The sequence below is a fragment of the Beta vulgaris genome, chromosome 4, assembly GCF_026745355.1.
Source record: "Beta vulgaris subsp. vulgaris cultivar EL10 chromosome 4, EL10.2, whole genome shotgun sequence".
Lineage (NCBI taxonomy): Eukaryota > Viridiplantae > Streptophyta > Magnoliopsida > Caryophyllales > Amaranthaceae > Beta > Beta vulgaris.
Genome location: NC_079205.1, coordinates 22,617,480 through 22,689,568, shown reverse-complemented (window position 1 = coordinate 22,689,568; position 72,089 = coordinate 22,617,480). Strand labels below are relative to the sequence as shown.

General features: G+C 36.9%; 3 protein-coding genes, 2 long non-coding RNA genes and 1 other non-coding gene across 16 annotated transcripts; 3 read left to right on the top strand and 3 right to left on the bottom strand.

The window, feature by feature from the left end:
• Nucleotides 1–1,534: 1,534 nt before the first annotated feature.
• LOC104907365 (uncharacterized) lies at nucleotides 1,535–11,556 on the bottom strand. Of its 10 annotated transcripts, XR_007273308.2 has the most exons (5): nucleotides 10,494–11,551; nucleotides 4,607–4,852; nucleotides 3,027–3,199; nucleotides 2,804–2,882; nucleotides 2,095–2,647 (listed from the first exon to the last, which is right to left on the bottom strand). XR_007273308.2 is itself a non-coding variant. In XM_010696290.4 (4 exons), exons 1-3 carry the CDS (start codon nucleotides 11,295–11,297, stop codon nucleotides 3,068–3,070), a joined length of 1,182 nt encoding a protein of 393 aa, XP_010694592.2. In that variant the 5' UTR covers nucleotides 11,298–11,551; the 3' UTR covers nucleotides 1,897–2,002; nucleotides 3,027–3,067. The 10 variants fall into 10 exon arrangements, 8 of the variants coding, with proteins under 8 accessions (XP_048498897.1, XP_010694592.2, XP_010694589.2 ...); XM_010696290.4 differs by lacking the exons at nucleotides 2,095–2,647; nucleotides 2,804–2,882 and adding an exon at nucleotides 1,897–2,002; XR_007273306.2 differs by having other exon boundaries at nucleotides 2,804–3,199.
• Nucleotides 11,557–38,106: 26,550 nt separating this feature from the next.
• On the bottom strand, nucleotides 38,107–38,472 carry LOC104908191 (uncharacterized). Its single transcript, XM_010697280.3, has one exon. The coding sequence runs from the start codon at nucleotides 38,470–38,472 to the stop codon at nucleotides 38,107–38,109; it is 366 nt and encodes a 121-aa protein (XP_010695582.3).
• Nucleotides 38,473–41,468: 2,996 nt separating this feature from the next.
• On the bottom strand, nucleotides 41,469–46,345 carry LOC104907364 (eukaryotic peptide chain release factor subunit 1-3). Of its 2 annotated transcripts, none has more exons than XM_010696283.4 (4): nucleotides 46,190–46,345; nucleotides 42,153–43,638; nucleotides 41,940–42,050; nucleotides 41,469–41,826 (listed from the first exon to the last, which is right to left on the bottom strand). In XM_010696283.4, exon 2 carries the CDS (start codon nucleotides 43,611–43,613, stop codon nucleotides 42,288–42,290), a length of 1,326 nt encoding a protein of 441 aa, XP_010694585.1. In that variant the 5' UTR covers nucleotides 43,614–43,638; nucleotides 46,190–46,345; the 3' UTR covers nucleotides 41,469–41,826; nucleotides 41,940–42,050; nucleotides 42,153–42,287. The 2 variants fall into 2 exon arrangements, with proteins under 2 accessions (XP_010694585.1, XP_010694586.1); XM_010696284.4 differs by having other exon boundaries at nucleotides 41,940–42,037.
• A 4,257-nt stretch (nucleotides 46,346–50,602) lies between these two features.
• Nucleotides 50,603–59,063, top strand: LOC125496905 (uncharacterized). The gene is made up of 5 exons (XR_007273305.2): nucleotides 50,603–51,934; nucleotides 52,020–52,937; nucleotides 53,560–53,668; nucleotides 53,752–53,850; nucleotides 53,953–59,063. It is a non-coding gene; the product is annotated as an uncharacterized LOC125496905 (long non-coding RNA).
• Nucleotides 59,064–63,310: 4,247 nt separating this feature from the next.
• Nucleotides 63,311–67,305, top strand: LOC130591240 (uncharacterized). Its single transcript, XR_008968985.1, has 4 exons — nucleotides 63,311–65,249; nucleotides 65,397–66,069; nucleotides 66,160–66,389; nucleotides 66,934–67,305. It is a non-coding gene; the product is annotated as an uncharacterized LOC130591240 (long non-coding RNA).
• Nucleotides 63,632–63,738, top strand: LOC125497170 (small nucleolar RNA R71). Its single transcript, XR_007273807.1, has one exon. It is a non-coding gene; the product is annotated as a small nucleolar RNA R71 (small nucleolar RNA).
• Nucleotides 67,306–72,089: the final 4,784 nt, after the last annotated feature.

The window sequence follows — 72,089 nt, the reverse complement described above, 5'->3', positions numbered from 1 at the left end:
GAGCAACCGACCGTTTGGAAATGCCCGGATTTCAGGGATGAATCATTCTCTCCTATGAGAATCTCGCAGCTGGTTGAGAGCACTGTGGAGAGATGGAATTATGCTCTTGGTATGCAGGAAAAGAACGATTAGGTAAAGTATGCGGGGCTTCATCAAAGTAGAGACATGCAAGCGAAGTGTTGGAGGTTAGCTGGGATGCTAGTGTTTGTGGTTGATGGTACTTGGAAGAAGAAGAAATATCTGGGTTGGTCCTAAGCTGGTATTGGCTAGGTCAAGCATTGTGAATGTGTCCGCACCTTCTCTGCCTATCATGCTGAACTATTAGCATTTTGGAGCGCTACATAAGAGGCAGCTCGATATAATCGTGCAACTTTGATTCGGACGAACTCCATGCAAGTTATTGACTTCCTCATTTCTCTAGAATTCTGATTATTTTTTATTTGAGCTAGTTTTATCAATCTGTAGTATTGTTGTTTGTTTGCCTTTCTTTAAGTGTCTAACAGAGTCTAGGTTTAATGTTCCGAAGGCCCATTATCTTGTTGCGTTAAGCAGGAATGAGCCTTAGTTTATACTTGTCACCCCATCACCCAAAAACATAATACAATTAACAATCATTTCACCATTTACCTTTGACAAAAAAAAAATTTTGCACCATATAACCTTCCAAGTTTCCAAATTCAACATACACCCCCAACGATTTAAAAAATACATCAAACTATCCTTTTAACTAACATAAGTCTATCACTGTTAGTCATTACCCCTAATCCCCCTCTAACCCTAATTATATCATCTAAACCTAACCCCCTCTACCCTTAATCCTAAAATTAACGCATAATTAACCCTAACAACCCAATCACCACCCTCCTCGACCCCTTCCCCCCACTGTCCCACCACCCCCCCCGTAGCTCCCTTCCCCACCACCCCTGCACCCCCTTCCCCCACACCCACAACCCCCTCCCCCCGCTGCCTCGCAACCCCTCCCGCAGCACAATAGCCCCCGCTTCTCCCACCCCCGAAGCTCTCTCTCCTTCCCCCGCATCCCCACCCCCGAAGCCCCCTTTCTACGCATCCCCCGTCCCTTGCATCCCCGAAGCTCCTCCTTCCCTCCCTCATATCCTTTTCTTCTTCCTCACAGATTTTCGAACCCACGAAAATCCTCTGTTTTCGTTCTCCAAATCAAAACCCACATTTTCGAAAATGTGGGAGGAAGAGCAAGAGAATGTGAGGGAGGGAAAGGGGTTGTATGGATGCCGGAGGGGGGTTCGGGGGTGAGCCTGCAGGCTTCGAGGGTGGGGGGAATGGGGGTTGCGGGGGTAAGGGGAAAGGGTACAGAAGGGGGAGGGGTGGTGGTTGGGTGGTTAGTGTTAATTGGGGGTTAGGGTTAAGGAAGTTGGTTTAGATGACTTAATTAGGGTTAGAGAGGGGGATTATAGGTTAATGACTAACATTGTTAGACTTTCGTAAGTCATAAGTGTTAGACTTTCGTTAGTCATAAGTGTATTTGACGTATTTCTTAAAACATCAGGGGTATATGGTGAATTTGAAAACTTGCAAAGTTATATGGTAAAAAAAAAAATGATTTGTCCAAGATATATGGTAAACAGTATTGTTTCTGCTAAGAAATTGAGGATGCTAATGTGTGCTGAGAGACTTGATGTAGGCCCCCAAGAAGGTACGCATGAGCTCCATTATCCGAACGTCGGAATCTTGCAAAACAAAGTTAGCCTACCCCTAGGGTGGTCCCGGGATCGCCCCTCGGATGCTCAAGTCAGTAGATGATTGAGATAGAGAGAGAAAGTGATCAATGTAAAGAGAGATGCTCTGGATTTTGTAGCTTAGAATTGCTTACTTTTGTCTGATGAGACAACCCCTATTTATAGAGGATAGGAGCCCCAATAAATGATGGTATTTTAGTCAACTTCAGCTGGTGGAGGATTGGCTTCCCTACATGTAGGGCTATTTTAGTAACTTTGCCATAGGTGGGCTGGTCCAAGAAATGGGCCTAAACAAGTACAATTAAAATTATAATTAAGAAAGATCCCATAACATGCAACATAAGCTTATTGTTTTTATATATAATAAAACATATGATAAAAAAAAAGTATATGAATAGTGGAAAAGTAATTAATTTGGTACAACTAATAACTGATGGAGTAATTATTAAAGAATAGGGTCAAAGTTTGTGAGCCATAGAGAAATACTAGCAAAAAAAACTAGCAAAAACGATAGCCTAGTGACTACTAGTTAAAAAGGAACAAGCTAAGTTCCAACTAAGGTGTTCAAGTCACCTAAGAGAACAACTATTCGCAACAGTACACGAAATCGGTATCAACTTCGTTTTCTTTCTACTCAGAATTGAGTATAGTTCAAACAGCAAGCTAATGCTAGCAACTGAAATACTGAGGTCTGGTGTTGTTAAACGGCAATTAATTGCTACCAAACAAGTCGTGAGTAGCAACACAGTAGGCATATTGGCATAGCGCACCGATTTCCTGGTTTCGCTACCTCTAATGAAAACCACATGAGCCTAAGAGCCAGATGCCAGCATAAGGATTATGAACACAGCTCCACCTGATGGTGCTCACGAGCATTTGGTGCATCAGATAACAGGCAAAGAACAGGCGAGGTGACAAGTAAAATCTACAGCCTAACCAGCAAAGATTATCAGCACCAAGTCAGAAGGAATATGTCATATGTGGGAATAAAGAAAACAATGCTTTCAAGCTCATGCAGGATTTTGGTCTTTGTAGGATATAGATCATAAATGTCCCTCAGAACAAATTGAGCAAGTTGTCCACCTTACATTCAAGTTCAACAGGGGATACGACACACGAGCAGATACAGCCAATGATCAACTAATCTTCTACCTGCTTTCTGTGCATCTGGCAATGATCCGAGATCAACTAACATGGTTATGTCTAGAAACCACTGGAGTAGGCAACAACAATAATCATGCACTGGACACAGCTAATTCAGACAGGAGGAAAAAAATTATTGAATTGAAGCGTCTTAGGCCATAAGGATACCTTTCCTCCAGCAGCCTTCAGTTAACTGCTAATGCATCTAGTTATATACGGTGCCCAGCCACAAACCGTAGGATACCAGCAAAATCCGATACGATAGTTACATCACGGAAGCTATCTCCGGTCGCATCTTTCAGGTAGTCTGCCAGTAACTTGCATTGCTTTTCACCATTAGTCTGTTTGAATAGCATTTTAAAGATTATTACAACATCGGCACAGCAACTTAGTCTATAATAAAACGTTGCAAATTTCAATCCCACTTATCGGATTGCTTGAGCCGAAATTGCTTCTCATTTCATAGCTTGATTATCAGGAAGCTGTACAAAAACTACTAGCAATGTTCTTGATAATGGCATTACACAATTACAAGTGTGTCTAAGGTGATAAAGGTTTTCTATACAGTTTGTAAGGATATATCTTACTTTTTAAGTCAACAAATTTCTGAAACTAGCTATAAATGGCACTCCCGGCAATAAAATATATACCTTGTAAATTTTCACTTTCAAAGGAAGGCCTAGAAAAAGTCTGTGTTTGTTACCACTACCAGATCATTCTTCCAGTGAAAAACATACGATGGACCACAATGCCCTTTGTTTGGTAATTGGAAGCTAATTACGTCTTTCAAATCTCATTCATCATCCCCTATTCCTATACATCATTCTCACTCTCTCCGACATTGTCAAATCTCCTGATTCCCCTTTTCTTTCTTTCTTGTATTCATTATTGACCTGACTCCCTATTTCTCTCCTTCACACACTCATTCACAATGCTGACAAGGGGTTCTAACACATACTGACAAAGAAACAGGTTGAAGTTGAAGTGAGGATCACAAGTTTGCAAGGAGACAGAAAAAGAAACTTCGAGTTCTGGTGAGGAAAGAGGGAACTTAGACTTCTAGTTACTACTGAAGGAAAGAAGGGAAAATGAACTGGTGGGCCCTACTCGACCCTTGTATTGGACTAAAAACGCTATTAGGAGGTGAATAGAGCAAAGGGTTCTAAAATGGTAGTTCTTTGCAAAAGAAATAAAAAAAGGTAGTGTCATTTATTGGTAAGTTTTCGACATCTCTTCCTTACTTTGTTGAGGGACAGTCTTAACATAATTGAACGCTCCAAATCAGCAAGCATTTCACAAGCTCACTACGTTTCATATTAAAGTCTAATTTGGGTACAAGGTAACAGTCATGGATTTGTGTAATTTTGCAAGAAATGTCTCATTTCAATATATTCAAGATACTGTATCTCTACAACAAGCATGCAGTATTTTATGAGCTCTCATCACTCGTCATTACCACTTCTTGGAGTTGCAAACGTGATGAGAGTAATGATGAGAGATTAGGAGGAAAAACACATACTTCAGGTTGGGGGAGTATTAAGAAGGGCACCGGCACATCACAGAGCAATCAAGCAATCATGCAAGCAAGCAATCGTACCATGCCGCCCGCGCGCGCACACGCAAGGGACAAAATTGTTGAGCATGAGTGCAAATATTTAGAAATATAGCAATCACCAAAAAGGGATAAGATAGCAAGCATATCAATTTGCTTGAACTGAATTTGTGCAAAAGCAAAAACACTTTAGTACCTCAAAAACAAAGAAACCTCCAGGCTTCAGCATCATCGACATTCTCGTGCAGAGATGAAAAAGACTATCCATGCCCTCCACACCACCATCCAATGCAAGTATAGGTTCATGTTTGCTAACTTCAGCCTGCAGCCCAGTGATATCTTCACTTGGTATGTAAGGTGGATTACTCACAAGACCAGCAAGTCGTCCTTCAAATTCCAGAAGTGGATCAAACCAACGTCCTTGCTTCACCTTTATGAAATTCTGATAAGTTCTTTAATCAGAATTTGATAAAACTTATAAACTGACAACACTTTATAACAACATAATGGACCTTATGATGTATTGGTACAACATTTTAATGTGTAAATTTCCTAGATATATAGGTAGCACCTTTGGAACACTATTAATTTGTAACACTTGATGTAGAACTTATCTAAGAGTAACATTTTAAAGTCGCACTTTTAAAACAGTTAAACAAGGAAATTCGACAATATGTAACACTCTGGGTATCTTCTTTTTGCTTCAAATTCTTTTTACCAGTTTCCAAGAGATAAAAACACTAACAATACACTGATCACCAAATATCTTTAAAATCTTTCAAAAAGCCAGGAGGTAATCCCAAAATCTCAGTGAATTTTCTGCAGCCAGGGAAAGCTAGAAGAAAAAAAGTGAACATTCCAATCTGATTATCTAATACTGCACACCAAATAATCCACAATACAGTGTCCCTAATTTTCTTAAAATCTACCCGCCCACGATTCCCCATTGTAAACATTGAACGCTACTACTGGCAAGCATTGCAACCAACATTTCTTTCTTGAGTCGGCATACATATTTCATCTGAGTTTGTGATTTAGGTAACTTAATAAGATTCATTGACTTAAGTTGATTTTCAGTCAATTGTTTGAAAGCCTTGAATTCATTATATTGTTTCACCAGATTTTGTTCCCAGTTTCTGCTTTTGTTTTGATAATCAACGTTCTTCATCTGATAATCTAGCTTAAAGGTTTCAACTTTTCATTAGTTCAATGAGATTCTTCAATTTGTTCACCACAATATGCAATTATTGCTTCTTGATTCTGAACCCTGAATTCTTTTTTTCTTCGGTAAATGAGCAGGAATTTCATATCAACCAAAATAAAAAGTGTACGGGGGTATACAACCCCCTCTGACTTGTCAACCGAAAAGTACATGCCAGCGCCTGACTTACCGGCATGATATCTACCCTTAAAGCCATGACTAGATAGGCACGGCAAGAATAGCCGAAAAAGTCGTACTTGACAGCCTGACAGGTCACAGCTTGTCTGGGCAATGACACATACATGTACGCGTCTGATTGCAAAGTACACGTGTATACCAGAGATTCCTTATAAAGGAACCGATCCACTGTTCATTTACTATAAATAGCCCACCAGTACTATTCTCAAAGGTAGATTCAATTTTGACCCTACCTATTTTATCTGACATTACCTTGTCAAACACTATCTTACTTTGGCCTCAAAATGTGTTTCCTCGGCAACCACCGAGATCAGTCATCCTTGTTCATTGTGCAGGTATACCGACAACCCTACACCGACGACGCCAAGCTCTACCATCTCTCTAACGGCCGTCAACAATTGACGTCCACTATTTCATACCCGAAACAAAAAGAGTAGTACAAAAATATATGATACAAGAAGCTCCTCTGACCAACCACGAGACGAACCTAGAGGAACATGTACTTTCTAGAAAGGGTTCAAAACCTAGGTGTCAGTAGGTAGATTACAACCGGAAAAAAAAAAAAAAAAATTGTATACTTCCCTCATTCCATTATAATTGCAACATCTCTCCTTTGGACATTATTTAAGAAAGTCATGTGAGGAGGAGACACATAGAGATAGATAAAAACTGGGACCTATGTAATTGGAGAGAAATATGAAATATATTATCAAATAAAAAAAAGTTGCAATTAATGTGAAACTTCCAACTAAGGAAAACATTACAATTAAAAAAGAATGGAGAAAATATCTATTTCATAGCAAGAAAACCATGATTTATATTTATCTTTTATCTTCTTTGACATTAAAGAAAAGGCAGTTTTGAGTTCAAATTCCTCCGTCCCTCAATATACTTTCCATTTCTAAATTTGGCACTATTCACAAGTAAAAGAAATTTCCAAATATTTTTCCAATGCATAAGAAAAAACATAGTCATGTGGGTCTTGTTTCATTTATCTTATTGAGTTTTATGAAAAATTAAACTTATATTTTTTAATATTATGTAATTACATAAATTAAATGATACAAAATGCGCATTGACAAACATGAAAAGGAGAAATGGGAAGTCGATTGGGGAACGGAGGGAGTATAACATAGTTAATAACTTCTTGTGCCCCTGCCCTCCAAATGTGGTAAATAAGCCCAACCATTGTAGCTTGTTTTACCCCTAACAGAAAGTGGTTGGTCCTGTTCTTCCTACATCTTGTCTTAATCTGCAGCCATTGAAAAAGCGAAGCAACGTATCTGGAAGCAGTATTCATATTGAGAATAAAAGTGGCTATGAACTCTGAATTCCTATTCTTGATTCTCTATTTGAAAATTCATTACAGATTTCTGTACTAATCTAATTCTTTGATTGTGGCTAAATTTTGCCTAAGCATACACATATAAACCGATATTTACAACAAAGAAAACCATCCTGGATCAGTCTTACCCAATTTGGCCTAAATATAGAGGTATAAACTGAAATTCATCATCTATTAAGATCAGAAATCTATTTTGGATTGGAGAGGTGGGTAGGATTGAATAGATAGGATCAGATCTTAGCATCATATGATTAGAGACAATTGGGTAAAATAGTTATAATCATGCTAGAAATTAGTAAAAACAATCATGTTAAAAGTTTGAACACACTTATAATGACTTCTTTCAGTCGCAAATAGTGATATGAGTTCAATACTCCAAGATTTAAGTAACATGTAATCAAAATCTAATGAGAAAAAATAATGTGAAACCACTATATAACTTTTTATAATAGGATTGGGTCGCAAACTCGTAGGAACGTAGAATCATATTAAGATTCTACCATGTGAAGTTTTTCATTAGTTGAGTAGGATCTTTTCGATCCTACTAAATTAACATTCGATATAGGATTGGAATCAGTCTAATCTGTCTGGATCGTAGAATCGTAGGATCATGATATCCTAATCAGGATTTTAATAGAATATGGATAAAGCAAGTGCTGAAAATTTTAACTACAATAGAGTGGCTCGGCCTAAATTTTGGTGAAGTCATAAATGGGAATTAGATACTTCCTGTTGCAATTAGAATTGGTTTCTGGTCACATACTAAGTTTTGCAATTAGAATTGGTTTCTGGTCATACACCAAGTTTTTCTAACCACATTCACAATATATAGTGAACACTAACCACTGCGTAACTGACCGTTAACTACTCTATGAGGCCAAACTGACAAATTCTTGGGGCCGCAATCATCGGCAACACAGCTAAAAGCTACATCTTCAATCTTTTATGGGCAATTTAAATGCTGGTCCCGTTTCTAAGCAAATGCTAAAAACTCAAGTCACAATAATCTCAAGTCACATGGGTGTAATATTGTCCTACAAAATTCAGCCAAAAGTATCTTGTTTTATGGCATGATGATAGTTCACTATGTAAGAAGACTTACAAGTTAGTACAACATGAAGCAGCTAAACTAGTCTATCTTCAGAGTTTCTCAATAGTATATAAGCATGGTTAACTACCGTACTAAGTCCTTTTTCACCCATGCTAAATCGATGTATGTCACAAGACCACATATAATATACTTTGTTGAGTCATGTAATGTTTTGATGATTGTAAACAAATGACTATTATCTAACTAACATCTCTAATTGAAATGTGCATATTACATTAACATGGAACAAGTCATGGAAGGTTATATATATCACATCATGAGGAGTTCCTAGACGAAATGCAATAAAAGAAGTTTCTGAGGAAGAAATCCAAAGAGAGTCAAAGTTCCTAAAAGAGTTCTTAGAAAGAACACAAAGAGAGCAGTTCCTAGGTATATCCTAATAGGAACATTGAATATGCAGTTTCTAAGTGGGAGCAATTCTTGAGTAGGAGCAGTTCATGAGTGGGAGCAGTTCTCAAGTGGAAACAGTTCCTGAGTAGGAGTAGTTCATGAGTAGGAGCAGTTCCTAAGCGGAAGAGTTCCTAAGTGGGAGCAATTTCAGAGTGGGAGCGGTACTTAAGTGGAAGAGTTCCTGAATGGGAGCAGTTTCAAAGTTGAAACAAGCAGTTCCTAATCAGGAACTATTAGTGCGAAGTTCCTTAAAGGAACTAGCACGTCAAAGTTCCACAGGTGGAGCTATCAACATGCAGTTCTTGAGTTGGAGCAGCATAAAGCATGAAGGCAGAAATATGAGTTTATTTTCTAGGATTCATGTAAGTATATGGAAACGTGAAAGGTAATAGAACAAAGTGTCAGAAGGAACTTGTGGAACTTAGAGTCAAACGTATGTAAGAGTCAGTGAGTATGTTGTATATTATTATCTAAATCTGTAGGATTTATTTAGAGTATGTTTCTTAATAAATCTCTACGTGATTAATTGTTTTTAAATAATATACATTAGTTGTTTTAGGATAAGTTGTAGTTATCGATTTTAATTTAGGATACTGATTTTATATATTTAGTTTATTTAATCTTATCTTATTAGTTTTTGAAAAATAAAAAGCCTAGATTTATATTGCGTATAATGAGTTTTTGTGAGTGCAATCTTGTACGCACAGGAACTCATGTACTTATGTCAGGTTTATGAGAAAAGTTTTCAATAAAGTATTTTTGCATAAAAAAATAAATAAAAAGAGAGTTTGAAAAAATATCTCTTGGATTATATTTTGATAAAACATTGCTTTTTCTCCGAAGTATTTATTTTCTTCTTGTTTCCTATTTTTACTCTAACTGCTTTATTATAAACGTGACATAAGTTGTGCCCAAGAAGTTGACTGCTTCCCCAAGTTTCTCCCAATTGATCAGGGGTTAGTGGAGATATAAGTGGAAGTAGTGCTCAAGTCTTGAGCGTACTATAAATAGATACTTATGTATTCATTTTAAGTTGTCTAGCTAGTGTCTTTCCATAGTGTCTAACTTATGTCATTCTATAAGGTTTGACTTAAGGAATAACATTACAAAAGAATTATATTTTCTATTCCTTGTTTGAGTCAGTTCCTGTGAGTTCCAAGCTCCTACGAGTGTCATGTTCATTTATAGTATTCAGTTTCTATATACTAGATTAAAGCAAATTATCAAGCGTTTGTATTTGAGTTTGGGGTTAAAGGGTTTGAGTGAACTCTTATAATGGGAACTTGGTAAAGAGTTTGAGTGAATTCTTGTATCAAGTTCGAGTTAGGAACTTGAGTAAGTTCTTGTTGTTTATGTGTAGACTCGGGGTGAAGTCTATGTAGGAGTAAAGGGTTTGAGTTTACCTGTTGTAAAGAGTTGTGAGAACTCTTGAGAGACTTAGAGCTAAGTCTAGACAGTCAAAGTTCCGAGTGAAACTTGTGAGAGAGTTGGAGTTCTGAGTGGAACTTGCGCATGTAATAGGTTGTAATAGAGGAGGTTCCATATTATAGTGAAGGTTTAAATCCTAAGGAGGTAGTGGTTTTTTCTTTTTGTATTAAGAAAAGAAGTTTCCACGTAAAACTCTCTCTTGCAGTTATCCGCATTATTTAGGAATAAATTCCACACTACAATTCACCCCCTCCTGTACTTCCAACTTAACATTCTCCATTGGCAAGACCAGATTTTAAGATAAACTAAACTTTACAAACATGTAAACACTAACTAAACTATTGATTAATGATAATGAATGATTCATCCATTGCAGTAACTAGAAGAGAAAATTAAGCTGCAAAACTGACCTGTAAGCCATACCTCTCCACATTATAAGTTGCAACAGCAAATGCAATAGGGCTCAAGTCAGTGGCAATAACCATAGCATCCTTACCCAAAATCTTAGAAATCGCGATAGCAAGAGCACCAGAGCCAGTTCCCAAATCAGCCCAAATCCCATCCTTCAAACCCTTAAATTTGCCCACCACCTCCGAAACCAAATCAACAATCTTCTCCGTCTCCGGCCTTGGAATCAAAACCCCTTGTTCAACACTTAAAACTAAGTCCCTCCAATGCTCACACCCAACAATGTACTGAAAAGGCCACCTCTCTTCAATCCTCTGTCGCCAAAAGTCGTACATTTGATCCAAACTTACCTTCAAACTCACCCTTTTTGAGCTTAATCCATCATTTTGAATCACACCCAGTCGAGAAATAAGTAAAGGGTCATCAACAATGTCTTCGAGGAACCATTTAAGCTCTCTGAGTAAGAGGATTGAATCCGGGCCATTGTCCAATTCAACAAAGGCGGCGCCAACAGACGAAGTGAGGGTTTTAGCCCAGCTATAGAACTTCTGGAGGTCTAATAGGGAAGCAGAGTAGATGGGTGGCCTTAAAAACAGAGGAATTTGGGGTTTGTGGGAAATAAATGACGAACAAGAGGATGAATTCAAAGATACAGGTAAAGATGAAGAAGAAGAAGAAGAAGCAGCAATGCAGTGATGGTGACGAAGTGTTGTGTTGTTGGGTCTACAAATTAATTTATGCAGTATGGAAGAAATGAGAGGAGGAATTGTGGTAGATAATGGTGTGAGGAAGCAACTCCCTCTCATCGCTGACTCAAAATTTATCTACTGTTACAATATACTTACATATAGAATCCCCGAAGATCAAATCAAAGTTATACTTCACCAATTATTGTCCCGAAAACAACTCTTCACGTCACCAATTGGTAATTAGTACCTCTTGATTTGTTGGACAATCAAACATCAAAATCCCAAGCTGACGACAGGGGGGGCTGGGGAAGAAGGATATGGGAAGGACTATTTAATTACTTTCTCCGTAAAGAAATTATTGCAACAATTTGGCTCCGCATGAACTCAGTGATCAAAATTTGATAATGGTAGTTAGATAGGTGCATTATAGCATACCAAATGGTTGCCTTATGGTTTGTGGTCATCAACTATTTTATTATTTTCTCACTCTTCCACCTCATTCATACCCAACTCATTTTAATCCCATAGTAGTTATTAGGCCCGGGCTATGCCCCGGGTAAGAAAAATTTAATTTATCAATATTGTACTTTGATATGATAGCACTAAATACAACTTGGTCTAATGCTTAAAACTTTAGTACATGAACTTGAGGTCACGGGATCAAAACCTATACTATGCAATTTTTAATTTTTTTATTGTACATGGATTACATGAACTAACACTCCCTAGAAAGAGAGCCACGTGACACCGTTCCTGGTTTACGCACGCCTTTTAATATATTAGTACTAGAATTTTTTGCACGCGATGCGTGCTTGAATTTTTTTCGAAACAGAAATTCGATTTTCTTCGACATAAGAGTCAAAATTTGAACATTAGACATACAAAGTATAATTGTTTTTAGTAGCGAAATTTGATTGGTTTAGTTTCTGTCACTTAAGTCTCTCACCATTCTTTTTTTTTTTTTTTTACTTTTCAAAGTTAAATTCTATGAACAAAATAGAAATTTTATTGAATTTATTTATGATTTCTAATATTATAATTTTTTAGTTTTTTTTTGAATTAAGTACATTACTTCATAAATTGTAAAGAAAGTGGACACTTTGATTTCAAGTCAATTTTTTCATAGGTTGTAATTTGTAAGTGAATTTTTAAGTTTTTATAAAGTTTCCTCATTTTAGTGATTTGCATAACGTAAATTATGCAATTTTATGATTTTAGTTGACTTGTTAGTGATTGTTATAATTATATTTTTGGTATTATTGTTTGAAGTCCCCCTTTGATTTGTAAGTGAAATTGTAATTTAGAATGGGAAGGGGGCAAAATAGGCATTTCAAAAGAGGACACCATTGCTCCCCCCTTCCCTTATATAATAGAGATAGATATTTCTTACTCCCAAGTCCCAATGGCTACCTTTTAATTTGTGGTCATCACATTTCTCTCTCCTACTTTTTGATATATCACATCATATTTTCTCTCTCCTCTAATTCCACCATATTATTACTATAATTTTTTGCACGCGATGCGTGCTTGAATTTTTTTCGAAACATAAACTCGATTTTCTTCGGCATAATAGTTAAAATTTGAACATAAGAAGTATAATTGTTTTTAGTTGCAAAATTTAATTGGTTTAGTTTTTGTCACTTAAGTCTCTCACCATTATTTTTATTTTATTTTATTTATTTACTTTTCAAAGTTAAATTCTATGAACAAAATAGAAATTTTATTGAATTTATTTTTGATTTCTAATATTATAATTTTTTAGTTGATTTTTGAATTAAGTACAATACTTCATAAATTGTAAAAAGAAAGTGGACACTTTGATTTCAAGTCAATTTTTTCATAGGTTGTAGTTTGCAAGTGAATTTTTAAGTTTTTATAAAGTTTCCTCTTTTGAGTGATTTGCATAATGTGAATTATGCAATTTTATTATTTTAGTTGACTTGTGAGTGATTGTTATAATTATATTTTTGTTTGAAGCCCCCCTTTGATTTGTAAGTGAATTTGTAATTTAGAATGGGAAGGGGGTAACATAGTCTTTTCATTCTTGGGACTCTATAGCTCCCCCCTTCCCTTATACTACCTCCGTTTCTTTTTAATTGTTACACTTTGACATTTTACACTATTCACAAATTGCACTTTGACCCTCGTTTGTGATTTATACGTGAATAAAAACATAGTCATGTGGGATCTTGTTAGATTCGTATTAGTATGTATTTTATTAATATGTAGTTTTTATATTTTTTACAAATACAAAATTAGAGATATAAAGGCTCAAAGTAGTGCATCGGCATGCGTGAAAAGTGTAAGTGTAACAATTAAAAAGAAACGGAAGTAGTATAATAGAGATATTTCGTACTTTAATTCTTGAATGATGATATTTTACATAAACCTTTTTACCTTGATAATTAATCGCTATTATATAATAGAAAAAGATAGGTCCAAATATACGTAAAAGTTTCATTATATATAGGAAACACTATTAAAAAAGTAAATAATTTTTTTCCTTGTCTAACTTCTAAATTCTGATTTCACTACAAATACACCTCTATTTTTTTTATCATGACCCACCATTAATTGTGAATGGTTCTTGAGAATAGTGATTTTTAAGTAAATTTTTGTAAATGTTTTTGTATGTATTGATGTTCTAGGTTATTAGTTTTAGTTTGTATATTAATTTTAAGTTTTAATAAAGTTTTCTGATTATTTGAGTGACTTGCGTGAATTTTATAACGTGATTTTTGTCAATTGTATGAGTGATTTGTAAAGTTTCTTCTTTTAAGTGATTTGTGAGTGAGTGTTGTAAATTAATTTTCGGTAGTTTTCTTTGAGTGTCGATTTTAATTTTGACATTCCTTTTGTAATTTAGAAAGAGAAGGGGGGCAAAATAGGCATTTCAAAACTTCCCTTATATAATAGAGATTTATGAATAAACTAATGTTAAAACACTGAATTTTGATGGTAATTAAATAATATTTTTTATTAATTATTTTTAGACAATTTTTATTAATTTAATTTAATTAACTAAGTCGAATGATTAACACTTGAATCGTATTGCATTGTGGAAAATAGTTTTTTTTTTCCTTCCACTTTTTGGATCCATTTTTTATGAGATTATTATCTTTGGAGAGTGGATAGATTTTTATAAAGCAAATAATTGTATTTGAAACAAATAACAAGTAGATTATTAGAATAGAAGGAGTGTATGAAAGTAAGAATAGAAGAAGAGAGAGTGTATGAAAGTATATCAAAGGTGTGTAACGGTAAAAAAAAAATCATCACAAACCTCAACCATTAGATTAAGAAAGTAAAGGCCCTTGGATGCTTAGAGATGTTGGCAAATTATTACTCCACTTCCAAAAGTAAAGCAAAGATGAGAGAAAAATTATTTTTGCTCCTCTTTCCTTGTGGCTCATGGAGAAGAGTTGGGCATAGTATTTTCAGCCCATAATCTCTCTCTCCTATTATTATAATATTAATTTTCCTACTTCTCTCCTCAAAAACCCATGGAATGGCAACTGCTGGGTGTGGTCTTAGTGGAAAGGAAGATAGAGGAAAAAGGGGAATCATTGGGTTTGTTGCCCATGTGGAGTTAGGGGGTGATAATGATAATTTTGGGTATTTTAGTAATGACATTGTTGTAAATATGTTGAAATTTTCTTACTAAATTAAGTAAGTTTTAAATTGTTGCATTTTTTGTGTTACATCCAAATATGGCAAATTTTGTTTTTTTTTTTTTGTTATGAAGTATGAAAATTATAAGATGGTCTTTTTTGAAACAAGTTCATGGAAAATATGGAATCACAATGAATATGAGTCACTCACCTCAGCTTTCTTTTACCTTTTCTTTTGTACTTTAAAATGATTTTAGAAAATACTAAAATTATTTATTCTAATTTTTGAAAATATTTTTAATAATTTTGAAAAATAAATAAAATGAAAATTTAAATTTTTTTGAAAAATACCGAAAATTAATTTCGGCTAAAAAAAATTTTGAGGAAAATTTTCTTTTACCCAGATTTTATCTCTCCTCTCCTCTACTCTACTCCTTCCCCCTCAAATCTTCCATGGATCTTCGATTCCTCTCGAATTTTCAGTAGATCTCTTACTTGGACCCTTCTCTTTCCATGATATGTTAAGAATTCATGAATTTGTGATGAAGAAGTTGTGAAATCGAAAAATTTAATCCAATTTTCGTGAAAAATTTTGGGGTATTTGTTTGTCACTGTCCTCCCTTTCATATTTGTAAATCCATGAAATAAATGAACAAACATAAATTTGATGATTGTATGAACACCGTGAACGCCTGAATTTCCATGGAAATAAGGTTTGCGTTTCAAAATAAAGAAACCCCAAATCAAAATTCTAGGTCATTATGAATTTAACAAAAATATGGTTTGAATTGTTGTAAGATGTTCGAAAACCGCCGATTTGGGACCAATTCGTGCGATTTTTGAGTATTGATTATCATTATCAAACTATATGAAAAATTTCATTGGAGAGAGAGATAGAATCGAAAGGTTGCAGATGAAGTTGGGAGAAGATGACTGAATAGACACTTTAGGTAATTACTAAAAAAGTTCTAGTGATTACCAAAACGTCACGGAAACTAAGAGAAGTCTCAAAACCTCCAATTTTAAAGTGTATTGAAAAATAAACAATTGAACTAAATAACACTATGTACAATAAATCAATATGATATAAATGTGTTAATCCAAAAAGGCCAAGTAGAATTATAAAGTCACAACATATAGAGAGATAACAATGTCTTAAAGCATATGATTTGGGTTAATTTAGACTTTTTAGTACAAGGAGGGAGAATGGGGGACCAAAACTCAACTTCATGTGGTTTGGTGAGGTATTGGGTCTAATGGACCCAGTGAAATAGTTGTCCAAACCCCATAGGATGGCTTTCATGAGTAATGGGTATGGATGTGGTTGGGTAGGTTTGGTAATACCCAAACATTGTTTGGTAATTACCTAAAAGCATATGATTTGGGGTTAATTTAGATTTTTTAGTACAAAGAGGGACAATGGGGGCCCAAAACTCAAGTCCATAGAGTGTGGTGAGGTTTTGGGCCTAATGGACCCAGTGACATGATTGTTCAACTCCCATAGAAAAGCTTTGATGAATAATGATAAAGGATTGTGATTGGGAAAACATCCTCCACTTAGTGAGTTTGGTGATCTCCAGAACATGTTTGGTAGTTACCTTAAAACATATGATTGGGGTTAAATTGGGCTTTTTAGTACAAGAATGGACAATGGGGGCCAAAAACTCAACTTCATGGATTTGGTGAGCTATTGAGCCTAATGGACCAGTGACATGATTGTCTAAACCCATAGGATGACTTTGATGAGTAATGGGTATGGATTGTGATTGATAGGTTTGGTAATGTCCAAACCTTGTTTGGTAATTACCTAAAATCATATGATGTGGGCTTAATTGGGCTTTTTAGTACAAGGAGGGACAATGGGGCCCAAAACTCAGGTCCATGGGGTTTGGTGAGGTATTGGGCCTAATGGACCCAGTGACATGATTGTTCAATCCCCATAGAATGGCTTTGATGAGTAATGAGTATAGATTCTGATTGCATAAGTTTGGTTATAACTATACAATGTTTGGTAATTACACTAGTACAGAATAGTCTATTTGCGTCGGATGCGAGGCGCCTATTTGCGTCGGACATGGGTCGACGCAAATCAGGATACAGGATATGTGTCGGACAACAACACAACGCACTTAATCGGCTATCTGCGTCGGACCTTGCCTACCATACGACGCAGATGACTCCTCGCCCCTGTCATAGAGGTAAAACACTCATCAGCGTCGCATGAAGAGTAAAGTGCGACTCAGATGACCAAGCCAGTAGCCCAGCCTCGCTCATCTGCATCGCATGAAGATAAACTGCGACGCCAGCAGCCCAGCCTCACTCATGTGCGTCGCATGTACTGTTATGTGCAACGTACATGAGGATTATCAACCCATGAATTTCATTCTTTTGTTTTATCAAATCTAAAAAAAAAAAAAAACAAATCCAGTAACTACAACAAAAATGAGCAAGAAAAGATGAAAGCAATGATTTCACTAAAAGAATGTAATTTACACATATGGCTTACAATTTTACCAGATCCAAAAAAAAAGAATTGAAAGTAACCTACAACACTAGAAACTTAATGAAAACTAAACCTAAATTCTAGAACCTTGCTTGAAAATCTCATTCTTTAAATTTGCACTGCTGTAAACTTCTTGAAAATCTGATACAACTAGCGAGTAAACCCATAAGTTAACAAACAGAACTAGAATTAAAATTGTACCAAAATCAAAATCAACAAAAAGAGGAAAGAGAAATAGAATTAAAGTCGAATATTTTACCGAAATTAATCAAGCAGATTGGAAACAATCGAAAGAATTAGAGATTATGGGGAAGAAAGATGAATTTATTTGCACGAAGTCAGCCTGAGATTCGGTTGTTCGCGATTGTTCGAAGATCCTACCGAAATTAATCAAGGATATTCGTTGAAGAAGGAAGAAGCCAGCCTGAGACGCACGAAGTCGCCGGAGACACACGAAGAAGCTGATAAGTGTTGTTCGTTGTTCGTGATTATACTCAAGATCTTCAATTTTGTTCGGATAAGCCGATAAGCCAGCTTGAGACGCACGAAGATGGAAAGTAGAAGAAGGTGAGGGACTAAGGGAGATTGGAAAAGTAGAAGAGGTAGAGCAGCGGGGCGGTTAAGAGTGGGAGAAGGAGAGAGAAAGGGTTTAATGTTAGGGTTTGAGGGTTTGAAAAGCAAAGAGAGACATAAGGTTAGGGTTTGAGGAATTAAAAGGAGAAGGGACAATGTGTGTCGGGTGGGCTTTACATTCGGCGCACATAGTTAGTGCCTCTTATAACTGGGTCTGGCTATCTGCGTCGAGTGGGTTATGTATATCCGACGCAAATTGTAGGATCCGCAAATCGCAGCCATTTGCTTTCATGTTTTGCGTCGAATGCACCATAGGTACAACGTACATGACTTATAATTTGCGTCGGTCCTCCTTATTATCCGACGCAAATGATGTTTTTGCGTTGGTGTTCCAATTGTGCGACGCAATTCAAGAGACGCAAATCGTCTATTCTGTACTAGTGTTACCAAAAAAACATATGATCTGAGGTTAGGCTTTTTAGTACAAGGAGGGACAATTGAGGCCCAAAACTCTACTTCATGGGATTTGGTGAGATATTAGGCCTGATGGATCTAGTGACATGATTGTCCAATCCCTGTAGGATGGCTTTGATGAGTAATGAGAACACCCTCCACTTGGTAGTTTTAGTAATGTCCAATATGTTTTTGGTGATTACCAAACGTATTATGATCTGGCGGTAAAAACAAAAATTTCAAAAAGGTTGGTTTGGTAAAATTTGAAGTTCAAACTTTTGGCTTTCCTCTATATTATGTCTGTCTTAAATCTTAATATCTTATCATTTCCTTTCTAACTATCCATGTCACATTATTTTCTCTCTCTATCTATCCATGTCACTTTATTTTTTCTCTCTAAATGTTCTAGCTATTAGCTTCTAGTTAATTTTCAACGTTTTGAGAAAATCTACACCGCACCACCGTGGAATTGGAGCTGAGAAGAATTTGAAAATTGACTAAGATGAATATTTAGCATATGTAATTTTTCATCAATTGGATTTTATTTTCTTTTAAAAATTAGGAAAATTTGCACAAAACCAACTTAAGTTTTCACTTATTTAAAAACTCCCACCTTTATGTTTTTTTTCCCTAAATTTCCACCTAAACCGTACAAAACCTTTATAAACTTCCACCACTTAACAGATTTTGCCAAACTCCGTTAGTGGTGGGACCCACATCAGTTATTTCTTTTGTTTTCCCCTCCAAGCTACTCACTTCCCCCTTTTTATATGAGAGAATTTCCCTTTTCACCTACATCTTATCAGAAGGAGGTCTGCCCCCCTTTGTTGCTTGTGTTGGAGGGAAATTCTCTTATATAAGAAAGGGGAAATGAGTTGTTTGGAGGGAAAAACAAAATAAATAACTGATGTGGGTCCCACCAAAAACGGAATTTGGCGAAATCCGTTAAGTGGTGGGAGTTTATAAAGGTCGTAAAGTTTAGGTGGAAATTTAGGGAAAAAAAAACATAAAGGTGGGAGTTTCTAAATAAGTGAAAACTTAAGGTGGTTTTGTGCAAATTTTCCTTAAAATTATATATTATTATGTGAAGGTTGTTAATTTTTTTTGTTCTTTTTCCGTGTACAAGTATGTCAAGGAAAATCTCCTCATCTGTGAACTGTGAAGAAATATTTTGCGACTGCGGTTTTCCGGTTGCAAAATTGAAGTCTTGGACTCATGATAATTCTGGAAGGAGATTTATGGCTTTTAAATATTGGGACCGTGACACCAATGCAAGAGGGTATGAATTTTTTAGATGGATTGGTAAATAAATTCTTGATTGGCAAAGGGATGTGGACGGAAAACCAACTTCTATTTTTTAAAAAAAACAAGCAATCGAGGTTAATTTGATGAAGAATGAGAATTGAGGCTTGTTGGTGAATTAGAAAAGATGAAGCTGGGGATGAGAAAGAAGAAAGTTCATCCCGAGGAAGGGTTATGTGGTATTATGTGTCTCTGTTTAGCTTTTTCTGTAATAGCGAGTATTTTGATAGTGAAGATTTCTGGCTAGAAGTTGTTAAATTTTAAATACTATGTAAATGGAACTTGAATGCAGCTTATGAACGTATTATGAAGCTTTCTTTACTGTTATCATTGGTTAAGTAATGAGTGTTTCTTATCTATATTGGAGTTTTAAACTTAAAATTTTCATTGTTATTAAAAGTACTATTGAAATCATTGAATAATGAATTTTCAATGTTTTAAGTTGGTCTGATATAGTTTGGTAATCACCAAAACTCTTTTAGTGATTACCTAAACCTTTTCATGACATAAACAAGTTCAGCTGACATAGTTTGGTAATTACCAAAAATATTTTAATAATTGCCTAATTTTCCATACATATGGTAATATCTAAAACTTTCCATTTGGGGGGTAAAATACGAAAATTTAATTGTTTTAAATAATTTGTAAAACCAAAATAGTAAGGGCATTATTGTACTTTGTCGACCTATATTTCAAAGAACCGCCAACTTCTCCCTCCCTCAATTTTTTTTTTTTTTTTGGCAATTCAATTTTTTTTTATTGACTACCAAAAAAACATATGGTAAGGGTAACAACCAAGCTACAATCACGCCCACTGTAGAACATACTCTATAAGATGGGAAGCAGACCAACTGTAGAACAGACTCTACATGGAGGCAAAACAAAACGGGTCACATGCCGAAAACTAAAGGAATCAGTAAATTAACAACTTGCTATCATCCTCTTTACATGAACGCTAACCTGGAAAAGGATATCCTTCACAACCTGATTGCTAGCTACTGCTCTCCCATTGAAAATCTTGTTATTTCTTTGTTTCTAGACAACATATATTGTTTCTGTAAAGCACATGGTATATAATCGAGCAATTCTAGTTAGAGGTGGGCATGGGCCGGGCTAGCATGTGGTCCGGCCCGTTGTCCGCTACGTGGGTCGCAGGCCTGTCACGGTCAAGAAATTTTATTTCAGGCCCACACCGGCACGAGCCCGCCTAGAAGGCCCATGGGCCAAATGCTCTTTTCCTTTGTTTCTTAGCCTAAAACTGTCAAATATCCAAAATAAAACAACATAAAACATGGGCAAGCCCGCAGGAGGCACGAGCCCGGCCGTGGAAAAATTCTGGAAATTTCAGGCCCAGTCCGGCACGACCTGCCACTCACGGGCTCGGGCCTGGCTCAGCCCGTCATTTCCCCAAGCCCGCGGGACGATCCCGTGAACAGGCCCACCCCATACCCAGGTCTAATTCTAGTGCTACCCCTGGCTTTAGCAATGGCAGTGCTACACTCCTGCTCAAAAGCACTCCCCTGGCATGTGGAGTGGATGATATGACATTTCTTTTCCATATATCTGCTGCATAAGTACAAGCAAAAAAACAAGTGCTGGATGGTCTAATCTGCACTATCACATAGGCTACAAATTGTCCTACAAGGAACATTCCAGGTGCACAATCTATCAGCAGTAGCAAGTCTATCATGTAAGGCCAGCCATAAAACAAATTTACTTTTTGGAGTTGCCTGATTGTTACATATCAACCTCTTCCAGGTAATCCTTTGAGCCTCTCCTTGAAGCAGCTTATAAGCTTGTTTGATACTAAACTTACCATCCTTAGTGATGGCAGTCCAACCACCCAGAGCATTTAACAACCCTCTAAATAATCTTCCTTAACAACCAAGAAGAATTGTTACTGATGGTCATATTAGAGTAGTTTAGCCTTTTGATTTAGTAAGCATTCATCCATTTAACCCACAACCTATCAGATTTGAAGGCAATAGCCCACACTAACTTGAGCATAACTGCTTTGTTCTAAAGAGTCATGTTAATTAAGTTCCAGCCTCCACAAGATTTTGGCTCATAGAGCTTATTCCAAGCTACATGAGCTTTTTTTGACTCTATAGTGTTGCCTGTCCATAGAAATCTTCTACAAATGCCTTCAACAGCCTTAATGACTTTTAGCACTTAAAGGTATCCCTAGATACCTAAATGGTAGCATGTCAATGTTCATATTGCAAGCTTCTGCTAGAATTGTTGCTTCTTCATGAGTAACACCAGATAGATATATGTTACTCTTCTCATGACTAGAATGAAGCCCAGATGCAGAAGAGAACTTCTCGAAAGCTTGAAATATTTTAGTGACTGAGCTGTGATCTGCTCTAGATAAAAGAAGCAGATCATTAGCAAACATCAAGTGAGTGAGTTGCAGTCTTTCACACTTAGGATGGTAATTAAAATCAGAATTGGTTTGGAGTTCTCCCAAACATCTGCTTAAATACTCCATGCATAAGGCAAAGAGGAAGGGGGATAAAGGGTCCCCTTGTCTCAGTCCCTTCTTGGCATTGAAGGGTGTAGGGGGTTTACCATTGACTAGGATAGAATAGTTCACACTTTGAACACAGGCCATGATCCAGTCAATGAATATAGGAGGAAACCCAAGCTCCCCTAGCATACTATATAATAATGGCCACTCAACTGAATCATAGGCCTTCTTGATATCAACTTTAAGGTAGCACCTAGGAGACATTCCTTTCCTAGTATAGCCCCTTATCAACTCAGTGGGTAGAAGAATGTTATCTGAAATATGTCTGTCAGGCATAAAACCAGTTTGTGAATCAGCGCAACTTCATTGATGACCCCCTGCAGTCTCTTTGTAATAATCTTAGAGATTATTTTATGAATGACAGTACAACAGGCTATAAGTCTGAAATCCTTATCCTGCACAACATTTTCCACTTTGGGGATGAGAGTGATGGAGGTGGCATTGAGAGGCTTGTGTAGAATAGCTCTATCAAAGAATTCCTTTACTGCTCCATATACATCTTCTTTAGTTACATTCCAACTTTTCTTAAAGAAGAAAGAGCTGAAGCCATCAATTCTAGGAGCCTTAGAGTCATCAATATTTTTTCAGAGCACTATTAATTTCATTCATAGTGATAGATTGGATAAACAGAGAGCCTGCTTCATGACTAAGCATGGACCCTATCCTCATAGTTTGCAAATAAATGGCATGAAGGACTGGGGCTGCGGTACCAAGAAGATTTTTATAAAACCCCACCAGCTCACCTTGCAGATCATCAAGCTTTGTTAACATCGCACCCTGAGACTTAAATTGATGTGTAATGTTTGGTGCTTGAATTAGATATTTATAATATGGTTTTATAATTAAGATCTACGAGTGCTATTTTGTTTTCAATGATAATGTTTGTTTAGGTAGTTGGTACTATAGTTTTTGTGGACAAACTTTTAAGTTTGTAATGTTGGCTTTCCATTAGGATATAAGAATTGTATATGGTTTTGAAGCACAATGTTTCTTTTACTTTTAAGTTTATAATTATATTTTGTGATTTCATGTTTGCAGGTATGGTTATTACCTAAACTTGTTTGGTAATCACCAAACAAGAACAAACTGTACATATTCATTTATCAGAAATTGCGGTTAATGTATAAATTTTCATTTATCTGGTGATTTACTTAGTCAACTTGACCAAATTATGAATAATAGGCTTATCAGTTTGATGATGTTTTGATTACCAACTATGTCAGACTAACTTATGTAATTGTTTTCTGAAGAGGTTTAGGTAATGACTAAAGTAATTTTGGTGATAACCAAACGCATCTAATACATTTGTGGAGAGGTTTAGGTAATGACTAAAACGCTTTTGGTTATTACCAAACATGTTTAGACCAACAAATACATTTGTGCAGAGGTTCATGTAACTATTAAAATTCTTTTGGTGATTTCCAAACAGGTTTTGTCCAATAAATACATTTGTGGAGAGATTTAGGTAACTACTAAAACTGTTTTGGTGATTACTAAATAATGTTTAACTCTAGGTGAAAATGTATATTGAGATTGTTTTGTATAACTTTCCAAAAGATACAAAAAAAATCATGATCCAAAAAGAGATACAAAAAAGTCATTATTCCTATAATGATTGCGGGAACCAACCAATAACTAGCAATTATAACTACGAAAATGGTTGGGGATCCCAATAAAAAAACTAGTGGATCCTTCTGAAAATGAGAAACTTCATAGCACGAAATGCACTCTACTGCTTCCCCATGTATAAATGTTCTAGGCATATGATTCTTTAGGATGTCGCTAAGTTTGGGGGAGTTGCTTGCCTGAGGTTTTTTGTGCGAAGTAACGGGAGGTGTCTTGTTAAGGTCGAATGACACGGTTTCTCTCTCCTATGCATTCTTCTTAGGCACGGAGGGCTCATTGAATAAACATTTCGCCTTCTTCCTTTTTGGCTTACCCTTTACCGGCACTACCTTAGGATCATTTAAACCTACCAAAACCTTTGGAGTTAAGTTTTGGTCATTTATCTCTGGTGGAGCAGCCAATTGAAGTTTGAAGAAAGCATTATTCAGCTTTTGTGATGACTTGTACGTTTTGGAATACGCCCTACAAAGTTTTTTTCTTCCAATGTGAGGTACGCAAACCATCCAAGTAGCGCGACATCGTCATCGCACTTGAATTGAACCATGGCCTTGCTTGGATTAGAGATTGTCTTTGCATGTCTTGTCCATCGATGAAGAATATTTCCCACCGGAATCTGATCAAAATAAGCAGACTTCATGACAGCAAACATGTGACGACATGGGAAACCAACCGATTCAAACTTCATAAAACAACAATACATTGTCTCAATTCTTTTATAATAAGCAACAATATACTGTGCATCTTTGTGCTCAGAGTGTGATAGCCAACAACATATAACTCGACCATCGGGATGGAAATGTTCAACTTGAATATCAATGACGTCGCATTCTTTCATAGTCAAGTTCTTTGCACATCATGTTATAAGCACCCCGCGTATATATAGTTGGTGCATGTTGTTTGACATTTTTCAAGACTCCTTTGATTATCGGAGATGTGTATTTCGGGATGTAATCGTCTTCTGTCTTAGTAAATCTGATTCTTTTGAGTGCTATGTAGTACAATGCAACAAATCTATACAACTTTATTTTGGTTCCAAGAACGGTTTTCAAAGTGTGGTTCATTGACTCGTATCTCTGTGTGCTTCTCATACCTAATCATTGGTTAAATAAGTAAGAACTTTGTAGAAGAATAATTTAGGTAATTATTGGAACAAGCATACATAGTTACTTAACAAGGTCGGTACTCACCAAAACATGTTAGGTAATTATTAAACTATCACAACGATGTTCGCTGTGTACTAAGAAGCTGGTATTAACTGTTTAGTAAATTACCTAGACAAGGTATGATAATTACCTAAACTTTAAAAAGATGCATGAAGGGAATAATTCGGATTTGTTCTTACCGGCAAAAAACTAGCCATGCATATATGTTTCTCCCCATTTTTCCTTGTTATCATACAAATGCTTAGCCCATTTTTTTTTTCAATTTTTACTTTATAACAAGTTCACGCCACGCATCTTCAAATTCTTCTCTTGTTCGACGTTTGTCAACACATTTCATGAAGTCGCTGCTAAACAGTTTTCCTCCATTTTTTTGTATTCCTCATCAAATGCCACAAACATAATCTATGATGGGTATTTGGTAGGACAAAATAAAAATTTAGCCGGTTCTAATAATTCTACAAATAAACATAAAATTTAGTGGGCCACCTCACCATGAAGGTACTTGGAAGTATTAATTTCTGGATTTTTTCCTCAATGCGAGTCAGTTGCAAATCATACATATACACATCGAGGAACTGTTGAAATCCAAAACTAATTAGTATTAGACCATCTTATAAATTCCAATTACCAATACCTTTTGACATGTTTAACTGGTGTTCTGTCGGTGTTAGGAAATGACCAAAATACATACCCAGACTCATGTCAAACAAAACTACCATGTGACCCATATAATTTGAGTAATGACTTGAACCAGCATTGGTAATTACCAAATATTATCAGGACACCACTTAGGTATTTACCAAAACCTGTTTGGAGATCACCAAAACGGTCAGACCACAAGATCGTCGAACTTGTGTCAAAGGAAAAAAAATAATTTGAAATACATGGCGTACCAACCTGAGTGATTAGCCATTGATCAGGGTAGATGCAAAAACATTCGTAGGCACTAAGAAAACTCCATTGATCTTTCTGTCGTTACATAGTTTTATTTGACGGTCCTTTCAATGTGTTCTTGCAAATATTTCTTTCAATCGGGTTCAAAGAGGGTAAGTATTTTTCGTAAAATGGAAGCGGCCTACCATGTGTTTTATATGGTTGCTTAATTAACGGATCCGCAAACACTTCATTCGTCTTGGATATCTCATTCTTAAGGAAGTTATTTATTGATTAAAGTTGTTTCGCAATCGTTTTCTCTTGAACATTTTCCTAAAATTCAAGGCATGGCTTGTTGGACTATATTGGTTTTTATACTAAAGATTGTGGCAAACATGAGAAAGTTTTATTTGATACCAATGATTCTTCAGTGTCGCTCCGACCTTCTGCTGACATTTTAAGCTTTTTCAGTTTTGATCTCTTTGCCTACCATAATGGAGAGAAATAACAAATAAAATAACGAGTAGTTAAGTTAGTAATCATAAATCGATGACATCCATTACCTTAAACGTGTAAATGTTAGTAACATTCAAAATCAACATAAAAGCCAATGACTAAAACCAACGCGGCCATAAAATCATGACATCAATTAAGAGTATCCACCTCATTTATTTACTTGTTACAACTCTAGCCTAAAAAACTTTGGGTCATATAACCCTTCAAACATTCACAATACAAGAAAATAATGGCATAAAAACTTTAGTTATTACCAAAATCTACGGTTATTTCACCAAATACCCTTGACAAAAAAATTTATTCATTATATACCCTTACTATTTTTAAAATTCACCAGATACCCCTGATCTTTAAAAAATTCACCAGATACCTATAACCTTTAAAAATAATACCCAAAATACCAATCTGGCTAACGGACGTTAGTATTCCGTAAACTAATTAACTAAAAAACCCTAAATAAACCTAATTAAACCTAACTAAACCCTAAGTAAATCCTAAAAACCCTAACTCTTTCTCTCCCTAAACCAACCCTATCCCCCAACCCTAGACCCACCACCACCCAACTCTAACCCACCCCCCACCCCCACCCCGACAGCCCCCACGCAGATCTCTCCTCAGCAACCCCCCTCCCCTCGACCTCCCTCACGCCTCCCCCTTCTTCACACTCGTCAGTTCAACACCAGTTCGCGTCAGTTCAACACCAGTCCCCCTTCCCTCGATCTCGTCGGTGCCTTCCCCTCACTCACTCACTCGATCTCAGTTCGTTGGCGATTTTCTTCTACTTTTCAGTTTACCCCGAATTTGATGCAGGCTGGGGGTGGCGCATATGGTATTAGAAGGGGTGGAGGTGATAGGGTCGGGATTCGAAAGGGGAAGCGCGGTTATGGTTGCGAGGGAGGGGGGGAGGGGGAGGGGAGGCGCGACATCGGCTGCGTGGGAGGGGGCTGGTGGGGCTGGGGTTAGTGGTGGGTGGTGGGTTGGGGGATGGTGAGGCTAGGGTTGTTGTGGGCGGAGGGGAGGGTCGAGGGGTTGGTGGGTTAGGATTAGTTAGGGTTAATTAGGTTGACTTAGGGTTAATTAGGTTGACTTAAAACTTGTAAATAAATGCTAACGGAGGACTAACATTCGTCAACAAAAGAGTATTTGGTGAATATTTTAAAAGGTCAGGGGTATCTGGTGAATTTTGAAAAAAATGGGCTATTTGGTGAATAATTTTTTTGGTCAGGGGTATTTGGTGAAAAAAACGAATATATCAATGTAAATTTGTTTACTTGTTCCAACTATGACTTGAAAATAAATGAAAAAATAATGATACAAAAAAGTGTTAAGAAAACAAAGTGTTGCAAATATGCCCATCAATAGCTTTATAAATGCACAAAATTGCTATGAATCGTATTAAGTACAGGCCAGCAATCGACGTAATTTTTGATCGTGTTCGTACAATGTCCCTAGAGTTTCCATAATATCCATTTAGGTTTATGACTTGTTGGCGACTTCAAAAACATATTTTAATAAAACCTTAACAACGGGGTAGTCAAATACGCGCTCACCATCAAGTAGGCAAAAATAAAATCACGCCTACTAATAACAAAATTGAAGTAAAAAGATAGACAAATAATTATCTCATTGATCAAGCAGATATTCCAATCGATTTGCACTAGCGAAGTAGACTTTTGAAATCGATTGTATAAATAGGATAAAGTCAGATAAAGAAAATGAAGAAGCATGATGAATAATTGACTGTAAACATAAGTTAATCCAATAAGTAGCAAGCTACATGGGGAAAAAACTAAGAATTATTGAAAGGATAAGGGGACTTATCTGGAGAACAATGCGACCACCTGAGAAAGTGTCCCAACAACTGAAATTCTGATCAGTTATGCTGATATGAGTCGGCGAACAAGAGGTTGTCAGCTTGGAACGTTGAAGTGAGCGTCTCTTGTTGCTTTTGGAAGGAGAAGGCGTCTTTTCTTTCTCTGGAGAGATGAATTTAGAACTCGATTGACTGAAAAATGTTGTCATTATTAATTGGTAGAATTTCCTTTTGAAATAAGCTAATTTTTGGGGAAAAGATGAAAGTTCTAGGCAAGGAAGACAAAGAGGAGGTGTTCTTTAGGGTTTTCGTTTGGATTTCTAGAGGCAGGCAGTAGAACTGTACAAGGGCGCTCTTTTTTTTTTTTTTTTCTCTCTGTATAAAGCACTAGCATCTTTTGGTCTCTCTAGCCAACAAGTTTTTCAAGGAAGCCTCATAAACCTAAATGGATTTTGAAAAATCGAAGGAACAAAAGGGACATATTTAATGTAGGTTCCCCCTCGTAACTTCATAGTTGGTCAATTAACTAAAGATTAAATCGAGGGTGAGGGTACGAATATGATTAGTAGTCATACTCGTCCATTGTTGGCCTTTACTAAATGCGATCCAAAATGTCTAGTTTTATGCAAATAAACAACCAAGCAATTGGTGATTTCATGCATTCTAAAAATTAATATATGTCAAACAAACAAATGACTAACGTTTTGGTGATATATTATTTATTAAGGAATCAAATTAATGGAAAACTAAACCAATTGTCCAAATTATCTAACTTTAATGTGATAACATCTATTTAGGGTTTTTAATTTAGCATATATAAACATATTATAGGTGATGAAACAATCAAATATATATGAATAATCATATGATCAGAGAATCATTATAATTAAACTAGAAAGAATATCAATATGCAAGTATATACAAATAATCTCATGAATATAATTATAATAAAAATTAGAAATTTAGGGAAGATATACAAGGTTACAATTTTTGCATTTGATTACCCAATTTAATTACTGCATCATGAAAATGATTTTGTTAGTAATAAAAGGAATTAATTTATAATTGACCCCCATGATTATACCTTTTCGCGTGGGTCTAATCGTACGGACATAGGATAATCGATCGCAAATCCTTGATAAATTGGAGATTTGAATGAATATTTAAAGAAGAAAAGAATGAAAATTCTTGAATTATGTTGTGGTTAGAAGTGTAGATGCACTTTAAGGGGGTTTTGAGAAAAAATGTGTTGAATAATATGGAGAGTACTCGTGTAAACCCGTATGAAAAGTCGTAGGAAACTGAAGTATTTATAGGCAAGCATACGAAGGGGGTGCGCGGGAGGACAGTGTGTGGTGCGCGCCAAGGGTACCTCTAGCGCTGGTGCGTGCCGCACCGGGCTCCTACATGTGTGCATAGATGATGTGCGTAGTGCACACCTTGTGCGTGGTGCACATTGTCCTGCATGGCGCGCAATTATTGTGCGATGGCTTGGATTCGTCAACTGCTTACAGGCTACGTTAGCGTCTTGCTATGCATGGCGCGCATTTTCGTATGTTTTGCTCGTTTTCAATTTCTATCATTTTCAATCTTTTGCACTTGTCTTTTATTAATCATATTCTTTTGAAAAATATTAAATCATAAAAACTGATTTTAATTAATTTAGTTAAACATTTATTTTTGAAATTTAATTAAGTATCATGATTAATTCATTGGCCTTCAAATTAGGTTTTCTTTTGAAATGAGCTTTCAAACATTTTTGTGCCCAAAAATAGTTTTGGATAAAGCTTTTTTAATTGATTCCCATCAATCCAGAGCAAGTGAGGCGATTGTATATCTAATCATTGGGTACTAGGCGGAGAGACAAATACATATGTCTACAATTGATGATGATGATGAAGTAAATCAAAACAAAGAAAGATAAATTTTCGATCTAAAAAGTAGTGGAAGGGCAAGCAAAGAAAAATGATACAAAATGCAAATGCGATAAATAGAAAAATAAGCTCTATAAGCAATTTCGAAAACATACTAGGTTATTCTATCATTCTGGCGGCATGGTTGATAAGTCGAAGGAACGCAAATCCTTGTTCCCTGGTTTGAAATCAAGTTTTGTCCCTGGTAACAACACACAATAAAATCAAACCTCATATGATTTGTTTAATTCATTATATCCTTTTTGTTTTAAAAAAATATTACGTCGTTATTGTATAACATGTAAGAAACGTATTCAATACAATCCTCGCCCACTAACTTTTATTTGACTATAACCTTGTATGGTATCTATTGGTTTATTTTATCCAATATTCAGATCTAATTTTCACAATAATTTCGTATATTTTCTATCATAGTTGTTACCTCCTTTCTCTGAGTTAAATATACTTTTGGGTACTGAACTTTGATAAAATTTGCAGTTTGCTCACCCAACTTCCAAAAGTTGCAGTTTGCTCACCCAAAGTACAACAGTGTTAACTTTTCTGTTAAATTGCGATTTTATATTAAAAAAATTATGCGGTCCCACAATAAAAGTTTTTTTTATTCTGAACATATGCAGTTTTTTTCTCTCTCCTTCTCCAACTAAAGCCCACTTCTTCTTCTCCAATTAACCTTCTTTCGAATATCCATTAGTTCCAGATTCCAACTACAATGAAATTTTATCATGTCAACGAGCAATTCGTTTTGAATTTTTGATGCACATAATTAAGAGATTATGCCTATTCCTATATCTTCCTTAGTTTTTTTTTTTTTTTTTTTTTTTTTTTTTGACGGATATATCTTCCTTAGTTGTTTCAGCTCCATTCAATGTAGTCTACCACAACCCAGTTCAAAGCCTAGATAAAATGCTCATCAATGGCGGAACTCAAGCAACTTCACTCCCAAATCATTCGTCTTGGCCTCTCATCCGACAACGATATAATGGGAAGAGCTATCAAATTTTGTGCTTTGTCTAAATGTAAGTGATTTGGTTTATGCATACCAGATGTTCGATAAAATGCCTCACCCAGATGCTTTTATATACAACATCCTCATTAGGGGTTATTTGCAATGTCAATTGGTTAGAAAATGCTTTAATTTGTACTTGCAAATGTTGAAGGATTGATGTTATGCCCAACAATTTCACATTCCCTTCTCTTATTAGAGCTTGCTGCATTGATAATTCGGTTGAGAAAGGCAGGCAAATTCATGCCCATGTTGTAAAAATGGGGTTTTTAGATGATAAATTTTCTCAGAATAATGTGCTTTACATGTATATGAGTTTTGGGTGTTTGGAGGAAGCTCGTCGGGTTTTCGATAAGATGCCACAAAGAGATGTTGTCTCTTGGACTACCTTGATTAGTGGCTATTCTCAAATTGGGTCTTGTAAATGATGCTTATGAGGTTTTTAAGTCAATGCCTAATAGGAATTCTGCTGCTTGGAATGCAAAGATAGCTGCATACGTTCAGAATGATCGTTTCCACGAGGCGTTTGCTTTGTTCAATGAAATGAGGATGGGAAATTTAGAGTTGGATAGGTATGTGGTAGCTAGCTAGTATGAAAAAAAAATTTGCTGGAAAATTAACGTTAACACGTTCGAAATTTTTCCACTGCAGTTGTAACATGAAACTACTGGATTTTTGAAAGAAGCTTAATTGGAGAAGGAGAAGTGGACTTTAATTGGAGGAGAGAGAAAAAATCACATTTCTTTTTCGAGCCATAAATAGCCGTTAGGAATTAAATATCTTTCCAGTAAAGTATAACTGTCAGTCTCAATAGTGGGGCCGCACGATTTTTTTTAATATAAAATTGCAAGTTAACAGAAAAGTTAACACTGTTGTACTTTAGGTGAGCAAACTACAACTTTTGAAAGTTGGGTGAGCAAACTACAACTTTTATCAAAGTTCAGTACCCAAAATATACTTAACTCTCCTTTCTCTTTTCCTATCATCTCCCTCTTCATTTTTCTTTCTACCTAAATCTTATCTCCACACCTTCCCTTCCCATCATCTTCATTTTTCCTTCCCTCTAGATTCTTTTCACGAGCCTTCTTCATTTTTCCTTTTGTCTAAGAAAGCAAAGATCATTTGGTTAAAGGTATAAAATGAAAAGAAAATATAGACAAATAAAGAATGGACATGGTACCAAAAACGATATCCTTTATGAGATGTTTTGATTCAAGCCATTAAATGAAATTGAATTCATAATTATTAGGATTTTTTAACTAGAATAATACAAACTTTTGATTATTTTTAAATAAGTACAAACTTTTACCTCAAATTTCTCTGATAGGTCAATACTGGTTGTAACTTGTTGTAGCTAGTCATTGTGACACGTGTCATTATCTTATTAGTTGTTTTATTTCAATTTGAAAAACAAACAAACCCAACATTTTCATCCACCCACCTGAACCACTCCAGCCACAACTCTCCCCCAGCCCCTCCACCACCGAAACCACCCACGCACCAACCCCATGACCACCACTGAAACCAACCCCAACAGGCAACTCCTTAGTCCTTCCTCCTTTCTCTCTATCAGAATGTTCCTCTCTCCTTCCACGCTCGAACCATCACCACCACAGATATGTTGATGGTGCTCACTCCTAATGAAACCATATCTCTCTACTCCCGAAACCCACCCCCAAACTTTCTCTCTCCTCCAAACCTACTTCATGGGCATCTTTGAAAATGTCACACTTCCAAGTTACAAATGTGTATAGGGCCATCTAGTATGGAGGATTGGAAAAAAATGAGTAGATACCTATCTGACGTGAGGATAAAAGGGAATCAGACACAACAATTCTTAGTTTAGGAAAATTATCGAACACTAATGTGCACAACGAAATTCAGAGCAAACGAAACTCACATATTAAAAACAACAATTTGAACTTAAAACATATTACAAACAAAAACCCAGATTGTAGAGAAAGAAATATATAGTGGTTCAGTTCTAAAGTTGAATTCTTGAGAATTGTGAAGACGGATTTGTAGGGGAATGAAGAAGTTTTTTGAGAGAATCCCATGTTTCAAGAGTCGAAGAAGTGATGATTGATGATTTTGGGATGTAATCGGGTATTTCACTGACAGTCAGCAATTATTGCCTTTTCTTAAGCTTTCTCTCTCCCAAAAATGTTGAAGGTTCTTCAAGCTTTCGAAACAAATGACAGACTACTGGTTCATTTTACATCCCACATCGACGAGATGGAAATCTAATCGATGAAAGCCCATTACATGCGAATCTCGTGGTACGTGTTTCGTGGTGGGAGAGGGGGTGGTGAGGCTAGATTGGTGGTTTCGTCCGTGGGGGGAGGGGTGAGGGTGGGGGAGGGGTGGGTTTCAGTTGGTATGGAGAGGAGAGGAGAGAGAAAGAGATTTTGGGTCTTTTAACAAATTTTTACTTGTTTTACAGGTTAAAGGTAACATTAACCTACTGGAGGAATTTCGGACAAAATTTTGTATTATTTAAAAATGAATAAAAATTTGTATTATGGTGAGAGAACGGGCAAAAGTTAGTATTATTCTGGTTGAATACCATAAAATATGTCTTACAATGCGCATAAGATGATGCTGCCTCATTAAAAACCTTACCAGGAAAAACCTAGTGGGAAAAAAAACCATGGTTAAGGAAAAAAGAGTACAGCGCGCATTAACTCCCCCTCATAAAAATATCAGTGAAGTTCTTTGAGAGAACGCATTCCAATTTGTCGAACCAGCCTCTTAAAAGTAGCGGTTGGAAGTGCCTTAGTAAATAGATCTGCCAAATTTTCACTTGAACGAACTTGTTGAACATCAATATCGCCACTTTTCTGTAGTTCATGAGTGAAGAAGAATTTTGGTGAGATATGTTTTGTCCTATCGCCCTTGATGTATCCTTCCGAGAGCTATCAATACATGCTGCATTGTCCTCATACAAAACTGTTGGAGTCAACCTCTCAGATGATAGACCACAATCTTCTTGTATATGCTGGATTAGAGATCTTAACCACACACATTCACGACTCGCCTCATGAATTGCTAGAATTTCTGCATGGTTGGAAGAAGTAGCTACAATGGTTTGCTTCATTGAGCGCCAGGAGATGGCAGTACCACCATGTGTAAACACATATCCAGTTTGTGATCGAGCATTGTGAGGATCAGATAAATACCCTGCATCTGCAAAACCAATCATTGCTTCTTTCGATAGGTTAGAAAAGAATAAGCCCTTATCCTTTGTACCTTGGAGGTAACGAAATATGTGCTTAATTCCATTCCAATGCCTTCGGGTAGGGCATGAGCTAAACCTTGCTAATAAATTAACAGAAAATGATATGTCAGGCCGTGTATGACTAGCAAGGTACATCAATGCTCCTATTGCACTTAGATATGGTACATCAGGACCAAGGATGTCCTCATTACTTTCCCGAGGACGAAATGGATCATTATTTACATCAAGTGATCTAACAACCATCGGACTGGTCAACGGATGTGCTTTATCCATATAAAATCTCTTAAGCACCTTGTCTGTGTATGATGTTTGATGCACAAGGATTCCATCTTTCAGGTGCTCATTTTGCAGTTTCCAAGGTCTTTCATCTCAAATTCCCTCTTCAAGTACTCTATTGTCACCGAAATCTCTTCAGAAGTTCCGATGATATTTAGATCGTCAACATATACAGCAACAATGACAAAACCTGACCCAAATCTCTTTATAAAAATGCATGGGCTAATAGGGTCATTCTTATAATTTTCTTTCAACAAATATTCACTAAGGCGATTGTACCACATGCGCCTAGATTGTTTCAAACCATACAGGGATCTATTCAATTTAATAGAATATTGTCCTCGAGATCCTGAACTTGCTGGTCTGGCAGCCTAAATCCTTCCGGAAGTCTCATATATATCTCATTATCCAGTGGGCCATACAAATAAGCTGTGACTACATCTAATAAGCGTAAATCAAGTCCTTCTCTTACTGCCAGACTGATCAAGAATCTAAAAGTAGTCGCATCCACCACATGGGAGTAGGTCTCCTCAATCAATCCCAGGTCTTTGTGAAAATCCTTGTGCAACTAAACGTGCTTTATATCTTACAATTTCGCCCTTTTCATTTCTCTTGCGCACAAAGACCCATTTATATCCCACTGGTTTAACACCTGGAGGTGTGTGGACTACTGGTCCAAACACTTCTCTCTTTGCCAGAGATTTTAATTCTACATCAATTGCTTCTTTCCATTTTGGCCAATCATCTCTTTGTCTACACTGATCCATGGATCTTGGTTTTTGATCCTCTTCATTATTCATGACATCAAGTGCTGTATTATACGCAAAAACATTATCGACGTCGACTTTATTTCGGTTCCATGTTATTCCAGACATGACATAATTTGTTGAGATCTCTTCATTTTCAGGTACCTGAATTTCTTCTGGAATAATATTCTTTGTCATGTCCACGATCTCTTCTGGAGATCCACCAGAATGTGTCAGATCCTCAAATTGGCCATTGTCAATTGTTGCTCCTTTTCTTTTTCGAGGATTCTTATCTTTGGAACCAACTGGTCTACCCCGTTTTAAGCGTGGTTTTGAATCGTTATAGGAGCATTCACAACTGGTATATGTGACTTAGTCACTCTATTTGGGTCAGAAAATGCATCTGGCAGTTGATTTGCTAAGTTCTGTAAATGAATTATCTTTTGAACTTCTATTTCACATTGTCTAGTACGAGGATCAAGATGAGATAATGATAATTCATTCCAACTGATTTCCTTTACCAGTTGTTTGTTTTCTCCCCCTAATATTGGGAAAACCGACTCGTTAAAGTGACAATCTGCAAAACGAGCCGTGAACAGATCCCCTGTTGTCGGCTCTAAATATTTGATTATTGATGGGGATTCATACCCAACATATATTCCTAACTTCCTTTGAGGACCCATCTTAGTACGCTGTGGTGGAGCAATTGGAACATATACAAAACATCGAAAAATTCGTAGATGGGAGATATTTGGTTCCTGACCCAAAACCAATTGTGATGGGGAGAACTTATGATGACTTGTTGGCCTCATGCGAATGAGTGCTGCTGCATGTAATATGGCATGTCCCCAAGCAGAAATGGGAAGTTTATATTTCATGAGCAATGGTCTAGCAATGAACTGAAGTCGCTTAATGAATGACTCTGCAAGACCATTTTGTGTGTGAACATGCGCTACAGGATGTTCAACACTTATTCCAATTGACATGCAATAATTATAAAAGGCCTCAGAAGTAAATTCACCAGCATTGTCAAGACGAATAGTCTTGATGGGATAATCTGGAAAATGTGCCCGTAATCTGATCAATTGGGCAAGTAGTCTCGCAAACGCCAGGTTACAAGTTGATAACAATGATACATGTGACCATCTAGTTGATGCATCAATTAAAACCATAAAATATCTAAATGGTCCACATGGTGGGTGTATTGGCCCACAAATATCTCCTTGTATACGCTCTAAGAAATTAATAGATTCATAATTATCTTGGCTGGTGATGGCCGAATAATTAACTTGCCTTGTGAGCAAGCAGCACAAGAATGACTTTGAAGAATCTGCTGGCTCTTCAAAGAATGTCCACATGAATTTTCAATGATTTTTCGCATCATCACAGAACCGGGATGGCCTAACCGGTCATGCCAAATTGTAAAGTCATCAGTAAACTTTGTTTAGTATAGAATGTGCTTCAATTGCACTTATCTTTGTGTAGTACAAACCAGTAGAGATGCAGGCAATTTCTCTAAAACATTTTTAATGCCTTGGGATATGCTTGTGATTTGAAGATATTCATCATTCCCTTCATTTATTGTCTCAATATGATATCCGTTATGACGGATGTCTTTAAAGCTCAATAAATTCCTTTGAGACTTAGGCGCATCAACAATTTCAAATTTTGTTCCCATAGGCATTAATATATTTGCTCTTCCGGAGCCTTCAATAATTTTTGTACTACCAGATATAGTACTCACACTTATGCTTTTCATTATCAATTGAGAAAAATATCTCTGCTTTTAAGTATAGTATGAGTAGTGGCACTGTCTGCTAAGCACACATCTTCACCTCTTAATGCTAATTGAGCTTGAGTACTCATGATCTTCAAAGAAATTAAAATAAGATAAAAATCACAAACTAATAATATAAAAAAAAACTTGTTGTGAAGTTTAAACTAAACAAAGTCCATAAAGTCATAAATTGAGGTCAAAAGATGATTGTAAAGTCCATAATGCAAATAGATTAATAAACGTAAACTATTAGAGTTCTATTCATAAAAGATCAAAGTTCATGTCTCTCAAATCTCAATTATTCCCTTCGGGGGTGGTGAAGAAATCAGCAACTTCCAAGTGTGTTGCATTGTCATGATCAAAATCACCTTCACCATCCTCGAACACAAGATTCGTCTCTACCTTCTTTCCTTTTTGCTTCAATGATTGCTGGTAGAGATCAATAAGATGCTTTGGGGTACGACATACACAAGACCAGTGACCATTTCCTCCACAACGTAGCACACACTGGTCGCATTATCCTTCTCGTGTTTGGTACCATTGTTAATTGTCCCACTTCTGGTGAGAATAGGAGTTCTTGGAGTAACCATCTCGACCTTTACTAGGTCCATAACCACCTCGACCTCCACTAGGTCCATAACCACCTCGACCTCTAGTAGGTTTATATCCTCTTCCACGGCCACGACCTCTACCACGGCCTTGACCCCTGCTAATGGCATGGTCTTTATTATTTATTGTCTTTCATCATGGGATGCAGCATTCGCTTCAGGGAATGGTGCAGAACCAGTAGGTCGTAATCGTGGTTTTTTAATAATAGCTCGTCATTTTGTTCAGCCACAAGTAGACAAGATATGAGTTCAGAGTATTTCTGAAACCCTTTTCACGATATTGTTTGCTTAGAAGGAGATTATCTTTGTGAAAGGTGGTGTAAGTCTTTTCCAACATCTCATCATCAGTTATTTTTTCCCCACATAGTTTCAGTTTAGAGGTTATTGGAACATGGCTGAGTTGTAATCACTGATAGATTTATAATCTTGCAGTCTTAAATTTAGCCATTCATAACGAGCTGAGGGAAGTATCACAGTTTTCTGGTGGTCATATCTTTCCTTTAAATTACTCCAAAGCACCTCTGGGTCTTTAACAGTTAAATATTCATTCTTTAGAGCCTCATGAAGGTGATGGCGAAGGAATATCATAGCTTTGGCCTTATCTTGATCCGATTCATTATATTCGGCCTTGATAGTATTACCAAGACCCTTTGCAGCCAAATGGATTTCAGCATCTAATACCCATGATAAATAGTTCTTTCCAGTGATATCAAGAGCCACAAATTCAAGTTTCGCGAGATTTGACATAATTCACTATACAAAATAATATTGCAAGATGAAATTAAATAGGATCCAATAAACATATACTATATGGAAAGCCACTATTAAAGAATCAAACCTACTCAATAATACTCAGTTGCAATTATGGTTGAGATTAGTAATAGAATTAAAACGTACAATAACGTCCGAGCCCATTTATATTCTATACTTATTCTCCAGATTCTCGCATTATGAAAGCAGTTTGCCTCATAAAATAGTAGTTCTGTCTTACACTGGCCATTTTGTAGTTTGGTTAGAGAATCTATGCTTCTTTATATATTCTACAAGTCTTCAAATTTTCAATGACAATGATTGCAACTTTATAATTTAGAAAATGTACTAACACAAGTAGTTTGAAGTAAGTGCTAGAATGATGATAAAAAAAATCACTGATATTTAAACAATGAAACCAATATGTACAATGCTGTGGAACTATGATATAATCATACAATGATCAAATTATACAACAATCATTAAAATCATAATATAAACACTGTGTGGAAAACATTAGGTGTAGTACTATGCATCAAGAATTCCCAGAACTCCATATTTCCTTGACACATGTATAATCATTTAAAAGAATAAAAAAAACTATTGTTGTTGTAGTGTTAATTGCTACGCTAACTTTATACAACTATTCACTATTAAAAATTGCTTTTGTTTATTTTTTCAATTATGCGACTACAATTATATCATATAACGGTTGTAATGTAATAAAGGGGAATCTAAAAGCATGTTAAACTAGAAGATCATAACTACAATAAATTAATAAAACAAGGAGAACTAAAATCAAGACTATGCAACATATATATAGAAACACCCCTGATTTGTGACTTATAAATTGTATAAAGCAAAACAAAACCTACTGAATACAAAACCGACAGACACAGTAATTGGGAGTAGTGAATCAAGACGAACTAGTACTCATATAATATAATACTTCGTAAAATCTACACTATAAATCACACGAAATTAGTCAATCCAAACAAGAATCGGTATAACATTGCAATAATAATTTAGTGATGATCAGAACATATATAGTAAGTATTAGATGTGTACCTTTTGCGGCTAGTTATAAGTACTGAGTAATACTGATTGAGCAAAACGAATAGCTCTAATTAGACAATCGTGCTGATAACGTGTTATAAAATTGAGAGGATTATGGAGTATTGAGAAGAAAGATGATAGAGAAGGTTATATTATTCACCTCATGGGGTACACATATATATATATATACACAATAATGGGAGAAGTTACGGAATGCGAAACCATTTCTTAAATTCAAAATAGTGAACCAATTATGCTCTAAATTTAATCCCCTCTTCTACCCTTCATTTTTATATTCCCTTCTCTCTAAAAAGTCGTTTGATCCAAGATATGAAATGAAAGAAAAGTAAACAAATATAAAAGAGAAATAATAACAAATATAACTACCTTTGTTAAGATTTGGTTCAAGTCATAAAATGGAAATATGCTAAACATAACCAACAAATAATAAATTGTATTACTTGAAAGAGAAAAAGATACTGAATTGGTGACCCACTAGCACCAAATAATGGTCACAGATTTATAGATGTTAAACCAAATAAGAATCAAGCAGAACAGTAATCGACTCAGTTCTTCTCAAACCCCATATATAATAATCCAAACATGTTCTAGATGTATTTATCTTTATGAATAGAACAAAACAAATGCAATTATAAAAAAAAAAAGTATACACTATAACAAGAGGGGAAAAATTAAATTTTTGACTTCTTTTACTCGTAGACTATTTTTTCAGATTTTCTTTACATAGACATTCATTTCCCTCCCAGCAGACAGAGAGCATTAGGATCAACATGGCTAATCTATACAAATATAGTAAAAGGCGTTATGATCAAAAGAATAATACCACGTGACACTCTTTTCAAGCTTATAATACACATGTTTTAACCTCATTAAAAAATATTAACAATGCGTGGTTACTAAAATTCGAATGCATGACCTTTAAAATAAAAATATGAGAGTTTAACCACTATATCACTAACAATTTGAATGCTTAATGTTTGAGAGTAAAGCATAATAAAATCTTATATATAATTATAAAGACATAAACAAGCTTTTTAATCTCTAACACTTCAAGTAATAACATTCTCTTACCCAATTCCATTAAAATTGCTATTTATCTCCGATTATTTAAAAATTATTTTATACAACACCCATTTTTTAATTTTGCACTAGACAAAATATTACGAAAAACTAATAAAATCAATTATGAAATTTATGAATAATAATATATACAACCCAAGACATCATCCAAACCAAAATACTAATTATTGTATGATATCCTATCATCCTGATACTGCCATCAATGATCAGTGTCCCTCTTGGGACAATCATCATGTCTTCCCTACTAAAATAACATAAAGTGAACTCTAATAAGTGATTATTTGATTGATATGAAAAAGCATAGAAAATAGAAATTCCTATGAATCGAAAATTTAATGAATTATTTGATTGATAACAAAATAGCAAAATTTATAAAATAAAAATTCCAAGAAATTTTGAATAGTTCCCACAAAACGAAATTACTTACCTAAATCCGCCTAGGTAAGTAGAAATTTGCATTAAAATTTCCCCCATTATCAACCAAACAACTTAACCAATTTCTCGTGAATTTGATTAAATAATTTATTTCTCACGAATTGCACTTTCATGGACGACCACTAAGAAAAGGGGTTTTTACTCGAAGCCAATATGCCAACCACTAAGAAAAGGGGTTTTTACTGGGAAGCCAGTATACCTGTACACAACCGAAAACACCACAACAGACAGTTAAAAGTACGCAAAACCCCGGTTACCACTATTTTTCTGATAGAGAAGCCCAAATAGTCTTGACGTTCTTTTTGTAGGTTTCGAGCCTTTCAGAAGTTCCAAATTTGGACGATTGTCGTTGTCGAGTCCGGTAAGATACAAAGACAACATGACATGAACACTGCATGAAATAACCAAAGTCCAGAGAAATTTTATTCAAACCAACAGTAGCATAGAGCCCATGCTCTCTGCCTGTCTAGGAACCATCCTTGCACAACATTCACAAGTCACACAACTAGAGAAATTCATGCTAAGCATTAAATATAACACAGTAGCATCAATTTGACTATAGTCTAATACAGTAATACCACCTTCCACAAAGGAACTTTGATGACAACGACCAGGCCTTCAAAGGGCTTATTATCTGAAGCCCTAAACCATAGACCTACGCAGAAAGCCTTCAACCAGCACCGTAGAGAATTTACAGCACCAAAAGTGTTCCACTTCTTAATAAAGAACTGATCTAATGCACCAGTTTGATTTTCCCACCTGACATATAATAAATAAATAAAACCAAACATAAATCAAATGTGAGAAAGCTATAATCTCCAGATTTCTAGATCTCTAGTATAAAATATATCACAATTAGATGCTGTACAAACCTCACAGAAAATTTACAGCATCAGAATACTTGAAGTTCTGCTTTCTTAGTTTCCATCACAGGTTGGAAGTAGCTTATCAGCACCACCTGCATTTTCACCTGGAACGAATTGCTATTGGTCCGTTAGTGGACCAGTAAGCTCAATAAGATCCACATAGAAAGTTCTTACACAACTACAGCACCTACTGTGCAAAGGCAATTTTAGAAAATCAACCTCATTTAGTAATTTTGACATGTGGTGGCATGTTGACCCAGCAGCAGCTGTCGAACTGACCACGACAGCTCGTTCACCAGTGCAGGATAGGGGTGCCGCCCCTCCCACTGGTAATAAATAGACGGAGGTTGATTGCTAGTCAGAATCCTCATAGACTTCACCATCATCAGAATAGTCATCAAAGGATCGCATGTCCACCTGATAGCGAAGGATTCCACCTATCCCACCAAAGCCACGGCAGAACTGTGACCCTTCTTGTGATTTATTGGTTACAAATTCAAGAGAGCAACCGAATAGCTTATACTCATTAGCAAACCACTCCAACAATGGCATCTGATCCTGAACCTCCAGATCTGCCCCAGCTTCTGTGTCCCTGAAGTTGCTTTGATTGGCCTCCTGCTCCTTGTTCAAGTGTTTGATTATAACCTCCCCAGTGGTACTATTTTTCAGCACAAATCTCATAATATCCAAATTCTCCCAAACAATCAACGTCTCTACTGCACCCATCTCCAAAGCTTTCAGCGTATCATCCACTCCAAACACGTATTTTCCTGTATCCTGACTAATTTCCTCAAAGTACTTCCCAATCAACTTCTTCTCTTGGATAAACTTCACATTCGCCAAGTTTTCAGCAGATAGTTCAATTGCCTGATTGAAACCACTTTCCCCACCATAAGAAACATCTACTACATTCAGTATCTTTACCCCGAGGCGAGGATCAAACATGTCTGACTGACTGAGCTCAGTCTTGAAATCCGCTGACCCAGCAAGTATAAGCCCAGAAACATTAGGCTGGCTAGTTTGTGGATTAATGTAAAACTGTGTTGCAAGCTCTGCCGTCTTCCTCACGTAGTTATGGCGCTTCTCCATTCGAAGACGTGCAAACCGCAGCGCAGACTGACCACCTCGCCCATGTTTCTTCGGCAGGTCAACACTAAATTTGTGAAGCACTTCTCTAGTGTTGCCACTAAGGGTCCCAAAAAGAGTTCCATTCCCATCCATCACAATAAAACCAAATTTATCATCAGATTCTAGCAGTTCATTGAGAGCTTCAGTGTGAAACTTATTGTCACAAAGGTACAGAGATGCATTGATAGGCTTGAAAGGCTCAAAATCAATGGTAACTTTCTTTTCCTTCCCATCGTCAGTCATAATTGTACCTGTGTAAAGAACAAGTCCACTAGGAGGCACCTTGTTATAAAGCTTCAGCCTTTGCTGAGCAGATGTGATGGCACCAAGTACAGATTGACGATTAACCCTGCTTTTGATATTAGATGCAGTTCCAAACTCATCACCAAGCATTTTGGTCACTCGAGATATTTGATCACGAGGAGGAATGATCAACGATATCATGCTGGTACCATTTCCTCTTGCAGCTTCCAATGCTTTGATCAGCTTCTTGATCTTCCATATCTCAATGTTCTTGTCAGTTTCTTGACCATCACCAAAAGTCATCGTCATTATGTTAAAACTCAAGCTATATTACCTGCAGGCATATTATAAATAATATAAGTGCAGGATTACAAGAAAGCAAAATGTCATCAGCTCATTGCAAAGGCAGCCAGGATGATGTGCTCTTACACTCACAAAATGTGAACTACACTTTATGTAAGAGTGAGAAAAGGGGATATGTTGCATATTGTTTAAAATCTTCTCACTCATATGTTTAGCCCACATTCAGGACTGTATGAAATAACAAGAAATAACTACTCTAATGCAGCAATAAAAATAGACAACTAATCTAGAATTTATCCCGCTAATTTATGACAGCGGAAGTATCAAGGAATATACTAATAAATTAGGAAAAATCAGGGTAACAACTAAACAGGCTGAAATTACTTTACGAAGACAAAATGTCATTTTAGTTCATCTCAAGATACTAGCCGATGAAAAAACAATACTTTGGAATTGTTCTCCTCACCAGCAACACGGTGATCTAGTCCACATTTATACACATTTTTCTGATCTAATCTGGCCTAGTCTACTACTAATCTAACTCAACTTTGACGACATCCTCCCAGTAATTTACATGAAAAAAAACGTATGTATGTAGAATATTGATAGATTCATGTCAACATGTGTTTTTCAAATTCTATATTTATAAATCGAACTAAACATGGAATTATAGATATCTGTAATGAGTAAACTGAAATTCGAAGGTAAGTCTATTCTAACTTTTTCCAAGCATGGTCTGGGATGATTCTAACATGTAAACTGTGAATAGAACCCTAGCTTGCATGGAAAGGGTTAGAAATAAGATGCTATCAAATCTTGTTGATTTAAGATAGAAAATAAATAAAGAATCCAAAGGAAGAAGCATGAGACATGCTTGAAAATTACACACTACTCTCTAAGATAACATAAATTAGAGAAAGCGCGTAAGTTTGTTCTTTCAGAGAGCCAAAATTTCCTCTACAAGCATTCAATATATACTTCGTATAGCAAACCAGGGAAAAAAGCCAAGAGAACTCCCATTGCCCAATTCCATTCACAAGGACATCAGAACAGCCAACATAACCAGCTTCACTATAATATAAGTCTACCACAAAGGTATGTCCAGAACACCTTAGTATACCCTAAAGCGAACACAATAGCCAGAAAAGAAGTAACAATAATTAGGAAATTCTTAATTTCCCACAGACCCCAAATCTCCATTGCTAACTAGGCACGAAATGGTACCATAGGTGCAGCAAATTTCAGGACCGTCTCATAAAATTAGGGGTCCTGTGCAAAAATAAATTATAAAGATAAAATTTTTTGGTGAATATAAAGACGGAAGAGTTATAAATTGGGGCTTTTTGAAGAATAGGAGAAGAAGAAAAACACCAAATAGAAATTAATCTCTTTATATTTATAATTAGATTTAGAATTTTTTTTTTGGGGCGGACAACTAATAGAATTGGGCCCCTTATATTTCGGGGGCTGTGCATCCTGCACATGACCTTAGCCGCCTCTGGCAAATTTGGATATAACTTTGTGTCTCTAAAAAGGTGACTTCTGAACTCATTAATGGCTGTTTTATTTAACGATAGCCCAATTTTTCACTTGGTTAGTTGATTTTGAAGTGAGATATTCTATTGGAAAAACATTGAGTGGAAGGCAAATTGTAAAGTGTGGCCAGTGTCGTATTTTCCTCTCAAATATACCCACATATACAATCAGGTATCATAATTACTAATTAGTAAGGATGAGGAGCTAGCTCATGTGGTAGAGCACTCCCCTCTGATCTCTGAGGTCAAGGGTTCGATCCTTAACCCCAGCATTATGCTGGTGTATTTCCTTAGCATGCTTTGCATGCATTACAAGTCAATGTGCTGGTAGTTCCTACAAGGCTAGTAGCCTGGTAGGGGTTAGCCCTTGGGCTGACTTAATTTCCCAATCAAAAAAAATAAAAAAAATAATTACTAATTAGTTCCTACAAGGGACAGGGACTTCGATGCGACGATAGAACCCCACTGTAGAGTTTGCGTAATTTAAGAATTATCCTTTATCAGTAATTAAACCAATTAGCACACTCAAAAATATAAACTAGATATTGATAGACAAAACACAACATAGTCACATGATCATGTGAATCTCTTACCATATAAGACCATGCCAACAATCTGTATATATATTACCAGAATTGTAACACAAACTATAAACTATTACTGAAAACACAAAACAAATCATCAGTCGAAGGCAGTCAATATTACAGATTCATCATTCATGTCAGTGCATGTATGGAAACATGCGTTTCTGACACCAATAAGTCATCTCGAATTCATCAAAATAGACACAACGAAGAAATTTCACATCAAATACCCATATAAACATTCAAATAATTAGGGAAGTTCCAAAAATAATTAGAGAACTAATCATAGACATCGGCGTCACTTGATCAATAACAATTAAAAGGGAAAAAAATCATGAAACAAAACAACTAGAATTCACAGAGAATATTTATCATGAACACGACGTGATAAACAAAACAAATAGGAACGAGAGATCACATAGACGAGAAAAAACAGAATTAAAAACTTGAAGAGAAAGCATACCTCAAAGATTTGTTATTGTGTGGTTGATCGATCTATTGATTGATCGAGGAAAACCTAATCAATAAAAAGGTTCTATTTTATTGCCCTCTTTGGCTCTTAAAACAGGGTAATAGTGACACAACTAGGGAATTTTACGCCGAGGTTTTGCTTATATATAAGGTTTAACAAGGACAGGTGTCGTCAAAGCAGGTCGATTGGTAGTTTGGTACCAACGTAGAGCTTTACCATTAATATCTCCAACTAGTTACCAGGCAGTAGGCACAAGTAGAGGTGGTAAACGGCTCATATGGATCGGGTTAAAATAGGTTGGGTACGGCTCGGCTTAAAATGGATCGGGTTATAATCAGGTCAATTTTGTGTTCATGTTACATATGGGTCGGGTCGGGTCGGGTTTGTTTGTGTATGGGTCCATATTGGGTCAATGAGGATTCGGGTCATATCGAGTCGGGTTAGATCGGATCATGTTAAACCGGGTCGGGTTAAATCGGATCGGGTTAGAAGGGTTTGCAATCTCGCAAATAAATAAAACACATATAAGACTAATGAGAGTAAACTAAATAATTAATGGATAGTGGCTAAATCATATATTAGTATTTCATGATATGTTTTCTTTAAATTTGTTTAAAAAGTAACCAATATGATAAATTTTCGGGTCGGGTTCGGGTTGTAGTCATCATTATCGGGTCAATTTTGGACCGGGTATATTCGAGTTCGTGTCATATCCGGGTCTATTTTAATTCCGGTCGGCTTATTTCAAGTTTCAGTTCTGTTTCGGGGCCAGTATTTTCAGGTGAAAATGGGTTTCGATCGGGTATAGGTCTATTTTGTCGGCTATAGGCACGGGCTATGCCACGAGTAAGAAAAATTTGTTTTATTGATATTGTATTTTAAAAGGATAATTTGCCAAAAGGGACCTTAGAATTTTTTGTTTTTGCGAGAAGGGACCTTAAAAAAAAAAGTTGGCATTTAAAGGCCAAACAGCAAAAAATATTGTGACGAAGGACCTTACCACCAGTTTCCGACGTTGACCAATCTTTTCAGGCATTGACTTGCCTCAATTGCTAAATGACACGATCTAACTTTATAACTGCACTCCATCTAAATACCAAAAACAGACCCAACTCCCTGTCACTTGAACTCATTTATTTCTCCCTCTCTCTTTCTCTCTCCAAAATTTGAAAACCACCATCAATGATGGTGTGCAGCTGAATATTGAAAGCCATCCAACTGATTAATTGCAACTAGTAAGTTCACTGTACTATCTTTTATTAAAGTTTTCATTTTAATCTCTTCATTGCACTAAGCTCTCAATATTCAGCCTCTTAGAAAAAACCACAAACACCTAAATCCTTGCCAGAACCCAGATTCAGAGAAAAGTTACCTATAATTTCAACCAAAAAAGAACCAGCTTCTGTCAGTAAGCATATTCCACAAACTGAGGAAGAGGAGCAGCCTGATTTGGTTGAGGGCACAGAATATGTTGATGAGGGTTCAGAGGAAGATACAGATGTGGATGACAGTGATGTGCTTTTGAGTGATGATGATTATGAAGATCAGAATGATGATGATCTCTTCAATGAATTTGTTGATGAAGAAATTGAGGAATATGTGACTCATAGTTTGAGGCATTTGAGAGGTGAGGAGGGAAATTAGGAGGGAAAAATTTGTCAAAGTAGGGCAAAAAAAGAGGGAAAAATTAGAATAGGAGTGCCATTCAGAAATTGAGGCAAGTCAATGCCTGAAAAGATTGGTCAACGTCGGAAACCGGTGGTAAGGTCCTTCGTCACAATATTTTTTGCTTTTTGGCCTTTAAATGCCAACTTTTTTTTAAGGTCCTTTCTCGCAAAAACAAAAAATTCTAAGGTCCCTTTTGGCAAATTATCCATTTTAAAATGTTAATAACTTAATATTAAATACTTCCTCCGTTCTGTTTTAAATGAAACGTTTGTTTTTTCACGCAACCCAACACGCTTCTTTAATCATTAATATCTTTAGTTGTGCACACGTAAAAAATATAAAAAAGTTATAATTTGATAGTATGCATCGAGACGAATCTAACAAGATCCCACTTGACTATGTTTTTCTTTATATAATGACGATAAATTGGAGTCAAAATTGATCAATGAATAGTGTCATTTCACACAATAATTCATTTAAAACAGAACGGGAAGTACAATTTGATATAATGGTTAAAGATTTAGAACTTGATATGCATATTTTTCCATTCTTATTAAAATACATGAAGGAAAATTCAACATTTAAAAGGTACAAATATAATAATGTGGTCACTTAAAGCATGATTAAAAGTTGGTTGAGATAAGAATTGTGTCATGTATAATATCAAGAAGTCAAGGGGTTCAAATCTTGTTGCAAGTTAATTTTACATTTGTTAATTGACATGACTTATATACACATTGGATAATTATAGTGGAGTAACAGAGGTGTCACGTGACGTGTATACATTATCACACATGCCTTTTAATATATTTACTACACTAGGGGAAAAAAAGGAAGGGCTGCGCTGGAAGGGCTGCGCTTTCTTCATTACGTAGCCCTTCTATACAGTAGGGTTGCGCTTTTAAATAAAACGCAGCCCTTCGTTAAAGTAGGGCTGCGTTTTAATAGAAAAGCACAACCCTGTTTTGTGAAGGGTTGCGCTTTTTTAAAAAGCGCAACCCTACTGTTATAGAAGGGCTGCGCTTGTTAAAAAATTGACGTAAATAATTCAAAATTTCACTCATATTTTCAAAATAATCTCAACTTTGAATTATTCCACAATAATTCAAACTTTTGAGGGGACCTTCTCAAAACAAGCCAAACTATTCTTTTTCTTACCTACATTAATCCATTTTAGATTTATAATATATTGAAAATTAATAGTTCAGATTATTTTGAGAAGCTACCCCCTAAAGTTGTGATTATTTTTAAATAATTCAAAGTTGAGATTATTGTGAGAAGAATGCTGAAAGTTGGGATTATTCATGTCAATTTAAATCATTTAATCATGAGTGAGAATAAGATTGAGGCTTGATTGTGAGGCAAAATTTGTATGGGACGGATGAATGAACGATCAGGCATGGGAGTGTGACCCACCACCTGATTTGGCAAAAATTGTTTTTTTTTTTTTTGCCTTTTTTCCTAGCAAACAATGTGTTCTAGCTGAGCTGTGAGAGAAGCTCCAGCCAAACTGTATTGTTTTTCTGGGAAAAAAAAAGTACTTTTCTGACACGTTGCAGCTTGCGGTTGACACACGTGTCGGCTGGCAAATTGGGCCCTGTTCTTTTCGGTATAAAACAAGTAAATGGACTGAACTGATCGCAACTGAACAAAATTGAATTGAATTGAACTGATTGAAATAAACTGAATTAAATTATAACTTATAGTAATGATGATAAATAAATTAGGAACTCAACTTATCTAAACTGTTTGGAACTGAACTAAACTGAACTTAACTCAATTAAACTGAATCGAACTGAAAATAAAATGGGGAGAACAGACCCTTGCAGCGTGATATTTCTCACGCTTTTTCACATGTCATATTTTTATTGGCTATTAAAAATATAATCGTTGTAAATTTTGCAACGACTATATTTTACAAATACAAAGTAAAAAAAATACAAACCAACTGCTCTATTTTTTCAAGTTCTATAAATATAGACCATTTTTGCTATATTTTGGACACACTTTATTTTCTCCATCTTCACTAATTTCTTCTACTTGTTCTAATTTATTTCAATACTGAAGACACGTAATCATGTCTCCCGTTTTAAGGATCCGATGATGAAACATAACGTGGTCTTAATTGGTCCGATCCAACGGGAGAGCAGTCCAATGAGCCAGCCCAAAACTACTTCGAAAGAGAGTTAAAGTATTGTTTTAGAGCCCAATTAATTATTCATGATAATTAATTGTATTTTGAGCCCGAGCCTTTGAAAAGCCCAATTAATTGTTTAATAATAATTAATTGTTTAGTTTAAATAACATAAATATTTTCAAATATATTTTCATAATCATATTTTATCCCATAAAATCATATTTCGAACTTAAAAGATAAAATAAAATATTTTAAACGCGTTCTTATCAAAAAATTGTCAAAACGTGTCAAAAGCAAGGTGGTGCATTGAGTGCACCAACGTGCGCCGAGCGCATGGCCTTCCCCTAGCGCACAATGTCGCACTAGTGGAAAAAAATTCTTTTGCTACTTGTTAAATGCTTTAGTTGTTTCACAAACGGAGCATTTGGTGAGTTCTTTTAATATTTTTATTAAAAAATTCACAAATGCTCCGTTTTACCGGAGCATTTGTTATTCATACCTACTTTTTTTTTTCACTCGCTCCCCTCCTCTCCTCGATTCTAGTGTTATTGCTCTCCCCCTTTTGATTTTTATCTTGCCTCTCTCTGTTCGACACACATACACTCTCTCTCCCTTTCCATTAAACTGGTTCCCTTTCTCTCTCTTACCCTCTCCACTCTCGATCTTTCTTATCTACCCTCTACCACTCTCGATATCTCTCGCTGCTCTCTCGCTGGCTGCTCTGCTCCGGTGCTAGATTCGCGCAATTTGGAGCGCCATAGCCCTAGAATCTATGGTTCTATGGTTCAATTCACTGCTCGTGCTGAACTTTAGGTTTCTCTCACTCAACAACCATCCTCTCTTTTTACTCCGATCCTCTTACTCAACCACCATTTTCTTTCTCGCTCGTCTCATTCAATACGACAAATTTGGATTGTTAATCGAAACCGGAGCCAAGCAACACAACTGCCAACAACCCTAGCAACCATCGCCAGGAAGCTGCTACGATGGTTCTTGTATATGATACAGCTGAGTAATTTTCGTCTCTTTCTATTGGTAGATTGAAATTTCATTTATCATGTTTCGTTTCACCGGCTTAGGGTTAAGATTGCATTTCTAAGTGTTAATTTTCCTCGAATTTTATACTAATTAGGATTAAGACTGCATTTCTGGGTTAAGATTGCATTTCTGGGTTAAAATTAAGGATATAAGATTGCGTATATACTCTGAACTGTCTGTATATTGTAAATTTCGCTTCCTTCTCCGTCATAATCATGCTGAATTTGTTTGGTAAGATTTCTAGGTTTCAAAGCAAACTGTTATAGCTATCAAGTCTTATCAGAATCAGGTTGAAAACATGGTGAAGAATCTTTTGTTGTCTGATTATGTAATTCCTTACACTTCATTTATTACTGGCATATTAGTCTGCAAAGTGGTATATTTTTAGAAATCATTTTATTCCTTTTTACTTTACTTTTTATGACAATTCATGTGAACTGACCTCAAATCGTATTGTGTGGCTCTTAGTTTTTTCTATTTTGTGACAATTATACTACTGGTACTCATTGTAGAATTGTATCATTATATATATTTTGCTATGTCATAAATTTCACAGACACATGAGTTCTGCCTTTGGATATGATGTGCTTGATAAGTGAAAGTTGGTGTTTATTACATGGTACATATACCTAAGATTGGTTTTATTGGTTTTGTTCATTGGCTTTGCTAATGAATTTCTTTGGATGCCTCTTAGTTTTCATGCCAGTTATGGATTCTCAACTATTCTTTTTATTCACGGATGTGTTTGAAGTTTTGAACATGTGATTAACAGGACACATAGCAGTGGTGATTTCAAAGCTCTTTGTTTGAGATATATAGATTGCTTTTGGTCATGAATTTGAATTCACTACAGTTTCTGTTTAGTACACATGGGCCGCGGCGAGCATCCCAAGGTTGTCATCGTTTCCACTTTGTATCTTGACTTAATGGACTAACTTGATTAATGTTTAAGGCATAACTTTAATTGTCGTGTTGCAGATGGGGAAACTTAAGAAGCGTATCTATCCAAGTGATGACATTGTTATAAATATATGGAAGGATGCTCCGATTCTAAAATGTCCTATCCCTGGTCAGAGGTGCTGGTTTAATATTTTGATTACATGTCCAAATATAATAGAATGCTTCCCATTTGTTCTCATTTTTTCGTTGATTTTTAGAATATGCGTTTAAGAAGTTTCATCTTTGTTGCCAGCTGGAAAGAAATAAGGTGTCACAAGTTTCGGGGTAATTTCTTTTGGCTGTGTTTTTAAGTCCTGTTTGTAGGCACCAGTAGATTGGTGATGTTTTGCATATCCTTGTTGTTCTTTCTACATAAGTGAGGCCATACAATTTAGGGATCTGTTTTTTTTTAATTTTTATTTCTACCAAAGTGACTTTTCACTATGATGCTGCAAAATGGTCAATTTAGCTCTTTGTTATGTTCAATGTATTGATGAGCTACTATATGTTTAATGCAGATGAAAGTTTCATCTTCTTTATTTATTTCTTCTATACTCCTTCATGTTTCTCTTGTGGTTATTATTGGATGAGGTATATCTGCTGTCATTGTGGTTTAAAATGTAATTCTTAGAAATTGTTCGTTCATGGGATATATTTGTCTTTTTGACATGTATAGCATGACAATATGGTCGAGCTTATAGAGTAGCTAGCACTTGCTGATGATGCTTTTCATAGATGAACATGAACCATGTATGCGCTCTATGCTTCAATGTTAGTGGGCTAACTTGTTGATTGTACTTGTGGTTGTTTTGACTCATCCCTAAGAGGGTATTTGTAGCCATTCTTACTCAATTCTTGATTGCCAGGTCAACCAAGGAGGCATTTGCTTCAAAGTGGTTGGAGTGTATTTATTAGCTCAAAAAGACTTGTAGCTGGTGATGCATTTATTTTTCTCAGGTTTACTAGCTTCTCTTTATAATTATTTAGCAAATTTCCTACACTTTAAGGCTGAGCTGGTCTTTTCTTTAACTGTTCTAGAGGTGAAGTTAGACGTGCCATGAGGCAGCAGGTAATGCATGCAATCAGTCATATCAAGTCATAATATGCATCAGCCATATCAATTCATAATATGCATCTCGGCATTCTAGCAACAGCATTGCATGCAATCAGCTGTGGGACTATGTTTATTATTTATGATAAACCTAGGTGTGGCTAATGTCATGTTTATTCTCTTCTTCTTGTCATTGGATTCCCATCGTGATAACTTGTGCCTTTTTAAAATGTTATTTTTTAAATCTTTCGGCACATTATTTTTGTTGAATATGAATAATGTTTCATGATTATATGCTTCATTATGTTCGAGCTTATGAGTGTCATATTTTCTCAACTAATGCATACGCTTGTTACATTTGTTGACTGACCTATTCATGCCTTCTATCGTCCTTTAAAAAGTGCTTCATAAAATTTTGAACTTGCATGAGGAAATAGCTGCAGCTTGTATAATAGTCAATAGTGCCTTATAGTTGACATTGAATTTCCTTGCACAAGTCCTGCTCAGTTCATTGTTCCATATGATCAGTACATGGAGTGATGGGAGTCTGTGAAGAATCAATATTCCATTTGGATGCGTTTTAAGATGAGATTTGAAGGGGAAGAGGTTCCAGAGTCCTCTGTTCTTACAAGAGAAGGTATTATTGCTCTGAACTCAATCTGATAGAAGTCCAGAATAGTCCAAGGGTCCCAAATAGATGGATAATTTGCCTGCTTGCAGTGAGCAAGATTAAAAAAATGCCATGTTCCCAATCACTTTCTCAAGACGCTCAAACGAGAGTACAAGCCACAAGGTGGTTCCTTTAGGAGCTATACTAAGGTACTTTATGATACTTACCTTCTTTCTTTTTTATTTTCCCCCTCCGCCTCATTATTGGTCTTTAGTATTTCAAATGTTATGTGCAATAATTCCTGATTTCAGGTGCAAAAGCAAGGAATGTCCCTCGGTAGGTAAGTGGACCTCTCAAAGTTTAGTGATTATGATAAGTTGGTTGAAGAATTGGATCACTTGTTCAATTTCAATGGTGAACTCAAGATCCCTGAGAAGAATTCACTCACTGTCTACACTAACGACGAGGGTGATATGATGCTGGTTGGAGATGACGTGTGGTAGTATGTGTTGCATATTTACGGTATTCACCTACATAGCTTCATAAAGTTGATAAGTTGACTTTAGGTTCACTTATTCGCATTTAGTTTAGGTCATTTAGATTCATTTTAGGCCATATAGTATCCTTTTTCTTCCCCTTTTCCATCATTTCTCATATTCTCATGCTTAGCATTTACTTTTAGTTCATTTGCATATTGTTAGGTTGCATATAGGTCACTTCATTTGCATGTGCATTCCCCCCTCCCCATCTAATATTTTCTTGGAGTGTTTTGAAGCTAAGATAAGAAAGGAAGAGGCTCCACGTAACGCCCCGACAAATTTACATGACCTTAATCGTCAGCGGAAGCATAACCTAATCCTGTGGGTTATGGCCCACAAATAAAATAATAGCCTAAAATTGAAAATTCACTATACAATTACTCATCGTAAAATAATGCTTGTTTATCCATCATACAAAATATCCTAAAACCTCATAGAATCATAAGAAATCTCCATAATGCAGTATAATAGTGATCCACAACTGTTCTTCCATACCTAAAACATAAAAAAAAAAACGTCGTGAGCCGAGGCTCAGTAACATACTACTCTAACATCGTTAATTCATTTCAACTCACTTTATTTGAAAACAGGAAGAAGAGAATATCGCAAACAACATTTCATAAACATATAACTTGATATTGGAAATCCAACCATTTTGAGATATTATCCTTTATAATCTTACATCATTTTTAATGGTAACTTGGCAAGTACAACATCATAACATCACAATCATTAAACCGAAAGGCGGCCACAACAAAGGTGACACTTGCGGTGCCCATAACATAAATCCGAAAGGCGGTCACAACAAAGGTGACACTTGCAGTGCCCATAACATTCGAAAGGCGGTCACAACAAAGGTGACACTTGCGGTGCCCATATCCGAAAGGCTGTCACAACAAAGGTGACACTTGCGGTGCCCATAAAGTACTGCCAAGAACCGTCTTTCACTTTCATTTATCATGTTTTGTTATGTTTATATTTATGTGATAAAACATCTCTTAAGCATCATGAAAACCAATTTATCATCCTAAACATCATTTAGCAAAACATTTCATATCCCACAATCCATAAACACATATCATCAAAATATTACGTAAAAGCGTCATAAAACGTAGTTGGAAGGGGAGTGCGGGTATTAGCAGTAGACGTTACCTGAATTCCTGCTTAATAACCTTGATAGCCGGGGGAGGCTTGTAATATCCTTTATCTTCCTTAATCTATTCAAGAATAGTTTTATTAATGAATGTTTCGGTATTTAGCTTTTAAGCCTATATACTAGTTAGTGCTTATTAAGGTCATAGCGGACATTATAACGTCGTAAAGGTCTCCTTAAAGGTCATTATTTCTTAATCGTTAATAACTTTTTAATTAAGGTGACTCTTTAACAACTAATTAATGAAATAAATCATTTAGCTATACTTTTAGAAATTAATGAAACATTTAAAGTTATATTACTACATATTATATAACATTTCAAAAACATATCATTATTCTAGTTCATAAATAATAACTAATTAGTCGTCCATTAATAAATTAATTAAGTTTAAAGTTATAATAGCTCCATTAACATTATTATAATATTATTTAATCATTTAAAAACTAATAAGTCGAGTAATTAGTGATTATAAGTAAACTTAAGGATTAGTGAAGTTCTCATAACTTAAACTCAATTATAAACTTAATGAATTTACAGCTCAACTAGTTTAGAAATCATGAATTATAACCCAATAATAGATTTTAGTAAATAAGTTAGGTGGTTTAATAAAACTAACTAAATCAGTCCACTAAAGCTTAATATATTAAAGCAACAAGATTAACTTAAATGACTTAGCTAAGTAAATCAGATTATAAGCCCAACATTATACTTAACTTAATAAATTAAACTAACATGACTTAATGAAATACTAAATCAGCTTTAGTTTAACTCAATATGGCCCAACAATAATATAATTCAGATTTAAAACTTAAGCTTGCTTCTGAGTCCAAAGTTCTAGGCCCAAATGAATTAATAAAGGTTAAGGATTATAGACTTGGGCTTGCATTATAAACTGAGGAAATCAGAAATTTAAAAGGAGAAAAGGACGTCACCTCTGCTACTAGGAGCAGGGAGAACGACGATCGTGCCTGAGGAACGAACGCCGGCTTCGGTGGTCGGCGGCGAGCAGTGGCGGTCTGCGTCAGCAACGTCAGTCTCCGGCGGCGGCGAAAGGCAGCAGCAGCGGCACGTACGAAGAAGAAGAGGGGCGAGAGAGACAGCGCGAGGAGAGAGAGAGAGCGCGCGAGGAGGAGGAGAGAGAGTGCGAACGTGAGGGTGCTGACGCGGATCTCCGGCGGCGGCTAATGACCGGCGAGTGACGAGGTGGGGGCGGGACTGTGCGCGGCGCATGTGGCGCGCGCGGTGGCCAACGGTGGTCGGTTGTGGGGGTCAACACAGAGGGGAGAGAGAGAAGAAATTTGGGATTTTCCTTTGGGTTTCTTTTTGTTGCAATTTTTCCGGCGATTATTGACTGAATTTGTGTTTAGAGAGAGAAGAGAGGATGAAGGTTATTGTTGGTGGGTTCTTGATGTTGAATCTCCATGGCTATTTATAGTGGAGTTTGGAGGTTTAAAATCAGTGGTTGGGAGGAAGATGGTGAAGTAACTAATCTGATTTTGTTAACTTGAAGAAGCTTTGGATGAGGATTGGTGACAGATTTGACTGAAGAAGGAGAAGAAAGTTGTGATTGCATGAGTGACAAATGGACATGGTGGAGTGAGGAAGAAGACACCATTAATCGGGGGGGGGGGGAATTGACCATAGCTTTGTTTTCTCTTTTCTCTTTTTATTTTGCAATCCAAAAATCAGAAATTTTTCCATACTAACACTCCTAAACGTGACTTAATGAAATTTTGGGTGAAATGTTGACATTTTGTACTTTAAGTGAATTATCAACTATATTAGCCTTCTTGTTTAACTCATGAAATCGTAAATTATAAATTATCGTCACTAATATATTAATATTTTTAAGCGGGCACTCCTGAGGAAGAGGAGCGGGTGCTCCATATTACGCGAAGAAACAAAGGCAAATGGCAGTAGCTTGGAGCGGCCAAGGAGCGTTCCCGGAGCGGGCGCTCCATGTTGGTAGGAGCGGGGGCTCCGTCGTCCAGATTTCCTATTTTTGGCAGTAGCTTGGAGCGGCCTAGGAGCGATCCAAGAGTGGGCGCTCCAAGCCTGGAGCAGGCGCTCCATGTTGGTAGGAGCGAGCGCTCCATCGTCCAGATTTTCCAATTTTTTGTTCCGTCTTTTACAACTTTGCCCTTATTTCTACGGGGTATAAAACCAATTTTGTAATAATCCTAATACTAAGCTTTTAATTTCGGAATTAATTAGTTCTAATTAGAGAGAGAGATAGAGAAGTAGAACTTAGAGAGAGAAACTATATCTAAGCTTTTTAATGTGGGTTATTGAAGCTATTTCAATGGAGTTTTGCATTTGATTTTCATCCATCTTTGAGTATTTCTTCTATCTCTTCTCTTTATTAACTTTTTTATTTGATTTACCTTGTTTGAGTATTGATTAGTTAGTAATGAGTTGATGATTAGCTTATTAGTTATTATTTTCATCATTGTTGCTTCACCATTGTTGCTTCAGCCTTTTTATTTATTCCTTTCCATGGCTAGTGAGTAGATTAGTAGCTAGGGGAAGGGGATGACCTTGCTAATCATGTTTTGGCCTTGAAAGTTAAGCTTGGGGTGTGATTTGGGTGAGATTGTGTTGTCTAGCTAATTTGATTGCCTTGTTTATTTGATTGATCATCATTTGAACTTGTTGTGGAAATCTAAGGTGAAGGATTGAGAAATGAAACCTTAGGTAGAACTTTAGCTAGATTTTAGGTTGGCTTCACCATGAAAATAGGTGATTGACTCCTTAGGACCTTATTTGGTCACTATGAGTTGTGGAAATGCTTGATTAATTGATTTTACCATGAGAATAGGTAAAATTGGTTGATTAAGTCCTCTTAATTAGCTCGAGAGAGTAATTAGGAAACATTTGAGTGACTTAGCCCCCTAATCAACCCTAATGAATCCCCTTGGCTTGACAATCTGGTTAATTATCTGGTAGCTCGTGAATCCCCTACCCTAGTGTCCTCTTAATATAGTTTAATTCAAATCATTTAGTCTATTTGTTAGTTTCTTAGTTCCTAATTTCTTAGTTGTTCACTAATCTCAAAAACCCCCAAAAATAGTCTTAGTTCGCTAAATCGCATTCAACCCTTAATTAATCTTTGTTTCCTCGTGGATGGGAAAAGGAGGGATAAAAAAAAATTCACGTGACCGAGCTGGAGCGCCCGCTCCAGCTAAAAGGGAGCGCCCGCTCCAGCTAAAAGGGAGCGCCCGCTCCAGCTAAAAGGGAGCGCCCGCTCAAGCCTTGGAGCGCCCGGTCCTTGAGCGCTCCCCACACGCTCCAACTCTCTGCCTTCCTTCTTTCTTTTTGCGGGGGGATGGAGCGCCCGCTCTAGTTTTAGAGGAGCGCCCCCCTTTGGGCTCCTTTGGCTCGCTCCTCCCTCTCTTCTTCAACACTTAGCCATTTTTTATCATCTTTTTCACTCCTCTTTCAATATTTCTCATGACAAACCTCTTATTCACTCCTCTTTTTTTTTTTCAAAGCTTAGAACCCGGGTTGCCTCCCGTAAGCGCTTCTTTAAAGTCATTAGCTTGACTTCCCTACGATTAAAATTCTCATAGGGGAAGGGGGTAGTCATCCAAAGCAATGTGACAAATGTGCTCAATTTGGGTTCCATCTGGTATACCTTGAGTCTTTCCCATTTACTTTGAACGTCCCTTTTTCTTCCTCCACACTTCCACCGCTCCATGCGGGAACACCGTTTTTACTTCAAACGGTCCACTCCACCTAGACTTAAGTTTCCCGGAAAGAGTCTTAGCCTAGAGTTGAAGAGAAGACCTTGTCTCCTACCTTGAACTCTCTCTTCATTATCCTTCGATCATGCCAGCCTTAGTTCTCTCCTTGTAAATCCTAGCATTTTCATAGGCATCCCGCCTAAGCTCTTCGAGCTCATGAACATCCAAAAGTCTTCTTTCCCCGGATGACTTGAGATCAAAATTCAAAAGCTTGATGGCCCAATATGCTTTATGCTCTAACTCAACTGGCAAGTGGCATGATTTGCCATACACAAGCTTGTAGGGGTTGTGCCAATTGGTGTCTTAAAAGCTGTCCTATAAGCCCATAAAGCATCATTGAGCTTTAATGACCAATCCTTGCGAGATCGGTTCACGGTTTTCTCCAAGATGAGCTTCACCTCCCTATTTGACACTTCCGTTTGGCCGCTACATTGTGGATGATAGGAGAGCCCCATTTTATGATGCACCCCATATTTGGAGAGGAGTGCTTGGAAACTCTTTTTGACGAAATGGGATCCCCTATCACTAATCAGGCCCTTGGAACCCCAAACCTCGGAATATCACGGACTTGAAGAGCTTGGTAACTACCTTAGCATCGTTGTAGAGAGCGATTGCTTCCACCCATTTGGAGACATAGTCAACCGCCACTAAAATATAGGAGTTACCAAGTGAAGAAGGGAAAGGTCTCATGAAATCCACCCCCAAACATCAAAGATCTCCAACTCTAGAATGTTGGTGAGGGGCAATTCATGCCTTTTTGAGATGTTGCCAACCCTTTGACACCGATCGCAAGCTTTAACAAAGCTCCAAACATCCTTGAACATTGTGGGCCACCACAATCCACATGATAAGATCTTGGCAAGGTCTTGTCGGGCCCATATGTCCTCCAAAAGGGATGAATGACATTTCCTATCACACTTGCTATCTCATCATCGGGAAGACATCTCCGGTATAAACAATCCTCCCCCCGTTTGAATAAAAGTGGGTCCTCCCACGCATAAAACTTAGAATCATGGAGGAACCGCCTTCGTTGTTGATATGTAAACTCAAAAGGAATAATCCCACAAGCCAAGTAGTTCGCCATGTCGGCAAACCATGGGTATCAAGGGCTTTGATGGAGTATAGGAGATCATCCTTTAAGCTATCATCAATGGGAAGCTCATGGGAGGGGGAGTCTTCAATCAAAGGTAACCGTGAAAGCGGCCACCAAGTTTTCCGTTCCCTTCTTTGCTTAATCTCAATATCAAATTCTTGGAGGAGCAAGATCCTAAATCAATCGCGGCTTCGCATCTTCTTGGACATAAGATTATGATTGCCGAGTGTCCGTGTACACTACCACTTGGAGCACACAGATAAGGCCGAAACTTATAAAGGCAAACACAACCGCTAACAACTCTTTCTCCGTTGTGGCGTATTCTTTTGAGCCGAATCAAGTGTCTTGCTCGCATAGTGAACACATGAAGCTTTCCCTCTTTTCTTTGCCCTAAAACGGCTCCCACTGCATAATCACTAGCATCACACATTAGTTCAAAAGGCAAGCTCCAATCCGGAGCTTGCACAATGGGGGCGGAAATAAGGGCATGCTTTAAAGTCTCAAAAGCGTTCATGCAATCATCATCAAAATTAAATTCATTATCTTTTTGCAAGAGGCTAGATAGGGGCCTAGCAATCTTAGAGAAGTCTTTTATGAACTGGCGATAGAAGCCGGCATGAACCAAAAAAGAACGCACTCCCTTCACTGTAGTAGGTGGGGGCAACTTCTCTATAACCTCAATCTTGGCCCTATATACCTCAATTCCCTTTTGGGAAATCTTATGTCCCAACACAATGCCATCCTCAACCATGAAGTGACATTCTCCCAATTAAGCACTAGATTCATCTTTTGACATCTTTGAAGCACATTTTTCAAGTTCTTGAGACAATCGTCAAAAGATGAACCTACCACGGAGAAGTCATCCATGAATACCTCATGGTATCTTCCAACATGTCGAAAAGATGGCGGCCATACATCTTTGGAATGTAGAGGGCGCATTGCACAAGCCAAATGGCATCCTTCGATAAGCAAAGGTACCAAATGGACAAGTGAATGTAGTCCTTTCTTGGTCATCGGGGTGGATGGAATTTGAAAGAACCCCGAATAACCATCAAGGAAACAAAAATGGGAATGACCCGCCAACCTTTCCAACATTTGATCTATAAAAGGGATGGGGAAATGATCTTTCCAGGTGGCTTTATTCAATTTCCGGTAATCTATGCATATATGCCACCCGGTCACCGATCTAGTAGAGATTAGCTCTCCCTTTTCATTGGTGATGACGGTCATGCCTCCCTTTTTAGGGACCACATGGACGGGACTAACCCACCGACTATCGGAGATAGGGTAGATTATCCCGCCTCAAGGAGTTTTAAGACCTCCTTTTTTACCACTTCCTTCATATTGGGATTCAACCTCCTTTGAGGCTCAATAGAAGAAGCATGACCCAAGATGAATTCTATGGATGCATAGGGTAGGACTTAGCCCCTTGAGATCTTCAATGCTATACCCAATGGCACTTCTATGTTCCCGAAGGACATCAAGAAGTTGATTAAGTTGAGTGCCTTCAATCGTAGCATTGGCTATGACCGGGTAAGTCTCCCCTCACCAAGAAATGCATATTTTAAAGAAGGGGGAAGGGGTTTCAACTCTACCTTGGGAGGAGGCTTAAACTCTCCTCTTAGGTGAAGGCACTTCAAGGGCTTCAATCTTCTCCTCCTTGGCACAATAGGTTGGAGAGGCATCCATGGCAAGCTTGAAGTTTTTCCCTTCCTCATTATCCTCCAAATCCTCTCCCAAAAGTACATCTTCCAATGGGTCCTTCTTATCCTCATACCCTTCAAACTCAAGACCTCCTCACAAAACTATCTACCTCTTCACCTCTTCCATGATTGGAGACTTCATTGATTGTTTGAAAGCAAACTCCATGCTCTCATCTCCTACCCTTAATGTAAGCACATCACACTTCATATCAACAAGAACCCCGACCATTTTAAGGAAAGGCCTCCAAGTATAAGAGGAACTTGGGAGTCTTCCTCCATCTCCATAACCACAAAGTCACAAGGGATGAAGACCCTTCCAACTTGGACCGGCACATCCTCCAACTCTCCAATCGGGACCTTCACCGATCTATCGGCGAGTTGAATGACCCTCCTTGTAGGCTTGAGTTCAAAATTAAGTTGCGTAGCTATGGACAAGGGCATCAAACTCACACTTGCCCCAAATCCGCCAAGGCCCTCTTGGGCTCCAAGTCCCCAATCTTCAAAGGAATAGAAAATGACCCCGGATCTTCAAGCTTCTTGGGGAGCTTGTTTTGAAGTACGGCACTAACTTCGGCGTCAAAGCAATAGTACACTTTCCTCGAGCTTGGTCTTATTGGAGAGGAGCTCCTTAAGAAACTTGGCATAAGTGGGCATTTGAACATGGCTTGGAGGAAAGGGATATGCACTTGAAGTCCTTTCATGACTTCCAAGAACTTCATGAATTTATCATTGAGTTGTTTCTTAGCTACCTTTGAGGAAAAGGAACCGGAGGCACATAAGCCTTGGGTGCCGCTTGACTAGCCTCGTTGCGTTGCTCATGAACTTCTTTCTCTTGGCTCGGTACAACATCACTTTCATCCTCCACTATTACCTCTTCAAGAAGCTTCTCAACCTCCCCTTCACTCCCCCTTTTCTCAACTTTCGGGCTTTCATTCACCTCACTAGGCATCTTAGGCCCCTCATAATTTGCTCCGGATCTCAAAGTAATGGCCTTGGCATGCTCGTGAATCACGGGTTGGCTTGGGAATTGAGTAGAAGAAGAAGTGGCGTTGCTTACTTGTTGGGCAATTTGAGCAAGTTGGGTCTCAATCATTTTGTTGTGAGCTTGCATTTGTTGCAAGGAAGAGTGAATATCTCCAAACTTCTTATCATTATCGGCATTGGTCTTGGTTTGTTGGGAAAGAAAAGTTGAAGTGTAGACTCAAGTGATGAAGGCTTTGGTGGTTAGGCTCAAAGGGTGGTCTTTGTTGTGGTTGGTTGAAACCGGGTGGTCGAAGTTGGATGTGTATTGTTGTATTTTGTGGTGGAGGGTGTTTCCATGATCCTTGAGAGGGGTTGTTCCACCTCCCTTGGTTGTTGAAGTTTGAAGGCCCTCTTGCCTTGCAACCCGACATGTTCCGTAGATCCTCCACAATAAGAGCTTGCATGATCGTGCCCCCACAAATTTCACAAGAGAAAGCTTGGGAAGGTGGTTGGCTTGGGGATGCCAAGTTCACCTTCTCAAGTTTCTTAGCTAGAGTGTCTAGCTTGGCATGGATATGATCCATAGCATCTACATCATACTTCCCTTTGCCACTAACCTTCTTGCTTGTAGACCTTGTGTTCCCCTAAGAGTAATGCCGCACAACCTCCTCTATGGTGGGCTCAACGTTATCAACCGGTAGTTTGGTGAGTTGACCCCCTGCTCCGGAGTCAAGACTAGCTCTTGTCATGGGAAGCAACCCTCATAGAAGCTTTGCATCAACATCCATTGACTATACCCATGGTGCGGACACGACCTTCGGAGGTCTTTGAACCTATCCCATGTCTCATTCAAACTCTCATCCTCATCTTGTATGAAATTAGAGATCTTCCTCCTAGCCTCGGAAGTCTTCTCTTGGGAATAGAACTCATCAACAAAAGCCGCCGTTACTTGTGCCCACTTTTGAGAGAACTCATCTAATCAAGTGTAGAGAGAACTCAAAGTTAGCGGTTGTTGCCGGCCTCCGTATCCCACTTTTGAGCTCAAATGCTTCGGGGAGACCTTAGTCCCTCAAAGCTCTTGGAGCGGGTGGATCCTCCGCCATGATACTAGAAGTAGAAGAACGAGATTGATCTTTCTCAAATACCTCCACCGGTTGCTCCTCACTAGTAGCTAGCACCCTTGGTTCCCGAAAAATCCTCCTCAAATCCCGTAAAGTGCGCTCAAAATTGTGGTCGATTGGAAGCAAATGATCTCTTCGTAACCTTCTTGACATGCAAACACAAAAGCTAAAGGGAAAGATTAGCAACACAAGGGTTTACCACCAAGTAGCAAGCAACCAATCGGTAACCAAAGAAAAATAAAAAATAGAAAAGGGGAGGGGGAATAGAGTTGACTTAGACTCAAAAATCACAATTCAATGCAATGTAATCCGTTGCTTCCCCGGCAACGGCGCCAAATTTTGACACGGTCATTGCATGTGCCAAATTAAATACCTAACTTAGCCTAATATAGGGTAAGAAAGGGTATTTAATTTGGCACGTGCAACGACCGTATCAAAAGTCTGGCTCAAAAGTTTAATTTGGCTTTGTCGTACAATGCCAATGTATTATGGTTTAACATTGGATCAGGTAGGATCTTTTGAGTGTTTACGATATCAAAATTTTAATAAAGATTGGATCCTTTCTCCAGTTAGTGGATTAGTTCAACCAAAGACAAGCCACCATTTAATATGAAATTTGGGCTAATTTCTCCTATAATTTGAAGATCAAAATATGTGTTTGGTTTGATTTTGACTGTTTTTATAGCAATTTATGTGATAATTCTTGGTGATAATGTGAATTCTGGGAGTTTAGGGTCTGAGTTTATTCTCCCCTAATTTGAAGATCATGTTTGTGTTTTGCTTGATTTTGACTGATTTTATAACAATTTCTGTAATTATTTGTTGATACACTAGTGGAAAAAACTGCTTTTGCTACTTATCAAATGCTTTGGTTGTCTAATCAACCCAAGCATTTGTGAAAATTTTAATAAATAAAATTCACAAATGCTTGTGTTGATTAGTCAATCGGAGCATTTGATGTCAAATGCTCCGGTTGATTAATCAACACAAGCAGTTGTGAATAAGTGCTCCGCGCCTCTAGTCAATCAACCCGAGCATTTGACTGTCCTTTTTCTTATTACTAATTGATTCCCCTTACTTCCCTCCCTCTTCTAATGAAATTATTGCTTCCCCCCCTAGTATTTCGCCTTTTTGTTCTCTCCCTCCCTTCACTGGTTTCTCTTTCTCTCTCATCCTGTCTTCATATCCTTCCATACTCCATTTCTGCCCTCCTTCTCTCCATCCCCTTATCATCACCTTGGTTTCCAGTTCAATTTTCACTTGCATTTTACCCATTCTTCACAAAAACAAGTAAGTGGCTCGATTTGTTTTTTTTCGATTTCTGATTTATTTTGTTCTAAAACTTGAACCCTAGAAATCGAAGAAGATTTATTTCTCCCTTTCACGAGTTCCTCTCTCTCTGTCTCATCACGCCCCTGAATTTTTTTCTCTCTTCAGATTTTGATGTCGTTTCTAGATGGTCTGATTACTAGTTCTTAGCGTCGTTCTTCAGCACCGCGGTAGGAGGCGGCGGCGATGGTGGTTCTTCAGCATTGCTCTCTCTCTCATCCGTTTTGTGTGAGGATTGAAGCCCGTCATTGCTGTGTTGCCAAAGTTCGCCAGAGTTTATGCCTTCTCCATATCCTCACATCGTTCATTCAAGTTTCTGATTTTTTTTTTGTAGTTGAGTGTCAACTTTGTTCACCTAATTGTAATTTAATTGCTCTATTTGAGTTTTATTGCTGTATTTTAGGTTTATTCTTTTTGGTTTTTCAGATTTGGGGATTTTTTTAGGGGTTTCTTTGACTTTTTAGGGTTTTGTTTAATTCACAAACTTTCACTCTTATCTCGATTGAATCACTCCCTAGCCTTTAGTTCCAGTCACTCCCATTCCAATTTTCTCCTCTCCTAGTTTGTAACTGCAAATGCAATTTCTATATTTTTATTTTAAGGATTTCATGTGATTTTGTTTGATTTCTTAGGTTATTTGTTTTTTTATGATGATTTTGTGTGTTTTTTTTGTTGAGTTATTCTGATTTTTCGGTGTTTCTGTGATCTAATTTGATGGGAAACTCCAACACCTGTGGAAAATCCCGGTAACACAGGTGGAAATCGCATCTATGAAGTCAAGGTTTATATTTTTCTCTTTCTTCGTGATTCACACCTTTTTTTTGTGTTGTTAACAAAAGAGAATTTTCTATATTTACGTTTTTTTTCATAGTTTGACAAGGACTCGGGGAATCTTATTGACTAGTGGAAATTGAATCTCCTACATTTCACCACCACAACCTCCATCAGTTCACGTGGGCAAGAATTCTAAATTTTTTCTGTTCACACACGTGCTCAAGAATATGGAGGTGGTGCCTTTGCAGTTTCTGGAGATACTGTAGTAGTATTCTCGAATTACAAGGATCAGAGACTCTACCGGCCTGCAGTCGCTTGCTTCGGGAGGTAACCTACTTTGCTCAATGTGAGCAAACTCTATAGTCATACTTTTTTTATCTGTAATGAGGTCGTGAGCTTAATGTGTTGCAGTTATACAAGGGTAATAAGGTTCTGTTGCGCACCCTCTATATTACTAAATTAGCATAGGTCATGGGCCTCTTATGGTGATGTTTTCTTTTAAATGCTTCCAGTTGATAGCTTTAACCATTGTGCTACAACCTACTGGTGATAGGCTCTTTAGTTTTCTGTCGACTACATTGTCTTCTTATCTACCAACAACTGGGGTCTTGGAAGAAATTCCTTGCCCTATGCAATATGAATTGTCTTTGGATGCTTTCATAACTTTCCTTTTGTTTTTTTTTTTCTTGAACTACCTGAATTCAACTATGAGACCAAACACGAACATGACCCCTTTACCCAAATAGAGAATGGTAGCATATCTTAGTGAAATAAGATACGTGCTTTCATAATTTTGGTATTGTTTATTACTTTATTTTCGAATGTTATCTTAGGATTGTTGATTTAATTGTAAATTTATAATGTCTAACAGGTCGAACCTAATTGGAAATGAAAGTCGTTTGCAAAGTATTGGTGATAGGATAGCCACTGGACAACATTTGAGGATGTTTGATGCAGTTTACAGTTGCTTATATATTGCTTTGTGCTACGTTTCTTGCGCTAGGGCTTTGGATATGGTTTCAACAGACAAAGGACCAGTGAGGATAGGAGTAGAATGAATAAGTCTATGTTTATGGTATTTGCTATACACTTTTAACTAATTATTGTCTATAAGATGTAGATTCTCACATTAATTGCTACCCGGCTAAAGAAATTGATGTAATTTTTGGCATCAGTATTGGTTTGGCTATTTTAGTAAATTTTATGAGTGTGACATATATTGTATGTCATCTTCTCTGTGTAATTGGATGTTTCGTGGGTTTGCACAACTGGTCATAGAAGTTTACTAGAAGCCTTAGAGGAAGGCATGGATAGTATCTCTGAAAGCAATAGAGAATGGCAGTACGTATTCTGCTAGCTGGCAGTAGCTAGCTAATTTTTTTTTATTATTCAAAAGTTACAAATGCTCCGGTTGTTTAGGAAAACCGTAGCATTTGTAGCATCAAATGCTCCAGTTTTACTTAATATCCGGAGCATTTGTTGATTTTTACCCATATAAAAAACCTCAAATGCTCCGGTTTTACTCACAACCGGAGCATTTAAGAAACTAAATGCTCCGGTTTACAACCGGAGCATTTGTAAAATGCTCAAATGCTCGTATGACGTCTGCTACGCAAAATACGGAGCATTTGTGGGCTTTTTAACCGGAGCATTTGATGATTTTTCCACTAGTGATAATAATATAGATCAATATGTGAGTATATCCTTATGTGCTTTATACTCCATATATCTTGGTTTTCTAATTTGAAGCAAGATCAGATTTGTACAGTTTGATGTTAGTTGCTTTGATGTCTATTTAGAAGTACTCCATATATCCTTGTCTACTGCTGGTCTGTTGCGTTAGTGTAATAGTGTAAGACGCTAGCTGCACGCATAATGCAGTATCTGAAACTCTTTTTTTACTATATAAAACACAGAAATGCTCCGGTTGTTCAAGAAAACCGAAGGATTAGTGGTATTTTAGTACTGTAAAAAAGCCCAAATGCTCCGGTTTTTATTACAACCGGAGCATTTGAGGAAATAAATGATCCGGTTGATAACCGGAGCATTTGTAAAATGCTCAAATGCTCGTATGACGTTTGCTACAGGTCAAATACAGAGCATTTGAGGGGTTTTTAACCGGAGCAATTGAGCTTTTTTCTACTAGTGTTGCCACATAAGTGTGCGCCAAGCGCACAAAACTGCTACATAGACTTATGTGTCATATAGAGTCCTACGCCAAGCGCACTTCTCTCTGCGAGACGCATGTTTTTGTTTCTTATCTTTTTCAAAGCGCGTACTACATGTACGCTTTCTACTAGGCATGTCGTGTCAGGAGCGCCAATCTGCGCCCGACACGTGGATTTGCGTGTGATACATCAGCTTGCGCCTGGTGCAGTTGGCGCGTGAACCGCAGTTCCGTTTTACCTATAAATAATCCTGATTTCCGTGTAGATTTTAGAACGGATTTCCACAACAACTTTAACACTCGAATTTTACACTTTACAAATTCAATTACGAATTCTCTCTACAAAACTTTCCTAGAAAACTTATAGCTATTAAACACAAACACATTCAATCTACATAGATTCATATATTCAGATTTTCAGGCTTCACGATTTCTCGTCCCCATGGTCGTCAATCTCACATACCCAAGCCCTGGTATAATCCTGAGGATATTAAATAAATTATTTATATTTATCGAAGTTACTAACCATTTATTTCATCATGTAGATCTTTGGTATAAAATCGTCTTATTGTATATATTCTAATCATTTATTTTTAGTTATTTTTGTTTATTTATTATATGCTTGCTTGATTGTTCTAAGCATATTATATGATTGCTCTATGCATGACTTCTATCACCCACATGTTATTTTCTATTAACCAAGACCTAAAGAACTGTTCTAACATTAATCAGATTAATTTGAACAACCTGCTAGGTTTCCTGTAAATTGATAGCATAATAACATAACGCTAAAGAATAGTCTTTTTATGTATTTCTTGAAACCAATCTAGACTAATTATTTTTAGGGTGATTATAACATTATTTGGTTATTCTTTTGCATAAACATTGACATGAATCGATATTTAGTAGAGGCCAGCAATGGCCAACATGGTTCATGACTGTGTTTGTACCCTCACCCCTGAACTCAATCTTTAGTTCATTTTGACCTTCTATGGAGTCTAGACGGGGAAATCTACATTAGATGAGTCCATAATTTGTCCCTGCCGTTTCCAAAAATCCAACTGGGTTTGAGTCTTTTTTAATTTTAAAGACTTGTTGGCGACTTCAAAATAATTTTCAATACAAAAACTTTACAGTGGGGTAGTCAAATACTAATACGCGATCATCCGGTGTAGGCGAAATAAAAATACGCCTACAATTTAGCGACTCCACTGGGGAGGATTTAAAAGAAATTAAATGAGTGGGTGAAACTTGAAAATTATGATTCATACTCTTTTTATGCATTAGAATATTAGTACTGTTATGCATATGCATGGCTATTGTTTAAGCCACCATAAGGATAATCTACGTTGCCTCATTAGCACGTGTTTTATGTGTGAGGTCACCCCTGGAGGTTTTGCGCTTTGTCCTTCCGAAAAGCTTCCTAAGCGATAATGCTGGATATTATTAGTCACAAGGAAACCTACGCAACCATGGCATTGTTTTCATGTTCCTGACTTGAGAAATGGAGTATGTTTTACACGTGTCCACCTCTTTAAGTAGAGGTAAGAAGTGAGGGATCAATCTCTTAGTCATGGACCCTTTCATACTTAACATAAACCTGACCATAATTTCAAACATAGAACTGGACTTTATGTTGGAACGTTTGCATCCATGTTATATGACAGTTGCCTGTCATTGCAATTTTTGCCTGTTATTATCTTGCCGAATTGTCATTATTATGCGTTGTTCCTATAGTCGCATCTAAAAACAAATAAAAAGTTTATTAATTGGCCAAAACGTCGCCTAAATCCCCAAAAAACATGTCTCACGAGTAGTGCGCCAAGCGCATAAATTACGCCAAACGCATAAGTTGCGCCTAGGGCACCACTCCTGCGCCAGACACACGATTGTGCGTCGCGCGCAGCAATGTGGCACGTAATCTGTGCATCGCATGCTTTTCTTTGATTAAGTCGTGGTGGTGGTTGGTCCTATGTTTGGTCTGTCTATATTCGCGTAAAGCATGGTCATTCTAGGTGTCTCACCTAATTCAAAAATAACCAGTCTTTTCATGCAAGGTCGAGTTTGTCCTTAAAAAAAGTGCATCTAGAAAAATGGTCATGGCAGAGTTAGAATCATTATGAATGTCTACCTTCTCCCTGCTATAGGCGTATTTTTATTTTGACTATGGGGGGTGAGCATGTATTAGATTTGATTACCCCATTGTAAAGGTTTTTGAAGTCGCCATCAAGTCTTTAAGGGAAGAATCATAAACCTAATTCGATATGGGAAATCGTAGGGACAAATTAGTGACTTATCCAATGTAGATTCCCCTGTCTATACTCCATAGATGGTCAAAATGAACCAAAAATTGAGTTCGGGGGGTGAGGCTACAACACAATCAGGAACCATGTTACGCATTGTTGGCCTCTACTAAATATCGATTCATGTCAATTTTTGTGTAATAGAACAACCAAATAATATTTTAAGGACCCTAAAAATAATTAGTCTAGGTTGGTTTAGGAAACTCATATAAAACTATTTTTTAGTGATACGTTATTATGCGATCGATATTACGAGGAACCTAGTAGGTTGTACAAATTAATCTGATAAATGTTATTAGAACAGTTATTAAAGTCTTGATGATTAACAAGAATAACATATGGGTGATAAAAGTCATGCATAGAGAAATTAGGCAAACATATAATATGCATATACATGAATAATAATATGAATATAAAATAAAGCATAGAAAAGGAATAGAATGTACATACAATAGATGACTTTTATATAAAAAACCTACATCATGAAAGAAACAGTTAGTAACTTCAATATAAAAATAAAAAATTTATTTAAGGACCCTCAGGAGTATACCGTGGCTTGGGTCTGGGAGATTAACAAACTGCAGGATGAGCAATCGTAAAATTTGAAAATTCGAATGCTTGAAAGTATGTAGGTTGAATGTGTTTGTATTCGAAAGTATGAATTTTGTAGGAAGGTTTTGTAATTCATAGAGAGGTTCGTAAGGTATTCGTCGAGTTCAAAGTTTGTTAATTTGAAAAATCCGTTCTGAAATTTGTACGGAAATCAGGCCTATTTGTAGGAAAAACGACAATGTGCCTCACGCGCTAGCTGCGCCTGTCGCAAGCTGATGTGTAAAGCGCATAACACGACATACTCAGTAGAAAGCGTACACGTGGTAAGTGTTTTAAAAAAGATAAGAAAGAAAAGTGGCGTCTCACGCAGAGAACTGCTATTGACGCAGGACTCTGTGTGAGTCAGAAATCCACGTGTCATGTGCAGATTAGAGCACCTGACACAGATGGACAAAGATGCGCCTGACTGTCTTTGCCAACTTTATTAAAACGCGTTCTAAAAGATTTTCCTTTATCCTTTAATTACATAATTTTGATTTTACGGGATAGAATCTGATTTTAACTATATAAATAATATCTTTTGACAATATTTATTTATTAGCTTACAAAAATTAATTATTATTAAATAATTAATTGGGCTTTTCAAAGGATTGGGCTCAAAATACAATTATATCACGAATAACTAAGGGCTTTAAAATAGGACTTTAACACTCATCGAAATGGTTTTTGAATGGCTTTTCAGACTGCTCTTTCCTTGGGCCGGACCAATTAAGACCGCGGTATGTTTCATCATTGGATCCTTAAATGGGGAGGCACGATTATGTGTCTACAGAATCCCCCACTTTGGCCGAGGTTCAGGAAAGCAAAAGTCAAAGTATACGGTGTTGGGACGAAGAACAATTGTAAACGCTCTACAGTTTAGAACTGATATATATACGCCGGTCTCTGCAAAACAAAGTTAGTATGCATGACAATAACTATAAGCAATCTGATTACATGCAGGGA

What these genes read in the sequence shown, in the direction of transcription:
- LOC104907365 (XM_048642940.2), bottom strand. Translation starts at nt 11,297, where the DNA reads ATGAGAGGGAGTTGCTTCCTCACACCATTATCTACCACAATTCCTCCT. An exon ending in TGGAGAGGTATGGCTTACAG is followed by an intron (nt 4,853 to 10,493) that starts GTCAGTTTTGCA and finishes AGAACTTATCAG; the next exon opens with AATTTCATAAAGGTGAAGCA. An exon ending in GAGGTTTCTTTGTTTTTGAG is followed by an intron (nt 2,003 to 4,606) that starts GTACTAAAGTGT and finishes GTACTTGTTTAG; the next exon opens with GCCCATTTCTTGGACCAGCC.
- LOC104908191 (XM_010697280.3), bottom strand. Translation starts at nt 38,472, where the DNA reads ATGTCAAATCTCGCGAAACTTGAATTTGTGGCTCTTGATATCACTGGA.
- LOC104907364 (XM_010696283.4), bottom strand. Translation starts at nt 43,613, where the DNA reads ATGACGATGACTTTTGGTGATGGTCAAGAAACTGACAAGAACATTGAG.